General features: G+C 41.0%; 2 protein-coding genes across 3 annotated transcripts in view; one reads left to right on the top strand and one right to left on the bottom strand.

Moving 5' to 3' along the window:
- The window catches only part of LOC116038598 (homeobox protein aristaless-like 4), a 20,553-nt gene extending 3,801 nt beyond the window's left edge, over nt 1-16,752 (top strand). Inside the window, exons 2-4 of the mRNA XM_031283117.2 lie at nt 6,967-7,280; nt 12,961-13,089; nt 13,762-16,752. Of these exons, the coding sequence (XP_031138977.1) occupies nt 6,967-7,280; nt 12,961-13,089; nt 13,762-14,082 (764 nt within the window). The 3' untranslated portion in view covers nt 14,083-16,752. The remainder of the gene's footprint in view (nt 1-6,966; nt 7,281-12,960; nt 13,090-13,761) is intronic.
- Nucleotides 16,753-34,128: 17,376 nt separating this feature from the next.
- tspan18b (tetraspanin 18b) lies at nt 34,129-67,425 on the bottom strand. 2 transcript variants are annotated; one of them, XR_004897893.1, is made up of 10 exons: nt 67,111-67,425; nt 47,570-47,653; nt 38,557-38,652; nt 37,267-37,461; nt 36,910-36,984; nt 36,686-36,784; nt 36,252-36,428; nt 35,373-35,456; nt 34,857-35,112; nt 34,129-34,775 (listed from the first exon to the last, which is right to left on the bottom strand). XR_004897893.1 is itself a non-coding variant. In XM_031283118.2 (9 exons), the coding sequence occupies exons 2-9, from the start codon at nt 47,570-47,572 to the stop codon at nt 35,065-35,067; spliced, it is 777 nt and encodes a 258-aa protein (XP_031138978.1). In that variant the 5' UTR covers nt 47,573-47,653; nt 67,111-67,425; the 3' UTR covers nt 34,819-35,064. The 2 variants fall into 2 exon arrangements, 1 of the variants encoding a protein (XP_031138978.1); XM_031283118.2 differs by lacking the exon at nt 34,129-34,775 and having other exon boundaries at nt 34,819-35,112.
- Between the last annotated feature and the right edge of the window lie 4,664 nt (nt 67,426-72,089).

Here is a 72,089-nt window from a genome sequence, read left to right as displayed (position 1 = left end):
GGGAATGACTGTTTACATGCACGCATTTTACTGAACTCTATGGCTTTGAGATGCATTGCATATATGAGTTTTCATCCTTGATACAGATTGCTTGCTGCCATAGAGAAACCATAACGTTTTGTAAAAACAAACTTATGATAAAAATACTATCACACTCTCTTTAGACATTTGAGGGAACGTAAGTGGAACTAAGGCTGAATGTGAAATGTAGAAATCATTGTGTTTATAGGCCTGTAGTTGATACTGAGGTTGATGTACAGTAGTGTTTGTAGGAACACTGGTGCTCACTAAAATTGTTTATGACTCATCCTCTTTGTCTTTTCACAAAATGACAGTTTAAAGCAAATTAAACATTTATAACATACAGCTTTGTCAATCTTTGTACTTTCAAACCACCCCTCCTCCCTTCAGCAGGATATTGAAGCATCCTGTGATATGAAAAACATTTTTCTCTGTGTATGAAAACCAAAACAAGACCCCCCAAAAAAAGTCCTGGCAGCGTTTTAAAAGCCTCTTGTCAAACTATAGTACGCTAAGTACATGTTAAAAGGCTCGGGGAAGTGATGTCACAGGATATGCATGTACTGATGACTAACACATTGTGTCGATTTTAACAGTAAGCCTGAACGACACCTGTGATCGTGCAGGCGTGTCTGTGAAGCAGAATAAATTAGAATATAGAATGAGAATGCTTGAAAGGATGAATTCATGGCTTGTTAAAATGTAATGGCTTGTATAAATGTGTGACGCAGGAGGTGAAGCAGCAGCAATCTGCCTGCCATTGAAAGAAAAAACATTCAACTCTGAGTGTTTTGTTTCATGAGGCGTTATTTTACTGAGAGCTCTGTTAAAACTCCTCTTATCGCCACTCATATTTTTTGTCATGCTGTTGTGTAACTAACACAGCATGGTTTGGCCTTTTACTTTGAGCCACCTGGGGAAGCTAACTCCCCACCGTCTACCTGAGAACCGCACGCAGGCCAGATTAAAGAGATGCGTTGGAAACTTTAACCAGCTGGTGCACGTTTTGATCTGTGCCTTTCATGTTGAGGCTGGCGCTGTCTTTACCTTGACTTCCTTGATTCTTATCATTGGATTAATCTAACCTCTGTAGGAGTTCTTGAATAATGTAAACATCCAGCCCCACAGTACTATGTTTTGGTCAAAAGAGGGACATAACATGTCACAAAATGTTCACTCAAGAAAGCCAACTATGACAGACTAACAATGGAAACTACCGGGCAACGCAAAAGTAGGAATGATCACTTTTGGGTCTGTGAGTAACAACTTCTTGTTCTCTTTCTGAGTTTGCTTTCAGCAGATAGACACAGCTCATTTGGCTTGTTTGATATATATTTTTAATAAAAGCCAGGCCTGAAAGGCAACCCGAATCCTCATCGAGTGACACTGCCTGCACCACAAACTTTCTTTATGCTTTTATGATTTCAAAGAGGCAAAATACCTCCTAAAGACAGGATTCCAATATGATCTCTAGACAGTATAAATGTGGTCGTGGAATGAATTCATGACTACTGGAAGACAGGGAGAGGCTAACGGATGATTGATTACATGATCTATAATCACATGTAATTTCAATTCCTCATTTTAATTCCTTGTCTGCTTTTAACTTCATGTTTATCACCAAATCTAAACTTACTTGTAATATTGATAATACTTATCAATATTACAATCACAGCAATAAAAAGATTAGTCTGACAAATTATTTCATCATGACCTTGAGAGGTTAATGCTTTAACTATCGACTGCTGTATGTCATTAGGTTGAATATGCACTTTCTTATTATGGCACATGCATTTAAGCTGCAAATACTTCAAAACTCTCCTTTTAAAATAAAATATTTTTACCAAAATACACTTTTCAAGAAGCTCCACAAGTTGTTTTCCCTTAAAAAATGTGTGTACTTCCACCATTATTTCCTGCATTTCAACAAAACCCTTAAAATCCCAAACTATTTTTGAGCTCTTTGATATGAGACAGTGACAGCCACAGCCCAAAGTATTATTACTGTATGACAGTAGTGAGGTCATGATCGTGTCAATTTATCAGGAGCTGAGGCTGAACAGAAAGAGTTTTTGGTTTCCCAGGGAATCTGCATTCCTGCATGAGCCGCTGGCATAGCTCTCTCCTCAGGAACATCTGGGAGCCTCCCTTTCACTGAGGAAACAACAGTCAACATCAGGTCTTTGCCTCTGCTGCGGGAAAAATAATCCAGCCCAAAGCATGTCTGCGAACCAGCAATGAATGTAAAATTAATAGCCACCAAAGCCAGTAGAATATTTGACTTTATTTGGTCCATATAAGGTGTGATGAGTGGAGAGCCATTGTGGCAGACTGCTGTCAGCTTTGAGTGTTTTGAGAAAACATTTTGGAGCACTCTGTTTAAAAGCATTCCCTTCCCTATTTAGTGTTTGGTCATTAACCCTTCCCCAGGTTACTAATTTATAGTGTTTCTTTTATTTGGCTTCACTTGACCCTCCCTGTCCCATTCCATAAAAACTGAGAGGGTGCCCTGTTGCTTTACAACCAGTTAAATTACACTTTGATGTTTTCTCTCTGTTTTCAGCAGTGATTAAATTGCTGACCCTAGTAAACATCTGACCTTGGCTAACTGAAGAGGTCTGCAGCTTGTCACAGAGTAACTTTGGCAAATTGCAGGATCAACTGGTGATATTGGCTGCATTTATATATACACGTTGATGAATCCTGAAATGAGCAGTCAAAAACACATTCCTCTAAATGCCCCCCCAAAAAAACTGGAGCCAACACAGTGGAATCTTGGCTCGCAAAAGAAAGTGTGAGATGGCAATGTTCTCCATAACAGCGTGCAGAAAAGACAGCTCAGCATGCGGGAATACTGGAAGATGTTTGTGGCAAAGGACTCTGTGTTGTTGAGTTTGGAGTAGACCGAGAAATATGTTTATAAGAGCAGATTTTAGTTCTAGTTCATTGTGGTGATATAAATCTGTATAAGGCTGGAAACCTTAAAAGGACATTTTGGGAAATTCGCTTATAAAATTTTCTTGCTTAGAGAAGACTGATACCACTCTCATGTCTATTTATGAAGCTACCACCACTAGCTGCTGAGCATTGCAGAGACTGGAAACAGCTGTCCAAAGGTAACAAAATCCAACCACCAGCACCTTTAAAACTGACTAATTAACAAGTCGTGTCTCATCTGTTTAATCTGTAATAAAAAATAAAAAATAAATGTCAACTCATCATTTTACGGGGGGTTATGTGCCACTATTTCTAGGTCAGCACCAGTAACTAGGCTACCTGGAGTCTCTGCTGGTTGCCAACTGGTCCCAGTCAATCAATAGTCACATAACCCCTGTACTGTAAAATGGTGAATCGTCAGCTCTTTATGCTAAGGTAAGCACCTGCTCAAGGTAGCTTCACATTTACCATACAGACATGAATATTATTCTCATCTAACTCTCAGTATGAAAGCAAATAACTGTGATTGTATTACTGCAAAACAAAACATGCAAGAATGAAATCCCCCTTTCAATACCATGGATAGAGTGCCACACGGCCAGCCATGCCAAAACACTTATTTATGAACTTCAATATGCAATGAAAAATAATCTCAAAATGAAATACCACAACGTGGTGTTAACATATAACACAGTGCTTTCAAGCCAGACAGCGGAGTTCACTAAAATAGGCCTAGGTACTTTCACCCAGGAAACGCTTGTTCGTTCCTCAGGAGTGTTTTAACCACCATCTTTTTTCTAAACTCATCGTTTTGGTGCCTAAACTTAACGGTCATCGCCACATGATGCTAACTTTTTTGGGCTAAACTCAACTTCCATGGCTGCTGAAAGGACCGCCATCTGGCGATGCCTGTAGCAGGCTCGCAGTCACCTATTGGCGGCTAAACAACTGCTGCTGGTAGCCGGCATCCCGGAGCTCTGTAGAGGCAAAATACAACCAGCAACTGCAGCTCGGATTTTATCGTTCTATGGCACAATGTGTTCACATTACAGCGCTTTACGTAGTTTAAAATACTTCTATTTTAGGTATATACTATATGGTCTATTGGTGAAGCATTGATCACTTTGAGGGGGGGGATACATTTAGTCCCCACTGGGGATTAAAATAATTCAGCAGAGGCAGAGTTATATAGACCAGAAAGGGGGAAATCCCCTGCATCCCCCCTGGCAAATGGCACCCTGTGTATAAGACTGAGAACTTTAACATTTTCACCCACTATCCCACCATCTTCCCATCCCCTCATCTGTGTGCCCAGCTGCACCCTTTGCCTTACAGGATGTATACCTTGCTCAGGGGCATAACTGCATTTTCTCTAACAGATGCAAATACCAAGCAGGAACCTAGAGTTGACCTGTCTTACTTCCTAACATTGCAGCCATGCTCCTGCCCAGGGGTAGAAAGAAAATATTGCGCAGTGCATAAGTATTAGAGGCCAGTGCAGGGGTAGGTGATGTCAGAACATCTGCCTGCGCGGAGACTGTAAGAGGGTCTGACAGGTGGGCCACAGCAATATGAGGTCATGAACTCCAGCTGGGCGAGCTGTGTTGTTCCATTAGTGTCTCTGTCGGGGTAGGTCTGAGCCAGAGAGCAGGGGAGGGCTGCAGCAGTATCAAGAGGATGGCTATTGACATCTCATTTAGGGACACACTAGCCAAAGGCGTGCTAAGCCATGAAAATAAACATGCATATTGCAGACGGCCACCGCCTCGCTTCATCACTCTAAAACTATTCAGTCATCTTACTAACCACTAAAACACTTGGCTCAGAGAGTCACCAGTGCCACAAGGTGTCAACTCTCTTTCCCTCATTGCTCTGGGTTTCCGAGAATTACAGGAGGCCATTACTGACATTATTCATAACAAAAATGCAAAGTGACAAAGTAAAATGTGCGTTAATCATCCTAAACTCGATCTAACTCAGAGACAAATGTTGTTGGACTAAAGAAATCCTGGTGTTGCACAAGACTTACAGGTCTAGTTATGTGGAGGAGACCATTATGAGCTGGTTTTAGACCAATACAGTTAGCATGGTGGGGCTCCCCTTGCCCAGTCGCAGGAAAGGCAAACACAGAGGCTGACAGAACACACTGTTCTTACTGGCCCGCAACCAGAGCCCTTCAGCTTATTTATTCACACAGCTGTTTGTTTATTGAAGGAGAAGGGACAGCTTTCTTCATCTCCTAAAAGGAAACAAAAAAGCTAGCAAGCGCTGACAGGAACAGAGCGGGGTCTGTCACAAAATGGACGCTCTCGAAATTGAAGGTGACAAACACAATGTTGTTTACATCTTAGGGGCAAGGCTGCAGGTCAAATGTGGTCGTACACAAGGCCCGCCATACACGGCTCGAGATGAGGCAGGTTTTGAGTGGCTTCGGGTTTCAGGTGGCGTGATTGAGAGATGTGAGGGAGAGGGCTTCAAGGGTTGTGTCACAGGTCACGCCAATGTGTAGTGACATAGCTTTCAAACAGAAAGACATTTCTTCTCTTATTGCAAACAGACAAGGTCTTTGAACCTTAAAATAAAACATTACAGAGGTGATGTAAGCTGAAAGTAAATGTCATTTCATGTGGATGTTGTAACGTGATGATGAGCAGATGCACTCCCTGACTTAAACCTGAGGCACCAGTTTTATTCAGCCACATTTTAAAGAAAGTATTGCTCTGCTGAATATTTCAATTGTAAAGTAGTAACTATAATTATAGGACTATTATTGACAACATGTGGCACTCTTTTTTCAGCACTAAAATGGTCAGAAAGTTGATTATAATCGTTTCTTTTAAAAATAATATTAAAGTAAGAAAATTATTTTATATTATATGTAAAGCCACAGTTAAGTAACCTGTTAAGGTTTTTTTCATGCTTCATATGAAAATCGTAAGAATGGTGCACTTCAACCAAAACCAAAATTGATCAAATGTTTTTTTTATGAGAACCACAGTGTAACATCTAAACTTTAAAATCTCCAGTATGTTTTATGGGTTTTTTAGAGCAGTACCATCAGAATTAAAGGGACTCTTCCCCACAATGCAAATGGTCTTTCAAACTCCACACCTTCAGTGTGTAATGCTGAAGGTGTTAAAAAAGGCGTGAGTCCAAGAGGAGACATTTTTTTCAAACTTTGGTCCCTCCAGAGCCACAGAAAAAGAAATTAAATCATATATTAATTGTATTAACTGTTTTCGCTGACCGAGTAGTACTGTGACAAGTAAACTAAGGCCGGCTACACACTGGCTGCGTCGTGTGAGCGTGTCAGCTGCGTGGCGTGTCCGTTTATATTTTGGCTCCCATGTTAACGGGTTGGAGCTTACACACTACCTGCGTGACACGCACGTCTCAGCCGCACCAAAAATGCGTGTGTGCTAGAAATAGAACCGACGCCTATTTTTCACGCGACACGCAAGCGTGTTGGAAGCGTTTCGAGGCAAAATAGAATAGGAAAAGATGTTTATATGTCATTTTGACACAAATACATATTAATAAATGACATGTTGATGTTTGAAAGTCTCTAGGTTTTGATATAAATGCAGATATAAATGTAATTTAAAAAAAAAATAGATTTTCTATAATATTGCACCTGTCAATACAGAACGAAATATTCTGTAGCTTATTTTGCCGTCAATACTGCCGACGTTGTCTTTGCTGTAATCAAATCAGTATATATTTATGTTTAACATGGTATTTCATTTTATCAATGGGAAACATACATGTGTACAGACAAGGCTAGCAGCAGCAGCGCCGCGTCAGACACGTTTCTGGTGTGTAAAGACATAGAAAAATCCACGCAGCTGACACACAACGGACGCGCAACAGAAAACCACGCTCACGCCACGCAGGCACTGTGTAGCCGGCCTAAAATTCATGTGTCAAATTGGTGAAGTGCCCCTTTAAAAGGACAAAATACGATTGATCGTAATCCTTCACACTGTGTCTTTCTTAATCTATTTACAGGAAAAGACAACAGCGGCCTGACAGATTCTGAGCTGACCCAGAGTGTCGACTCTTCCGGGATGGAAGGCAGCTATCTGAACCTAAAGGTGCCCGGCGAGAAGGGGCTGAGCGAGCGGCCGGGCTCTGACCTCTCCAGCCCTCTGGACAAAAGTGAGGCCGAGAGCAACAAAGGCAAGAAGAGACGCAATCGCACCACCTTCACCAGCTACCAGCTGGAGGAGCTGGAGAAGGTTTTCCAGAAGACACACTACCCAGATGTTTATGCCCGCGAGCAGCTGGCACTGAGGACAGACCTGACAGAGGCTCGTGTACAGGTAAGGACGGGGGAATAACACCAGGTTACACGTGAAAAACTAAAAGTCATCTGATTTCTTCTTTGGCTTCAATCAAAATTACTACGGCCACCGGAGGGCTTTGTCACTTCAGTGTAAACATACATGTTGTTTTGGGGCACTTGCTGAACAGTGAATGCTGCTGTTCCTTCTCCATGAGCTGTGTTGAATGACTGCAGTCCTTAAGGTTTGCGTGCTAATAATCACTCGGGGAAATGACAGAGAGAGCTGGGAGAGTTAAGACTGGCATGTTGACAAAGATTGTTCCGAGTAGCAGACAGCGAGGCCTATTGTTCCCCATCTCTCTTTCTGCCTGCCAGTTTTAGATCAGAGTGGGATGGGTGGGACTAAGGGAATACTCTGCTCTTAGCTCAGACTCTGCAGAAGGGTCAGAGGCCAAGGGTTTCTCCCCAGCACTACCATGTTCAAACTACTTCTCCGCACAACTCCGGAGGCAGGGAGGGAAAACACATGGAGAGAAAAAAGAGTCATCAAAGCTATTTGGCAAGGATATAAAAAACACTTTGAGATGCCACTTTCAATTTCCACGCATGGTCCAAGACATAGTCAGGGACAGAGAACCTGGCCTAGTCCTTGTGGTGGTACAGTAAAATAAGTACATTCATGCTGCGTTCACACAGACCCATCTATTCCCCAGATGAATATAATTAACTTTCTCATCTGACAGGCACACAGCAGACTCTGTTGAGTCACTGTGAGGTTTGACCCATACTTCTAAAATCAGACCCTAAATATGTATGCAATCAAGACTAAACCCCACAATTTTAACTGAAGGTCTATCAAGACAAAGTCCAGGGATATCCAATTGTTGAATACCAAGGGGCACTCGAAGCTTGGCAAGCAATCGGAGAATCCTTTTCATCTCTGAAACAACAGCCATTGAAAACCAGAGTACAGATGTTTTCTACCAAAATGCCAATGTCAAGTCCTACAGTTTCATCCTCAGTTTGATGATGAATGTCTTCATAAAGTCCGGCTGCAGTTTTCCATAATCACATCTGTGACTTCTGCTGCCATTAGTTTATTTAGTACAATTAGCTCTGAACCTCAGACTTGAACTTCACCACACTGCCTACATTTTATGGAGAGGGAGGCTGTGTGTGAGTGACTGCTGAGGCAGTCTATCAATCGCCGTGGTCCTGGATGACAGAGATGAGGTGAGACGGCTGGACTTCAAAGCTGCTTTTGGAAGTTGTGCACTCTGCCCTCCCTCTCTCCCTCTTCCTCTCTCTCTCTCCGCCTGCTGGCTCTGGAGCATAAATAAAGCTCTTTAATGGCTCTGTAAGCTGCCTTTTGCTGTCAACGTCTTTAGCAATTACTGTATCACCGCCAAGCACTTTGAGCTCCGAGAGCTCTGAGCCACCTTCCTTGCAGATGTCTGCTAGATAAAATAAAGAAATTTTAGGCTTCATATATAGGACGGGTCATTGTGGATAATTATGAGAAATAATAAAAATGATTTGTGTTAATTGAAATTCTGCTCGTGCAAAAACACCACTGGCTTCCCTTTCCTACAAACTTAGAAGTTGGGGAATAAGAGACATGGAGCAACAAAGGACACATCTGACTTCATAATGTTCCCCGAATGATCTCCCTGCCAAACTATTTGGCTTGGGTCTCCTTCCTACTGCCGTTCAAAGGCAAAGCTACGTAGAGCAAACCCTCTGTGAAACATGACACACTCAGTACCCAGAAGCCAAGACAAGGGGCATATATGTGCATATAAGACATTGTTTGCTTGTTTATAAAAGGCTCTAGTAAGTGTATGAGAGCGTCCAGGTTAAAAGAACGCATTTGTTAGTGACTGACTTTGAATTTTGTATATAACATGGTATGTTAATGCATGTGCTTTGCGTGTACACATACAAATGTGTGTGCGCGCTTAGTCCGCCGCTCTCGTCTGCACGCATTCGAAAGGTCAAAGAGGTTAGCTGCGGAAAGCCAAGGGCTTAGGCGTCAGGAAATTAAACATGAAATGAAAACAAGCTCCAGTTTGAACATTCTCCCATCTCACTTTCCAATATCCCCACTTCCCCTCGCTGACTTAAAAGGGAGGAGGGAGGAGAGAGACATGGAGAGAACGGTCGGCAGTGGGGGTGGGGGGTGGGGGGCGGGTTTGCTGGAGTGGGAGAGAAGAGGCTGAGCTTCAACAGAGGGGTAGGAGGACGACAAAGAGATTAAAAGTAGAGAAGTAAAGTTGGGTTATCTTGATCCATCAACAAATAAATTGAAAGCTCTGTAAATGATAAAACTTTATATTTTGAAAAGGAGCGTGGAGCTTTGAAATACTTGTACGACATTAACCTTAGCCCCAGTTGTGCCTCATGTATTACCATTACATTTGAGTCACAGAGCTAAGCATCTGATTTTCCTTCAAATAAATTCCTGGTGATCTTTTAAAAACCAAGAAGGTTGTTTAACAACACTAACCGCGGTTCTGAAAGTATTCCCAGAATTTTAAGACTTCTAACCATCTGAATGAAAACATATTGCATCAGCTGCACAATAAAAAAATATTTGACCCGGTTCCTGAAACTGTGAGAGTATTTCCTAATCCAGAAAATCCGAAATGACATGTCTTTACTCTTTTTGTAAAACAAGCAAAACAGTGGCGCATTATATTGTATGAAAATATTGGAAAGAAACATCATAAAAACCAATATAATATATAAGACATTTTAATTTGAGTTTAAATTTGTGTTCATGTTGCACAAATTGAGCAAGGCTACTATTTTTGTTTTGATTAAGAAAAAAAGGCGTAATTTGGGAAACAGGTTAAAAATGTATTTATCGTGCAGAAGACCAAATATTCCTTAATCCAGATGGTTAGAAAAGTCTTTGAAGATTGCTTTTGTTAGTTAATGCTTTTTCAGATTTAAGTGTGCGTTTATTATTTAGGAAAATCAGATGCTTAACTCTTTGACTTAAATGTAATAATACGTAATAGGCTAAACCTAAACCTCTGACAAATCAAACCGTGTCATAACTTTAAAACTAAAACTGCAAGCGAGTTTTACGCTTTAAAGTCCAATCAGAGCCTTTTGTGTTGAGGATCATATTTGGAAACCTGGGATGTTATGAGCTCACATAACCAAAGAAGAACCAAAGGAAAGACATGACAAACCTTAAAACAATAATAGACCCCAAATCCTCAGGGGAACATTACATAGACTCAGAGCCCCCCTCCAAACATATGATATAATTCAAAGGGCAACAACCCCTCACCTTGACACTGAGGTTCAGCCACAACCTCAGATATCAGTTTACCACTTTGCAAGGGTGAACTGTCCTCTAAACTCGCCAGCTGACCCGAAGAATGTCGGAGTCAGAAGACGTTTCTTTACGTCACCTTCTCGCAAAAACACAGTCAACGGCTATATGTGCCATAGGAGGCCATATATGGTTTTCTCTTTGAAAATGAGCCAGCTAGTTGTTTTATCCAGTCAGAAAATATATTAGTGTTCATGTTGCAGTGCTGCTTATAGTTGGTCTTATTTCATTTGATAAAAATTCACTCCTGCTCCATAAGAAATACTCAATATGGGATCATATCCTTGTGGGTCACTGCTCATGTTTGTCACTAAACTCTAGTGTTTAAGTTTATTGAGAGAAATGGTGAGAGAGGAACATGAGGGGGGATTTGAGGAGGTTGACTGAGGGGAAATTGCATGTCAGGGACTGTGAAAACCCACAAGCTGATTGGGCTGGGAATCAACCCACAATCCAAGTTCAAACCCGTGTGTCGAGGCAGGATCGCTCTCTCTTTTCTCTTTGAAGAAGTCTCCCTTTCCCTCTTGGGAGAATAAGATTCAGACAACCAACAAATGCATACAAATAAACATGTGGAGACCTCCAGTACCCCCCTTTGCTCCTCTATTCTCTTGCATAGAGATGTGAGAACACTTTGTAGAAAAAAGCTGAGCAAAAGTTACAACTGATTATATTTAGGAACTGCAGATATGCATGGTTAGGAAAGGAGAACATTTGGAGAAATGAATGGCTTATGTTTTATTAAAATGAATGTAATAATATTATCATTGTCTTAATTTAAGTTATTGAAGTACATTAAATCATATTATTTGATAGATGATTTTAGTCGGACTTTACTCCACATTAAATGATTATTGTACATGTAACTTATATCTGGGCTACATAAAATATAGCGTGGAAGGACTGAAACTAACCAATTATTTCATTGAATATTCTGGCAGTTACTTTCTCGATTATTAAAAAAAAAAAAAATCCACAGAGCCCAAGGTGACATAATTAAATGTCTTGTTTTGCCTGACCAACAATCCAAAACCCAAAGATATTTAAGTAACTATGATAAAAACAAGCAAAAGCATCAAATTATCCAACACGTCCTCGTACCTAAACAACAGAATTGGTCCATTGTCGAGACTCCCAAAATGACATATATATGATCCGATTGCCAATCTGCACAAGCAGTGCATTCCTGTTGGATATTCATATAGGTGTCCAAATAGCTCATATTTAACCGATTATAAAGCAATGTAACATTTTTAGCACAACTTAAAACAAAAGAAGTGGCATTAGAGGGGTTAAATCTATCATCAATATCAATGAGCCAAGTAAATTTTGTTTATATAGCCCAAAATCACAAAACAGTAAATTTGCCTCAAAAGGATTTGCACTCTGTATAACATATGACACCCTCTATATTTACAACCTCGATTTGGATAATGAAAAAGTCCCCCATTAAAAAGGAAAAATTAGGAAGAAATATCAGGAAGAACAGAGGAGGAATTATTCTTCCAGGACAGACATACAATAGATGTTATGTATGCAGACATAAATTACCATAGATAGAAACGATTACATTACACAGCGCTGACAGTGAATACCAAGATTGCAGTAGAAATATTTCAGGAAATTTCTCTCAGGATACAAATTTAACTTTTTTGCTCATAACAATCATTCTTTCATAACTGCCTTTAGCCCTTCAGTCCTGCTTCCTCTAGTTTCACAGCTACAGTAGGGATAAGTCAGCTATGTACCCTGCACTTGGTCTGTCAGCAGGTACTGAAAGTACAACCTTTTGCAGAGTAGCAACCTACTTCATAAGCCACATCCAACACTTACTAATCCCAAAGACGGACAAAGAAAAACATGTACTTGGTCAAAAGTTGAACTTTTGTTTCATGGATTATACAGAGGGATTCCCCACTGTATCCCACTGTGCCGACATGTGGGGGAGAGCACACCTCTCTCAGAGTGATTTATGAATGGCTACAGGCCCAGATGTGGATCTGTCGACGCTGGCAGCCTGAAGGGAGGCAGACGCCTGTGTATCAAAGGGAGGAGCTGATTCGTGCAGCACCAGGGGAGACTCACCATTTTCACATCAATAGCTCCGTGTGGATGGCACTTTAAAGACACGTCAAGTCTTAAAACCTGGGCCTGGACTTTCATGTGCTGCAGAATTTATTTGCTTCACAATCTTCATTTTATGTGGTTCAGTTACTTTGTCTTGCTAAGGGGAGAGGATGACCCTTGTTTTTTGCAAAAGAAAGTACTTGGGTTGGCACGTGATAGGAGATCTATGAGAGCTGCGTTTAAAATTATGTTTTATTTGGTAATGGCTGGTCTGTGTTTTCCTGATGGATTGTTTTCTTTGCAGGTGTGGTTCCAGAATCGCAGAGCCAAGTGGAGGAAGAGGGAGCGTTATGGCCAGATGCAACAGGTCCGGACACACTTCTCAACTGCTTACGAGCTGCCTCTACTGACTCGGCCCGAGAACTATGCACAGGTGAAGGAAAATAAGTGGTAGTCGACTCATTGAATATTACTAAACACAGGTACTTATGATCTGAGATATCACAAATCATAAATGGTTATGAGTAAGGTTTGTTATGAAACCTGCAATACCTGATTTTTCTAACCATATGGGAGCAGCAGAAACAAGTTGTGAACACAACATTGACATATCATATGGCAAACTTGTTGCTTATTTACACACCCAGCAGATACGGAGCAACATTATCATTCATTTGGAGTTGTGTTTGGTCTCTACCAATTTGTGAGGTAAATAGCTGGCTATCTTAAGCTGCTAAATGCTCCACTATGTCCACCAGCTCGACACTAACTATGTCTGTCTGCTGTTTGGTGCTGAGCAGGTAGTGTACAGAGGGTTTTTAAGAGCTTTTTTTTGCTGAAAACAGCTGCCTGCTGCGGCTGAAAACAACACAATATGAGAGCAGCAAGAGTGAATCAAAACAGTAAAGTTGAGGGCCGGACAGCTAAACAATGATCTGAAACTCGCTATAATGCTCCATAAATGGGGGAGCTGCAGGTTAAGGAGCTGATTCTCTGTAGGTTCATCACTACTAGCGACCTCTTTCAAATCATCATTTGATTTTGTTATTTTTAAAAATATCAATTCTAGCCACTTTAATTTATAATCCCTGCTCTTCTCCTCCAGATCCAGAACCCTTCATGGATTGGGAGCAGCAGTGGAGCATCTCCAGTGCCGGGTTGCGTTGTGCCTTGTGACTCCGTCCCCTCCTGCATGCCGCCTCACCCTCACGGTCCCGGAGGAGTCTCTGACTTCCTGGGTGTGCCCAGTCCAGGGAGCAGCCACATGGGACAGACACATATGGGCAGCCTTTTTGGGGGTCCTGGGATGGGCGGGGGAATCAATGGCTATGATCTCAATCTTGATCCAGACCGCAAATCTTCCAGCATAGCTGCGCTGCGTATGAAGGCCAAGGAACACAGTGCAGCCATCTCTTGGGCTACATGATGTCTCAGCCCAGTTCCACCCTGCCCCCTATGGCCCTCTTCTCTGGAGCAGCCATCAGCGAGCGCTGTGTGTGTGTGTGTGGGCGGGGAGTTTTCCTGAGAGCCCTAATGATAACACAGGACAAATGAACAGGGAGATACTGTAGAGATTACAGAGGCCATTACAGCGGCCAACGCAACCAAGATAACAACTGTGGCTGTGACAATCAGCAGATGCTGACAGTGAGAAAAAATACAGAGGTGTGACTCAGAAGAAGATGTTACCGAGACGTGTTCATTCTTGATTCCTTGATCTCTCAGGTCTCATTGAAATATCGGGGTTTAGTCTATAATTCATGATAGTAATAGGTTTCAGAAAAATAAGAAAAAAAATATGGTTTACAAAATAGTTTCATAGAATACAAGAATTCAGTGCCAAAGCCAACCATATCATATAGTATTTTAATTTACAGAAGTAAGCTTGATTTTTGTTTTAATTCCTTTAGCTTATTTTTTTATACCACCCATCCTGCCCCACTCATTTTGTTTGTGTCAGTTTAGACTTGTCTCTCATATACAAGAGTTCAATTGCATATCTGGACATTCAGTATTTGCATTTTAAAAGCCATTTTAAAAACAAGGCCAAGCTTGGATGAATACCAAGTGCTGAGAGTTTCTTTTCTGTCACTTGCCATTGCAAACTCTCCTTTAAAGCAAAAAATAATTGGTTATAAAAGAAAAACATTAAATTTGTCGAAGCCTGCGGTGGATAGTTTATGTCCCTGCTAAGAAGGACAGAGGTTGAATGCAATAAGTGAACAGTCTAATTGAGCAGACATGGCCTGTGCCAATTATTCTGGGAGGAGGGCAGGCATTGGATTGGCAGCAATTTCAAACCAACGTGTCATTTCCTCTCTCAGGGGTGCCTCCACAGGTTCCCCTGCTAGGCTCAGGCCTCAGGTTACAGGAAACACTGTCTCCACTGGCAGACAAGGCGAAGAAATGCACAGCAGCAGCCTTCAACACCAACTACCCACGCCAACTTCAATCAGCAACCAACAGGAATAGACACACTTAATTAGCATCAAAGTGAGCCGTCCGGCCCTGCGAACACCGCAGTACATCACAGTGTACACGGTGAGGACATTACTGCACACACAGTTCCACAAGTTGTTATAATCAATTCATCGTTAGACGTGGGCTCAGCAGCGATGACTCTTGGATTTGTAGCTCGCTCACAGAATCTGTCACATGCCAGAGACTGCAGGCCAAATCAGTGGCTCCAATCGTCCCGAAGAGCACTCCATCACGTTTAGGTAATGTGATGACTTTAGAGCTGGACTGCAGGAATGTGGTGAATATGTCCCGTGATTGCAGGGGTGTCTCTGTGTGTTATCCCGCCGGAATAAGCTTGTCACCAGAGCTGGGCTGCAGGCTGAGGCTAGAGACAGGCTTCATTAGTCTTTTGGCTGATCTCTCTACGACGCCCGCTGAGCTACATACCATATCTGCTTTCTTTCCCCGGTAAGGATAATGGCAAGAGAGTCCATTTCTGCTCCTCACAGCTGGTTGATCATTGTAAGATATGAGTGCCCAATCCAGCCCTCCGACTTGAGAGAAGGACTGCAATTAACGACTTTAAAGATTAACGATTTTCAGTATTGATTAGATCGATTGGTCGATCAATTGCTTGGTCTGTAAAATGCCAGAAAATTGTGGAAAAATTCTCAAAATCAATTAAAGACCCAAATATGACGTCGTCATGTCTTGTTTTGTTGCCCCAAACCCCCAAAATATTCAGTTTACTATCCATATGATAAAGAAAAGCAGCAAAGTGTAAGTCTGGAACCAGAGAATATTTGCCATTTTTGCTTGAAAATGTGTTTAAAATTATTATGAATATAGTTGTTGATTTAATTTTCTGTCTCCATTCAATAAAGGAAAACATATTTTGAATTCACTATAGACTTTGTTGGATGTGAGGACTAAATGTCAGAAAATTATCTTAAAAATTTCAAGATAAAAACAGGATGTGGTCACAAAATATATTGCATGACTACATGTGACTGAATTCCTACTTTGTCGAGTTGAGTTTGTCTTCTCGCTGGTCCTCCCTCAGTTAACTCCTTTGCAGCTCCGTCCATGTTGATACTACTGAAATAAAGCAATTGAAATCCATAGTTATAATGTTGTATTGTGTGAATGTGCTTGTACATTTGTTTTGCTTATTTGTCAAATAATGGACCTCCAGAGATAAACCATTGAAGTATTGCAGTAATATTGCCAAAAATTGTAAAATTATGTTTTGTGTGTTATTTTGGACTTTTAAGTTGACATTTCTTTCTAATTGTCTTATGGCTTTAAGCAGCTTTTTGTATATTAATCAAGTATTTCTACTTTTGATTCTGACTTTATATAATGTACTATTGCAATAAGTTATTGCACTTACAGTGTTGGAGAAGCTTTTTTTATTTTTGACTTCCACTGGGACAGTGGTCTCTTTGCTAAAGCCAGAGGTGTGTGGTTTTGTGTCCCAACAGTTGAGAACTGTCTCCTAAGTCTGTCTATATTTAGCAGCATGAACAGCATCACATCTGTTAAGGCTTTTTTTGCTTGACATTCATTTGTACAGAAGTAACTTGCTGTTTCTGATGATGGTTTTGAAGTGATGTTGAAATAAATTAATCTCCAACAGTTGAATGAGCCCTGAAAACCTACTTTCTTGGTTTCTTACTTTATCCTACATGATCACACTATAATTTCAAGTTTTTGAATTTGTCACATACTCAAAATATTTCTACTTGTGCAGAGAAATGCTGTTGCTCTCTCCAGTAAAGTGCTTTAAATTAAAATACAATATATAGAAAAATACAATATATGCATCAAATAAAAATAAAACATGCAAAAAACTGATATAAAAAACTATATACAACAATTATAAGATATGTGCAAATATTAAATATATTGCAAATAGGAAGGGATGCAGGGGAATTGTGGAGGTAACGGACAACATCAGGGGTCTGGCAGGAGCCTATTGTCTGCCAAAGTTTTATTTTTTATTTTATTATTATTATTTCATATTTCTGTACTTGTGTTTTTGTCTGGGCTCTTCTCTCTGGTTTGAAGTGGGCAGGGCTTAGGTGAAAAAAGATGATGTCCCTATATCTATACACACCAATCAGGATTTAGCAAAATTTGAATCAAAATCTAATGTGTTGTTGGGTTGTTTGGTTTGTCGTCAGGCCGCTGTCAATCAAAGTCTTGTGAAGCAGACTACATTATACGTCCTGTATAATAGTCCCTCGATATGATCTATAAAATGTGACCCATGGCATTCTGGGATTAAATGTGTTCCTGCCATTGACACTGCTTTTTTTGTTCCATTGTGTCAATTTGTAGGGCACTATATATAGAGCATACATTTCACACTTAAAATTCGGACAATATAGTACACTATATAGTAAATGTTGAGTACATTCGGACAGTCTGAGTTTGAGTGTTAAAACCTTAAAAGGAATAGTTCAACATTTTTTGAACACTACCAAAAGTTAGACCACAATGTATCATTTGTGGCATCATACAGTTCAGTTTTTGAAGAGATTAAACAAACAAGACATAATGTGTTAATTAGTGCGCTGTAGATGTGCTGGTAAGTGGCTTTTGTTACCTTTGAACAGAGCCGGTTGCTGCTTCATATTTAAAAGGCAGATAACTGGTATCAATCTTCTCAAGTAACTCTCAACAGCAATGCAAATAATTTCCCAAAATGTCAACCAGTTTCATTGAACGCACCGTCTGAGTTGTTTTTCCGACGGCAGCTGTTACATACCTGGTGTTGAATCCTCTACAGTAAAACACAGTCAAACTTTACACCGTTTAGCGTTAGCTGTCAGCATTGTAACCGTTTTTAATCCAGCTACTAGCTAGCGGTAGGCCAACGTTAGCTGCTGTTGAGTATAGTGTTAACTAGCATCACGTGCAGCGGTGTTTGTGTTGCCTGTAACGTCTGTTTCAGAGCATCCAAGAGAAGCGCAGACATATCAGTGGCACCAGATTTCGGTACCCAACCCTATTCAGGAAGAAGATTTTTTACAAGTAAATGTTCCAAGCAATGATCCAGGCAGCGCATTCTCGTCTCCCTCCTTCATTTTACAGTCCAATGGTGGCTAGAACGGCTCAGCTTTTTAACACGTTATTTTCGATAGCCAGGGTTGGCAGGAAGAAGATGTTTTACAAGTAAATGTTCCAATTAATGATCCAGACGGGGTTATCCCTATGTTCCCCGGGTTAGGGTTAGCGTTAGGGTTAGGACAGCCCGTAGGCCTACATAGGCGTATTTGCCATGGAATTAGGGTTAAGGTTAGGGTTAGGACTGCCCGTAGGCCTACATAGGCCTATTTGCCATGGAATTTGGCAGTAATGGTGGAAAAAGTAACAGACCGGGGAACATAGGACCCTTTTTTTGAAAAAGGGTCCTATGTTCCCCAGTCTCATACAAAGAGGGGAACATAGGACCCAGGGAACATAGGACCCGAATACACACACACACACACACACACACATATATATATATATATATATATATATATATATATATATACACACATATATATATACACATATATATATACACATACATATATACGTATACATATATATATATATATATATATATATATATATATATATACACACATACATATATATTAATTATATAATTATAATTATATAATTTATAATCTATATATTATAAATTTTTGCTGCTGCAACAATGTTATTTCCCATTTATTGGGATCAATAAAAAATCTATCTATCTATCTAGCTATCTAGCTATATATATACACACACACACACACACACACACACACACACACACACACACACACACAGTGTAGGTGTGTGTGTGTGTGTGTGTGTGTGTGTGTGTGGTTGAAGGTGGATGATATGTGATCCCATTCTTACCTTGCATCAGCAGCTTCCAGATGGGATGCTCTGCCCAAGACATTAGGCCCAGAGTTAAGCCTAATAGTTTGAATGGGACTTATATAGCTCCAGGTGGTCTTTGGCTAACAGTGTAGTTATGGCTGGGGCGAGAGAAAGCTGTCATGCAATACAGTATGCAACATCATTTCACACAGATGTTCTTTGTTTTCTTTGCAACAAAACAGTCCCCAAAAAAACATTTCTAATCACATCTTTACAACACATCAAACACAATGTCTGTAATCAAGCCACCCTTTATTTCAAGCAACAACTTAGGACAACTCTCACGTAAGACAAAGGGAAGGCATGGCCAGGCAAAAAAGAAAAGAAAAAGATAACCTCTGCCAATTCACATATTGCCATCGCTGTGGTCTTTGCCCTACAAAGAATGTTGGAGCTCTCCCATTTCTGCTCGCTCCCAGTAACAATTGCTGTCTTTTTCACAGTTGCACAACAGTTTAACTGGAGCACTCTGATCACACGAGAATGGGAAAAGAGAAGCCTGTTGTCACCCACTAAAGCCTTCAGCTCCAGCCTAGGAACTGGAGATCATCAATAGGACTGCAATGGAACGGTAGAAGAGGACCTGCTTCAGTGCAGGCTTGTAAATGTCAAAAATACTTCTCATGCAATAGCCTTTTCCTCTTTTATGTCCATAATGTTAATAATAAATGGTAATAGCAATAAACCTAACTGAGATAGAACTCTTCAAAAACAACATTACAATGCACAATGACATTGTAAAACCCTGGTTATATTCTATACATGTTGCGTATGAAGGAACACGTCAACTGGTGCAATAGTGTGGAGTATTGATGAGTTGGAGGTCTGTGGCACAGATAAATGAGCCATATCAGGTTTTAGCAACAGAGACAATACTTGTTGGACAAATTCAGTGAAAAATATAGAATATCACCAGACGTATCTCTTAATAACCGATGACAAGAAGTGATATATAAATACACGGAGCAAATTAAAATGCTTAGACCCCACTCATGACCCCAATGAGGCCATCTGAAGCAGACTAGGACTAATACAATCAGAGACCCAAATGACATAACGGGCCACTAGTTAAAGAGACATTCCCCCTGCCTCTACACTCCCCATCTGTCTAAAACACGGGTAGATGCGATAAATAAACACTCGCAGAGAGGAAGAAGAGCAGCCCACTGTGCCCCAAACAGCACTCATTAAATCTAATGGGTCACGCTGCTCCAGCCAGGCTCCACTGACACCCTTAATAGAAGGCTGCATGGTTAAGGGACCATGAAGACCATTAGGGCACTTCAAAGTTCACCCCACTACATTAGGGCCCTGCTGATATGGCATAGAGGGGACAGATCCAATTCCTTATTCACTGCTTTATTTTTCCATTGGTTGGCCTGTCAATCAGCCTGCTCCATAAACAAGTTGATGCTTGAGCTGCTCATTAAAGGCCATCGTTAGCAAGGCCAAGGCTGTAAATCAGCGCTTATATCAGCTTTCAGCAAAAAAAAAAAAAAAATCTTATAGGTCATATTTTAGAGCCGACACTTAGGCTTAGACTGTTAAATGATCCCTTTGGTTTGAAAATAAAGCTGCTGCTTGTACTGTAAATCAACTTTCTCCACTTACTTTTGGACCAACGAAGGGACTCGTATGAACTATAGAGGACTGGAGCCAAAAGGAAAGTGACAAGCAAGCAGACCAGTAAAAAAAAACTACTACTAACAGACTCAGACATGTAAATTCACACAAGCCATGTTTTCTACTATGAAAATGACTACTACTGCTACTAAGTCTACGTCACTCAAATAACATTAGGTGACATGTTGTCGTAAATCAAAAGAGCCAGCAGAAGCTTAATATATTGATGCTGTCCTAAGGGACATAAAAGGCCGAGCAGTCTCCTGCTGAGGTCATAAGTCAGCACTACAGCCCCTCAGCATGGCTTTGTGGAAGGGAGCAGGCGGCTGAAGAGGAAGAACACCACATTCATCACTTTGTCCAGTAAAACGTCCCTCATTACAAGCTGAGAATGCCAGTAAACAGCTCACATTTAGCTAAGCTTTTGACATACATAAGAAACCAATCCTAAACAGCTTAAATATAACACTGATCTAAAAGTAGTGGTGACTTCTGTTTTTAACAAGATTTGCCAACCCAGTAAAGAAAGAAAACAGAAAAACAGCAAGAGACAGGATGGTACTGTCTGAGCTAATATGTGTTTTGTATGCACATTTTAGGATTTAACTCAGAATGACAGAAATAAACTGAACCCAAAACTGTGTATTTGCATGTCACCATGTCTCTGCATCACAGGATTTAACAGGTCATTGTGTCTGCAATAGGAGGTAAGTGTAGGAGGAGGACTTGGCTCAGAAGTGAGATCAGAGTGGAGGTTTACTGCGAGAGGAGCATGGATACCTTACTTCCCTAAGCTCCTTCTATAATGGGGTGTCTGGCTCTGGGCCAGATTGTCCTAACTTATCTACAACTCAACTCTATTAACCAGATCAGTTTCATCTCTTTTGATACTCATACTGTGAAGCACATCTGCAGTGTTGTAAATCTGCAAATACAGTGGTCATAACTGATCAAAATGACTTTCATTAAAATATGAGGACTAATTGGTCCTTTCCTTATTCACTTAATATTCATGTGGCTAAAGGACATACTGTTTAAAACCTCTGGGCTGCAGACCGTACTGGACCTCAGGAACATTTGCAACCAAGCTGTGAGGAAACCGAATGCTGCAGCAAAAAGAAAAAGCTAAATAATAATTGTATAACTTCATGAGCCATTATATTTTTGTGGTAATTACCTTGAACTTGGCACAATCTGCCTGTATTATTTTTGCTCATCACTCTCTTTTGCAACCTCAGCAGCAATCTACTCAAGTAGGTATGCAAGGTAACCAGTCCATCATAACCACCATTCAGCAGTACATTAAATCTTTGGGAGGCCACTGTGTGAGTGATGCTGATACATCCCATCTGTATTTTTTTCTTTTAGCAAGTAACCACAATGTTTTGTTTTCTATCTGGTCTCAAGGCTTATTTGTGTTACTACTGTGTCTGCAACAAAGTTGTCACACACCCCTAGGTGTACAATACAACCAACAAGTACTGTTGCAATTATCGGGCACTGTGCAAGCCTAGAATCCAAACTCACAGCGAGCCCTGAGTGAGTCGATCAGCGCAAGCATCTTCTCATGTTTGAGAAGGTATTAGCTTGCTTTGTTAATCTGTGGGCGGGCCAGCTTCTCCTCCATTTTCCCATCAGCTGGTCACCAAACGGAAAATGCCCTGCCAGCTGCCCGACAGGAATCACTGTGGTCTGTAACCATGGAGAAGCCTCACGATGGCGCACATCATTCACTGGCTCCCACTAATAAAACTCCAGTTTATTAGAATGTGGAAATGTCTAGTGTGGCTTTTTGACATGCTAACATAAACAGAGAGGGAAATAATTTAAAGTGGCACTGACACATGGGTGGAGGTTTGGGTAGGCTGAGGTGAACGGTGTGGATCTAACCAATGGCTTAGTGGGTTAAATCAGCACTTGTGTATTTTTGTAGAGCAGCAGCACCGTTAAAAGTAACAGGCAAATATCAAAGTGCATATTTGCAGAAGCATTACGTATAAAGATGAGATTGGTTAAGTTTATAAAAGCAGTTTTCTTTTTGTATTTACAAGACGCATCTGGTAAAATATAAATGACTGATAAAACATGCTTCAACTGTCAGCTGGCATGCTGTAGCAATGAAGTGACTCACCCTGTTGATTCTTCTAGTTATTTCTGTGCCTGTGTGCAGCCCTTTAAAATTTAAGTCACACACTGAAATTGGCAGCCTGTTTACCGATTCCCTCCTAACACTCTTCAAGTTTGTTATCAGATTGTGTTTCTAACCCCCTCAACCGCTTTGCTCAAGAGCAGCATGTTGTCTCTCTTCTCTGCAATATGCTTCCAATTATGAATCTTGTGAATATGGGGGCGGTGAAGCATCCTTCTGATTTATTGTGCACTCAAGACCAGCCTTGTTCAGTGCATTTGCACATTAAGCCCTCCTGCTGCAGAGCTCAAAGGTCAGACATACACAACAGTTGACCTCTCGCGGACTCATGTGCAACGGGTCGCTCTGGACCTGATTGACAGGCAGATGACGGCTCAACAGTGAAGGCCACAGGGTGAGAAAATGTGGTGTGCAATGAGGAGCTAAGCGCTGCATTAGCCTCCAGCTGTGAGGAAACTTTGTAACACAGAAACGCAGGGGGAACAGAGAAAGTGGAAAAAAAACTAAGAGATAACTAATGAGGAAAAATGAAGTGGCCTCATACAGTCACTATCACTCGGCTGACGGCTGGCCGCAAACCATTTCTCTTCTCCTTTGTAACCATAGAGCACTTTGTGGTCTTCTCACATGGAATAGCTTGGGCTAGCTATTTGTAGTCATTATCTAAAACCAAGTCCTGTGGACCGAAAACACATGCTCCACAAGTGAGTCACAGAGCACAAGAGATCTCTCAAGACAGTCGTGATGCTCGGCCTGAGAAACGTCCCATCCCTACAGACTCATTTCCTGGCCTTTCCAGCTCACTTCCTGTTTCATGCAGGATCATGGGCACCACACTGTGCGTCACAAAGGCTGCCCTGAAGAGTCTGAGGCCACTGGTTCTGTGGGACAATTCAGTCATTCTATACCACTACAGCAAGGCTGTTAATGTGGGCTGCAGCATTATTTGGTTTACTGTGTATTTTTTTTTTATATTCTCACATTTTCACAATGGGTTTTGTGGTCACATCGCAGCAGATGTGAATCATCTGCCCCTGGTATGGTTTGTGTTGAACAGTCCTCAGGGGCTTCTCCGGGCCCTTCCAACTCCCCACCGGACCTAACACCTTTCACACTGTATAAACACAACACAAAAGGAGAAACGTAAGTTTTATGTTAGAGGGTGGGTTATTACATGCAGGAAAAAGGACTCTAATTCCTCTGGGAGTCTAACCACTCATAAATCATCAAGCAATGAAAGTTTCCTCTCCAAACAGGGGGCTAAAACAAACTGAACATGGAGCCCCTCAGCCCCATCCCTCATTCTCTTCTCCCTTCTAGCTGGTAGGAATTTTTATGAGGAAAGAAGAGATGTAGTGGTGCAAGACTACACTAGAGCAAAGAGGTATATACTACAACATCAATCTTCTGCAGTGACCCCAAACTACAAAAAAACAAAACATTATTTTAAGGGCTTTTACAAAGGTTCCTCAAATGGCAGTAGGAAGACTACAAATCCTACCCATGTAACTGGTAATGTGTTGACAATAAAGGAGCGTTCTTGACTGTTCAGTTTCTGCTCTTCCGCTAAGATTTGTTACTATGGTTGGGATCTGAAAGCTTTTGCAAGGCTGTGGCTGGTGGCCACAATTAAGATGGAAAATGCTGACATAATCAGAGACGCTCTGAGATAAGTTTGATATGATATAACAAACAGAAGAAAAACGTCACAGTTTGTCAACACACAGGTTGAAGCAAGGATTATTACAAAATAGCTGTTACAGTATGCGCCTGCAATGATGCCACCAGGAGGGTTGCACACCTCAGGCTTGTGTTAATATCACTTGTATGTGATGTGACTGGAGTAGGCTGGACAGAGAAAACCAACAGAATCAGGAGCTGCTCATGCTGACCACCAGTAACACTTAGCAGCTGTTAAATACTCTTGATCCTGACCTGAACCAGTGCAGACACTTCAAATGGGAGGTAAGAGATGGTGGGGTGGGGGCGCTCTGACACCGACTGCTACTGGTGCTTACTTTCTGATCAGCAGGTCAAACAGAAAATGTGCCTAAAATACCAAAGCCACACTGTTTTAATTTGAGGGTCTGGCCTTATAGTCATGTCAAATTTGCTTCAGTCAACACTCGGAGTTTGTATAATCAAAATTTCCAACCTCTTGAGATTGAAGCTAATGTTTACAGAGGCAGTGAAAGGGTACCATGGAACAAATGCATTAAGATGGTATTAAATCATATTTGTGTGTAGCAATTCATTTCTCATTTTAACCTGTGAAAATGATGACGGCACTTGAGTTTTTAATACTAAAAAAATCTATACATATATGTAACTACCTACAAAATAAATAATGAATGAATACTTGCTAAAATCCTCATGTAGATGTCACAAACAGTCTATATACAAAGGCCCCTTCTTGTTGATGCTTAGAAGAAAATATACATTTACAAGCAGTTGATTGTTGAGGAGTAGTAGGAATACTATTGCCCCCATGTGGTGAATTATAGGATTGTGAGCTACTGAACAGTGCAAACTGGGCTGAATTCATCATCCATCGTTTAACATTTTATAGACATCTGGGGGAGGTACACTGTACGATAAGCGTAACATTTCAAGCAAAATTATTTGTAATAAGTAAGAACATCAGGGGTGTTTTCCATCCTCAATGAGCAGATAATAGATATAATCTTAAAGTGAAAAACTAATAAATACGAGCCAAACTGAAGACACTGATAAAAGTTATTGTACGTTTTGGAAAAGTTGAAAACAATATATAGTTTTGTACGATGCTGTACAGGCTTTTGAATTTATGATTCAGTTTGGTTTCGATTTACTTAACACCACCACTGGTTACTGTTTTGTGGCCATTATTGATTGCCCTCGGCGTATATGGCACAGGAAACAGAGCTGCAAATTTCTCTTTTTATTTGAGGTGACTGTAATGAGCTCCAGTATATGGTAATGATGCAGAGAAACTAAAAGAAGTCAGCTGGCCGTTGTTCAGTTTACTTTGAGCTTAACAAGTATTCATACATTAGCAAAAGTATGTTTCTTAATAAGCCTGTAAAATTGTAATCACATGTTCTGTTGTGTAGAAAACTTTCAGTTTTATGAAGTTTTATCTTTACTATTATAAAACAACAACCATATGAATAAGATCCCAGAGAAACACAATGTAATGAACGCACAATATTGACGAGTCTGCTTTGAAAGTACAGTTAATTGTTATATTGAGTTAGTGCAGTAAGTAAGATTATTATTGAATTTAATTAAGTTTGCAAAACATGCACTGCCATATAATACAACCATTATAAAAAGAAACACTGGATATCTCTGCATTTTATTTAACAGAATATTAACTGTGTTTACAGTCATGTAAAGTCATACTAGATAAATAAGTTACTTAAGTTTGGTCTTAAATGCAAATCATATTATGTTTTCAGGGGTTGTTAGAGAAAATACAAGAGACGTTTGTCCATCATATTTTCACTAACACTCAGTCAAGCTACAGTCTGGGTCAAAACAACAAGTTTAGGTTCTTTAGAAAAAAGGTAGAAGGAATAAGAGCTCCCTGATATGTACAACCTATGACAGTTAAAAAAAAAAAAAAAAAGATTAATTATTAATAAACCTAAAATGTTAGCAAGTCAGTGCCAGGGCAGGCTATCCCAGAAACAATAGCAGTGTTTTTATTCAGCAGTCACCTGCTGGCAAAAAACATAGCTAAAATGTGGGTTGTGAACAATGTTGCGGATGAAACAATTATTGGAAAGACATATTCCAGATCCCAGTTACTTTTTCTTCTGCTATTCTTTCACTCATCAGTGCTGAGCAGCACCTTGAACCTTTAGCTAGCTCTGCTGTTTTTTAGTTTGAAAATAGTCCAAATTTACCCAGAATACATAGCAAACAAGTCCTATTTAGAGGATAGCCGAATTAGACAGCTTTTTGCAAATGCAACTCAATGTGTGCCATTGAGAACCCAACCGGGAACTGAATAAAATTGAACATGGAACGAACACCTACAGATAGATGAGTAAAACAAGCTCCAAAAGAATAGTGCGAGGGAGGTGAGGAAAAACATGGCAAAAATCTCGCAGCAGCCAGGACAAATGATGGAGGGCAACCAGGAAAGAGTGAATGAGTAACACCTGTTTTGCAGTCAAGCTATGTCCTCCCCCCCAAGCTCAGCGGGCCGGCCTTCACTCTCACTATTTCACTTTACAATTCCAGCTACTTTACACACCCAAAACTGTAGGTTTGGGTCGCCCAAGTGAGAGGAGAGCTGGGGAGCGGTAAACCTTGCTTAGTGCTGAGAGCATTTAGCAGTCAGCTAAGGTTCTCCAGCACATCTTCAACTCATTCTTTCACCTGATGACAGTGCTCTTTGCCAAATAACAGATGCCATTACAGACATTGGTTGATGTATCACAGTGGGAATCGAACCCAGGTCTCCCACACCAAAGGCATGTGACATATCCACTGCGCCATCACCACCACCCTATATGCCCTAATGTCTACAGGCCAGTGAAAGTGATGTGGTATCCTACATTACAGAAGCTGATATGGCTGCATAGGTTATAGTTGTTAAAAGACAACATCCCTCACAATTAAAATCAGGCCTGCAATAGCATAGGACAATAATTAATTATTAATTTAGTATACATAATGTCAGAAATAGATGGATATTTAATTTTCAAGGTTACCTTGCTTGCAGTAATTCTTACAAAATGAGCAGAAAATCCCCAACATAACATAATATATTAATAATATACAGTCTATGCTCCCGTCTCATGCCCTCCCGGCTGGTGCCGTCCCCAAGCTTCGGCTTTTCAAAATAAAAGCTTGCATCTGGTCCGCTATGTGTTTGTACTTTGGTGTGTTGGATGTTTATGAACTAAACAGTACGGCAATCATGCTAATGAAAACAATAACTTTTTCAGCAGATGTCTTACTTACAACACAATGGAGTTAGCAAAGCAGTTTTGTGTTTATAGAGGGTTTTCACCGACGTCACGTTCTGGGCGGTAACCTGGATGCGCGGCCATGTTGGAGGCACTCGGTGTAAACAACGAATGGAGTAATGGAGTATTGTGCACTTTGGATGCTTTAATACTTTATATCTAAACAACAGAAAAACGCGTCCAAGGTGCAAAGGCATGGCAGGACCACAAAAAAGGCGCGATATTTTGAGAAATTACAGTTAACTGGCTGTGCAGATCCCTACAAGTTGGCTCCCTCTTCTTGGATCCATGGCGACCCGGTGATTCTTCCTTCAGTTGCGTATCCCGATATAGTCAACTAACTGGTTTTCTCGCCGAGCCCATACACAGCGGAAGACCTTAAATCCTACAAAAGTTTGGAGGCTTATAACCAGATGGTGTGTGGATGGGTGAGGGAGACGCAGTACCAAGTCATTAACGACAGTTGTGTTGTGAAGGCCTGAGTAAGTAATGCAATAACGTCTTTAATCAACCTAACCTTAACTGTATGATATCATTGTGATACTCAAGGTGTAGCCAAGTGACTCTCAATAGTTTTTTTTTTCATTTCAAAGACCGAACAAGACAGATTTGTCCCTCGTAGATCCTGGTTGAGCGTTGCCAACCACAAGCGCCTCCTTTCCTCTGATAACTTCTGTCATTCCTCACAATGGTTTTTAATAACTTTTGGAAGTCAATAATATTCCAAATGTTTTTCTTGGTCTGACCTATTGGTACAACCTAAAACACGGCAATAATTAACCATTTTCCTTGACGTCGTTCGGGATCTACTTCAGTGCCTGGCATTGTTGTGATGCGGAGTACCTCCAACATGGCGACTTCGGGTCTGATGACGCGTCTGATGACACGTCGTGAAAACCCTCTATATGCGCGAGCGGGATTTATTCAGTTTGATAAATCCCACGGTAAATTGGCTGGTTTACTAAACAGGGAGGGACTATAAATCCTGTCTGCTTTTTGTATTTCAAGAGCGAATTGCTCCACAATATGAATACAGATTGATCACTTATTTTGTTGGTAACTGTTGTTGTATAATCACAATACTTGAGGAGGCCTATACTTCAGTAATGCGCCTTTCGGACCTCAAAATTAAACCCTCTCATGTAATATGGCTTAAACAAATGTCAACGTTAAATGCTGATGCAGTTTTAAATGTTTTATCACCACGAGTTTACAGACGTCTCTGCTGACTGAGTATCACCTGTGACCTGAGCCGAGACACACCCACCAAACGAGAGAAAACATATCTCAAACATAGACTTAATATTTACAGTCTATGCAGTTTTTTTTTTCTCCTGTTCCACTAGCTGCTCCCTCTAGAGGCCTGGAGAACTTCCGTTGTGTAATCTGGATGCTGCGTTTTTTTGTTGCATTTGTTTTCTGGGTTTGTGTGCTTTTCTTTTTGCATTGTTTCATATTTGCAGCGCGTTTATGTATTTGGTTGTGTTGTGTGTATTTGCAGTGCGTTTGCTGAATGCTGCGCATGTGTTGTCAAATTAATGAAGTTGTTTTTCTTTTTGCATCACTTCTTTTTTCGGGGTTTGCGTGTTTTTCTTTTTGCATCGTTTTTTATTTGCAGTGCGTTTATGTATTTGGTTGTGTTGTGTGCATTTGCAGCACGTTTGCTGAATGCTGCGCATGGGTTGTCAAATTAAGTTGTTTTCTTAATTTGCTTGTGTTTTGTCTATTTGCATGTGTTTTCTTAAGTTGCAGGGCGTCTGCCCCTGTCGGCCACCGTACAATGAGGCTCAATCTGTCAATATTTAGTTTAGTATTTTATTATTTATTATATTTAGTATTTAGTTTTTCCATACTTGTTAGTCAAGATAAGCAAATAGCTTTCACTGGTTATTTATCAATTGCTTCATGAATTAAATCATGACCTAAGTGTGAACTATGGAGTTGACTGAGCTCTCATAACAGTAGACAGCAATTTCTAGCAAAAACGTTCATACTAAGCAACCAACTAGCTAAGCAACTGTTGACCAGCTAGCCCCATCGTGACCTCAGTGCTCTGTTCATTACATTCATAGAATGTTAACATTAGTCAATGGTTACATTCCATAAATTACGTATACTGTATATGGTTACATTCGAATTCAGACGTTACGTAGTGATGAGGTTACACACAGCCAGGGCAGAGCCAGGGCAGTTGAATGCCTAACAAGCTAACGTTAACCAAGACAAACCAAAACAGAGCTAGATGTAGAGTGAGTGAACATTGTACTTACATTCATCCGGTGGCCAGAAACATGACTCCAGATGAATATTTATGTTGTGCTCCGTGTGCACTGAATGTGAATATAACATAAGCACGTGCACACTAAGATGTTTACACTCCGGGTGACGACTGCAGCATCCATCTTGTTTTGACGTTTTTCTGCCTCCTAGTGGCAAAAGATCAATCAGCTTTAAATTAATATGTGGATTTCGGATTTGTTCACCCGTGCTGGTTGCACATGTGGAGTTAAACCAGAATAAGTTTTGCACTTTTAGCTGCACAAAAATAAAGACGTAATTTTAAGCAAATTCGCCATTTTGTCCCCAGGCTATTTCGGAGCCAAGAGCATTGCAGCAATCAGTCACACCTGCTGGCACCTAATTAGAGCCAGTGCTGACAAATAAAAAAAACTGTTGAAGGAAGAGTTGTTAGACCACAGGGTCTAGACTCTATGTATTTACTTTTCCTCCCTATAGTGTTTTTCTCACTTGTCAAAATGTCTGTGAACATTTCAGAAGGCACAAGTAGGCCTACCTGCTGTAGTGAACAAAGTCGGACCTGGAGCTCAGTGTCAAATATGTTTTTTCAGTTTAGAGAGTGTTGGGCTACTCTACACCATTAGTGCAACTAAAGATCTAAAAGGTTTGTAGGCTAACCAACAATCGATGATGTCTATAGTCGTATTTATTTGTTAGATCTAGTGAAAGTGTGTCTTTTGTGAAACCACTCCATGTTTAGAACAATAGGGGGCATATTTTCTTTGCAAACTGTTACTGCATCATATTATGTTCTGGTATATCCACACATCAATATCACAATAACACCAAGAGCCATTTGTGGACCATAACCACATTTTAACTAGGGATGCACCGATCCGACTTTTTCAGTCCCGATACCGATACCGATGCCAGGGCTTTGTGTATCTGTCGATACCCGATACCGATCCGATACTGTTGTTGAATTAATAATAAACTGTATACCTTTTGCACCTTATACCTTCCTTCCACCATGTGGAAGAGACTAAAGGCACCAGACTTTCCTAACTAAGACAAAATAACAGAGATGTAATGTATTGAATTCTTATTTATGTATTATTTAAAAAACAATTGTGCATTCAAATCGAAAATATAATGTAATCAAACTTCTTAAAATTAATTTAAATAAATAACAATAATAATGGGCCTTTATATAGGTTTATAATGGCTTATTCTACTGTCAGGAGTACATAGCCTACAATATCACAAGAACATTTTAAATACTAAAAGCTTTGATTACTAAAGGGTTTGCTTGGCTCATCAACATTATATAACGTTATGAAGGAGAATGCATGAAACAGTTACAGAATCTAAACTAGTTTTTTTCCGCAAACTGCAAAGTAGTAAAATAAACTCAAATCGAATGAATACACATACAAACAACTTTAACATTGTTTCCCTTTCAAAACAAAATAGTTGTAAGCTAGTTGTATAAACACTACCTTGGCCACAGGTAAGTTAGGTTGTATAGTGTGGTTGTAGTGTGCGACTGAACGTAGCTCCGCTGTCAGCCTCCTTCGCTGTTTGAATAATGTTAGTAGGTTGGCGGACGTATTTCAGCTAGGCAAGGCATCTTAAATCCAGTGTTTTAATCATTGCTCTGAACCCGTCTTTCTCAACGGTCTGTAGCGGGACCGTAGTTGGATTGCGTTCATAATGTTGCTCCGCTGCATGCTTGAAGTGACATGTACGGTGGCCCTGAAGTGCAAATCACAACAGCAATTAGAAAAACGCAACAACAAATCATAAAACACAACGGCAAAAATGAAAACACGACAGCAAATATGAAAACACAACAGCAAATCTGAAAACACGACAGCAAATAGGAAAACAAAAACGGCAAATAGGAAAACACGACAGCAAATAGGAAAACACAACAAATATGAAAACACGACAGCAAATAGGAAAACACGACAGCAAATAAGAAAACAAAACGGCAAATATGAGAACACGACAGAAAATAGGAAAACACGACAGCAAATAGGAAAACACGACAGCAAATACGAAAACACGACAGCAAATAGGAAAACAAAACGGACGGACAGTGTGTCTGTCCAATCAGGAGGGTCTGTCCTCTGCTAGATAGGCCCTACCTTTTCTGGTAGAAGTTAATGCTGTTGTGTTTTGTGATTTGTTGTCGTGTTTTCCTATTTGCTGTTGTGTTTTCATATTTGCTCTCGTTTTTTTTCTATTTGCCGTTTTGTTTTCCTATTTGCTGTCGTGTTTTCCTATTTGCTGTTGTGTTTTCATATTTGCTCTCGTTTTTTTTCTATTTACCATTTTGTTTTCCTATTTGCTTTCGTGTTTTCCTATTTGCCGTTTTGTTTTCCTATTTGCTGTTGTGTTTTCCTATTTGCCGTTTTGTTTTCCTATTTGCTGTCATGTTTCCTATTTGCTGTCGTGTTTTCCTATTTGCCGTTTTGTTTTCCTATTTGCTGTCGTGTTTTCCTATTTGCTGTCTTGTTTTCCTATTTGCTGTTGTGTTTTCATATTTGCTCTCGTTTTTTTTCTATTTGACGTTTTGTTTTCCTATTTGCTGTCGTGTTTTCCTATTTGCCGTTTTGTTTTCCTATTTGCTGTCGTGTTTTCCTATTTGCCGTTTTGTTTTCCTATTTGCTGTCGTGTTTCCTATTTGCTGTCGTGTTTTCCTATTTGCTGTCGTGTTTTCCTATTTGCCGTTTTGTTTTCCTATTTGCTGTCGTGTTTTCCTATTTGCTGTCGTGTTTTCCTATTTGCTGTCGTGTTTTCCTATTTACCATTTTGTTTTCCTATTTGCTGTCGTGTTTTCCTATTTGCTGTCGTGTTTTCCTATTTGCCGTTTTGTTTTCCTATTTGCTGTCGTGTTTTCCTATTTGCTGTCGTGTTTTCCTATTTGCCGTTTTGTTTTCCTATTTGTTGTCGTGTTTTCCTATTTGCCATTGTGTTTTATGATTTGTTGAAGTGTTTTCATATTTGCCGTTTTGTTTTCCTATTTGCCGTTGTGTTTTATGATTTGTTGTTGCGTTTTTCTTATTGCTGTTGTGATTTGCACTTCAGGGCCACCGTATATGAATGTCTTTAATGTTAGCACTGTAACGTTAGCACGGCCGAGTAACGTTAGAGCGACGGGCAACAGTGGCAACAATTATGTCCGATTTTTTAGAAACAAAAAAACTTGCAACAACAGACGGCTCCTCTCTTGAGCATATGTTGTTCTGGTGTATCTCCGATCTTTCTTCATCCTCTAACTTTCTTCTCTGTTCTTGAATGTGCAGTAGTGACCGGAACCTCTCCCAGCTTAACAGACTGTTATGCTACCTGGCTAGCTAGCAGCTATAATGTTACCCAACATGCCGTTCGGCAGTGTAGCTACATTTGTAAATGTAAAATTATTAGTGTTAGAAACTGTTTAAGTCACAAATTGTTATATGCTATGATGTTTTATCCTTTTAAAGAAAGTTAGTTGTGGGTTATTAATTGTTGTGTTATAAAGTTACTACCATGAGTGAGAAGGGTACGCAGTTAACAGGGGTCCCAGTGCTGCGACGGAAGGGAAGAAAAACAATACTGGATCGATCCGTGGATTTATTATATTTGTGATCCCAGATCCAGCTGTTTTGTCAGTATCGGCGCCGATATCCGATCTTAATGTCGGATCGGTGCATCTCTAATTTTAACATGCTTTGGCTTATACTTCAAGTATCAAAAAGGTGCAGCAGAGATTAATTATTTGTTATTAAAGGACACCAATCACCAATGCCACAAGGCTGCAGTGGAAAACTGTCTATTCTGACAAATATCTTTTATCTAGAAAATTGATCTTTTCATATAGCCTGAAAAACATCTTAAAGCTGTTTTTCGAAGAAGAAAAAATAGCATGGCTTTTGTCTCTAATAATAAAATAAAAACAGGCTGAAAAAACATTCATTCTTGCAAAAACCCTCTGTGCTGTAGTGTTTCCATCAAACTAGGATACATTATGAGGATTATTTGCAGAACACTACATAAGGTTAATTCTTATAAATATGATCTGGAATTGTGCAATCATAAGAACAAAACAAAACCATAACACAAGTCATTTAGAATGCCATTTATGTCATTGACTTTTCAAGAATCTAATACAAATGCATACACATACATTTCACCACCTAAAACCACATTCTAACCACTACTGCAATAAACATCACCATACAAATAGAAAAAAAATCAGAGGTTGGCTTTAAAGCTTGGGAGGGGTCATGAAGAGCCACACGCGCACATGCTCACAAACTAGTTCATACACATTCAAAAACAGCATCCAGTACACACACACACACACACACACACACACACACACACACACACACACACACACACACACACACACACAGCTTATATAATACAGCAGAAGAGTGGCTGTAAAAAAGGCGTACGGAGGGAGGAAGTGTTACAGTATACAGTATGAGCAGGAAAAAGATAACAGCCAAAGTGTATATAAAACACTTCTTTTTTTCTTTCTTTTTTTTTACAGTTAAGCCAACTTTACTTAATATAAATACTCTTCATCCAAAAGTCAGTGCAGTGCCTTCTGCTCAGGCTTCACCTGGTCCTCATGCCTGGTCCACTTTCACCAGTCTGTGCTAGACCTGGTCCAAAAATGACTGTTTCCACTTTACACACAATTCTTTTTACATCAGTTTTGTCTCTGATCTCCCACTTTCTCTATGGTTTATGTGTGTGTGTTTATTTAATGTATCACTGACTCAAGATCAATGCTTGTGCATGCGTGTGTGTGTGTGTGTGTGTGTGTGTGTGTGTGTGTGTGTGTGTGTGTGTGTGTGTGTGTGTGTGTGTGTTGCTTTTTTGCCACCCAGTACCTCAAAAGTCCAGCTGTGAAGTACAAGAGTTTGAGAGTTTGTTTTTCTACCAATTAGCCAATAGAAAAAGAGATCAACAAATTTACAAGTGTCCATTTTGTTCTTTTCTTCTAAAATCCCTTTTTTCTTAAAAGAAGTTCACAGATGGAGCAGCTCTATTGGATTCCCCTAAAGAGACACATTGCAAAGACCATGGCAAAGAGCTGAGGAAAGGAAAATAAAAAAAGAAATGATTAGCACATGGAAAAAAGACATATATATATAACCATTTCTAAAGTCTAATCTATGTTCCTGTAGCACCATGTCCCACCACTAGATGGAGATCTTGCCATACTAAGAGCTTTCAAACACACATTCAGACAAATATCCTCAGCTTAATGCAGAATTGAATATTCACATTACTGGAGAGACAAATAAAGTGCTGCTTATGTGATGATTTCACAAAGATGAAAAACCCTCATACCTCAATGGTCAGCACCACAATGGCCAGCGCTCCAGCCACATAGATGTACAGTTCAAAGTAGTCAACTACTGCAGAGTAACAGCCCTGTGGACACACAAAGACATGATGTTCAGCAGAGAATCAATTGGCAATAAACTTGCAGAATTACAGAGACAATTAAAGTAACATCACAGCTTCAATCGAGTGAGGCTCTGAACAAAGGCCTAGTTGAATGAGTGGAAAGCAGGGCCTCCAGCCTCACTGCCTTTTAATGAGGGCTCTTTGTGTGAATGAACAGAGAGAGAGACACACATTGTGGACATCTCACATTGTTCTAGTGGTTTGAAAAATAACAGGTGGAGAGTGTGGTGAAAACCTTTTCCTATCAGCTTTCACTGTAATTACATTTCACTCCAAGGCTTTCTTTACACACATGGAAGCAGAGATGTGGGTGTACATGTGTGCAACTGTGAAGAAGACCTAATTTTCACATATTCATACACTATTATACTCTATTTTTGCACACATGTGTACTCCACAAAAATCCCAATTTACCAATGTATGCACACGTACACACACACGTACACACGTACACACACACGCACACACACGTACACACATGTACACACACACACACACACACACACACACACACACACACACACACACACACACACACACTTGTCAGATGTATACATATACTGGTGTCTCCACACACATAGAAAGATGGCCTCCTATGACACCCAAAAGTACTAATCAGCCATGGAGGAGTCAGAATGTCCCTGGATGTCACCCCTCAGCTGTCTCCTGCTCTAATTAGGCCTGGAGGTGGTTTGGAAGGAGGGAGAAAGAGAGAGGGCAAGGGAGAGAGAGGATATCGTGGTAAATGTCAGAAGTTACCTTGTTATTGCGGAACATCATATTGCCTGTTAAGCACTGCTCCTGGCCGATATAGGCCAACTCCCCGCTCTGACTGGCATGCTGGCAGCAGGCTTCTGGCACCATATGATTTTGGTTGATCAGTCGGAACCGGCTGTCCTTAAAGTCCTCTGGGCTGTTCACTCCACAGCAGTCAAACTGGTGAGAGGAGAGGAGAGAATAGGAGAAGAAAGCCTTATTTCTGAGTGCCTATTTGTGCACTGGCCTGTGGTCCACTGTATGAGAGCACCAATCCAGCATGAATATTGACCTAAATGTATAAGAATTTATCTATAAAATATAGCCCCCTGATTTCAGGCTGCAAACTTTCCTGTCTCCACAGACTGTTGGTGAAAGCAATGAGTTGGTAAAAGCTACAGTATGTAAGCTCTTTGCCATGTGTGCTGTGGCCTTACTGTAGTCATGATGGCATTCCACGTGGAGGTGAAGACATCAGTGTTGTTGTAGCCCTGATAGTGTCTCTTTAGCTCCTTGGTGAAGTACTCTCTGGTCAGCTAAAAAAAAGTAGCCAGCGAGACAAAAGGTTAGTGTCACCACATGGATGATATCCGTTTCCATTACATCAAAAAAGATCACTGGACACCAGTGCGCCGATGAGGGAAATACTGAGGTAACTTACATGCTCCCGAAATATGAAGGCCAGGATGGCAGCAGCCAGCTCTGCTAAGAAGATGAGGAGGATGAGCATGAAGAACTGCAATAAGACAAAAGAAATATGAGCGAGTGAGAGAGAGAGTAGAAGAAGGTGGATGAGTGGCAGAAAAAGTGCCTGTCAGTTAAAATCACATTCTGGCTGTGCCTGCTTCACTCAGCATTAACTATGCATGAGGCTCGAGGCACTAAGGCAAATAAAAGAGCATTTTGCTCTTTTGGCTTTTGGTTTCAAGCATGACAGTCTGACAGAAAAAAATCAACACATATGCACACAAACAAGATCAGTAACAAAACAACATTTTAAATCTGTCAGCCAACTCACAAAGAGGAGCAGACACTTGTTTTCGCGGATGGCTCCACAGCAGCCAAGGAAGCCCAGAAGGAAGAGCATGCCTCCCATGCCCAGGATGATGTAGACACCAGTGAATAGCAGGGGGTTGGCTGCTACAATTTCCCTGAATCCTGTGGGGTCCACCAGTACCCACACTCCCACTCCCAGGAGGAAAGAGCCCCCCAGCTGATTAAGGGAAAGGAAAGAAGACGCTAGTTTGACAAAACAGAAATTGTCTGTATTTTAAAAATGAATAGGAACTCAGAGCTTGGTATCCCCAGTAGCACACAAAACATTCAACAAGATGTCATAATGGAAAATAGTTTTGTACTTTTTTGACAGGTTGGAGTGAGAGTTGAGGACAGATAAAAGGCTGGGTATCTACAGAGCCATAATGCCTTTGTGGGGGGTGGGTGGAGATATCTATCCTGATTCAACTAACCCCCTAACCTGCTAAAGAAATGCACAGCACTGCAGCCTCCATCCTCTCCCATTCTCCCTTTCACTAAAACCCTATCTGCAGCCACCATGGGGTGACTCATGTGATTAATAAAAGAAGGTATTGAGGTAGGGGGTGGAAGAGATCTGAGCCTTACACACGTCTACCATAATCCCCTTCTTCCTGTCATAGGGAGAGACCTGGGCTTCTGCAAATGAACGGCTCTTCATGTCTGAGGCAGAGGTTATGGTGTGAGGAGAGGAGGTAGCCATTTTGAAAGCTCACTGGGCTTGAAAAATGCTGTTGTGTTACAAGCTTGTGAAATGACCATAGAGAGAGAGAGAGAAACAAAAAGATGTCAGTGAAAAACAGTGTTTTTTTATTGAGTGATTCGAACAAGTTCATTCTTTGCTCTGCTGGTTGCATTATTACCCCGGCCTTGAACAACCGCGTCTCAGTAGTCTCTAAATGGTTTGGTTGCGCTTAATAAAGCAGAAAAAGAGACAAACCTTTCTTACTCAGCTCCCCCTCCCCTCCCTTTACAGGCTCAGACTAACAGGATCCAGGAACCTTGATTGTCTGATCAAGACTGATAAACTCAGGTGCCAGTCACAAACTCTTCATGGCAGAGTGTGCCTCAGATGTGTGTCCACACACTGAAATCTAATCAAAAGAGAATTTGATAGAATCAAGATTGCCTCCATCTAATGAAATGCAAATGTGGCTCCATTAGTCAGGTGGGCAGGGGGCAGCCAGAAGCCCATCTCAAATCATTAGATTGACACTAACTTCAGAGATAGCCAGATTAAGGGTCTTTGAGAAAGAGATGAAAAAATACTTACAAAGATGAGGAAATTGAAGACAAACATGAGGTACTTGATGCAGCTGAGACAGTCCCCCTCCATGGTTGTCCCCCGTGCTGAAGCCTCTCCCTGCCCCTGAAAAAAAACATCAACATAAAAAATAAACATTAAAACGTGCCACTTAATGAATCCTCTAAAATGCTCACAGTCTTCCTGTTCTCCTGCACTCTGGATAGGCATTTAGATGAATCTGCCAAGAAAATAATACTCTGCTCACATTTTTAATGAGTTCTGCCACTCAAACACACAATACACACTTACAGGCCTGTCAGTTCATTTGGTCCAATTTCAGCTGAAAATCCTTGTACTATCCTCTCAGGTGCACGGTACCTCGGTAGTCTCTCAGCAATCCCTAAGTACAAGTTGGGGCTACACAATGTCATCCCAACCTGACACAACTCATCTCAACACACACTGTGACAACTTATGTAATTTTAAAACACGCTTTCACAGTCAGGTGGCCTGATTTTGTATCAGCACTTCCAATCTCTGGACAGATGGGGGTCCCTAGGTTCAGTGTGACTCCAGAGGCTGTCTATCTCAGAACATTTTAAGGATATGAATTCTGACTGGGGCTCCATGCGTATTAACCAACAACGTATGGCCTTTACCATGGAGCTTCTTCTACTTAATGTAATGAGAGGCAGGATCCCTGTGCTCCCATCAGCCAAACCCTCTATCTGACATAAACACACTTTCCCTGATGAGGGCCCGTCCCGGAGGCACTCTGGGTTAATGAACAACACCTCTCCTGCATTAGGAGACAACATGGGTGCCTCAGTATCAATGACGGTGTATACCTATATATATCTGATGCACCACAAAGCCTTCATTGAAGCCTGTGTTTAACCTACCAAGCTAGAAATGAAGATTTTCCCCTCAGGGAGGATAGGAATTGTCTAAGGAATCATCTCCACATAATCTACAAAAGCTGAAGTGGAAAGAATCTGTGGGGCAGTTATAATTGCAGTCTCAGTAAAAGAAGAAAATTAATTATTTAACAGAAATGAACTGGCACTCTTTGCTTTGTAGTTGTGATTATTAATTTTCCCTCCCATAGTGATAGCCAGGATTGAGGCTGAGTAATAAGCAGATTAAAAAGCAACTTACAAGAGGAATTGTAAATAGGTTTACACAACTGGGGCAGCAAGACACCTCTAATTGAAAAAAAAAAAAAACGTTGCAAAAAAATGCCTCCTTTTCACTTCTTTTGTCTATACTTTGTAGTTTGCTTTTCATTACCTGATGTGCTGTGAAATGACTCCTCTGGGTAATCTCTCTGCTTCTCTGAGGCAGCGGTGATTTCTTTGATTTCTGTCCATCTTTGAAAGGGCTCTGCTGTCGCTCAAAAGGAATTCAGCCTTGACCCTTTCACCTCTTCCAACACAGAAATTCACATTTCCAGGTGAAATAAACCATAATCTCCCCCAAGCCACTCTCTTTAACAATAACTGCTCATTGCTTGCTGCAAATTATTATTTCACACAGAAGTATGGCAATTGTGCGAATGAGAAAGTCATGACCCGTATCTTTTTTTGTCTGATTTTCTTTTATTATGGTGTGATTGCACTGGTTTGTTTTTCCTCCTGCTTCTAATTTCAATATGCAATGAGCTACCGAGTAAGATTTTTTGTCTCATTGTTGGCTTATGTAAATTGCAGTGACAATAAAATTGAACAATACTAAAGATGTGGAGGCAGTTTTTGTCTGCTGTGGGAGTGAGCTAACATAGAATGAGAACATTTCCTCCACTCACCAGCCTGAGGGCTTATTATTTTTTTCCTCTCCTTTCTTCCCCAGACTCAGGGAAATTGATTTAGAGCTATGGTTTAACACCTCCTCTAAATCATAATGATATGCTTAGGTATTGATCACCCCCCTAGTGGTACTCTGAGAGCAACCAATAGCCTTATTTCCTGAGATGGGTTTTAATTACCCCCCCCTCCTACTAAGCCCCACTGAAAGGCCTAATGAGGGCACAGGAGGTCTTGATTGAGATTTGCATACATTACAGTCTCACCGAAGAAAAGCATTAGAAAAGGCCCTTTTCTCATCCCTCCACTGTTAGTCCTGGCCCCCTATGAAGAGTGCAAACTGTATTTACTGGAGCAGGGGATGAAGAGGCGGGATGAGGAGGGGGAGGAATGGGAGAAAAGGATCGGATGGAAAAACTCTCAGGGCTCAGCTCACATCTCATTCTCCAAACAAAATATCTGATTTCTCTTCCAGCTTCACCCTTTTGCTCTTCGCTCCCATTTCAGGGTCAAACCAACTGTCAGATCTGGAGCCAATTTTCTTTTCTGCATTAAAATGCATTGGATGCTTAAGAATGAAGTGGACTATATGGACCTAGCCAAGCTCCAAATAACAAGCCTATGGTGCAAACCAGCAAAGTATAAATCAAACTGCCACAGAGACCCTGGAGAAAGTGCAGAGCAAACAAACTGGTATATTCCCATGACTCCCATGGGATCGCAGGTCCTCATCGATCACCCAGCTGTAGTGATCAGACCACTAAGTCTCTCTGAATATTCTGCAGAGTACATTATGTAGACAAGAGAAAACATGGTTCACACCTCAGGAGCTGCAACCTTATAACAACATCGACAAATTACTACGAGATTAAAGGCAGATCCTCCTCAGGTATGCTGCTTTGCTAAGCAAGCATTGTGTCAAGATAAGGAGTTGTGTGGCATTGTATTTGTATAACAAAAAACACCCATTATAAACATACATGAGGTAAGGAAGGAATATTGCACTTCTATATTTGCAGACAATGTGTTTGTTAGCTGGAAATACTGTATGCATGTCCTCAATCTGACAATCTAAGTGGCAGTCTTTGCCCTGAGGTCTCCAGTAAATGCCAACTCCGTCTACGTCTGCAGCGTCTCCTGTTAACGACATCATGAAATGCCACATGGCACTAAGATCCCATTGTTTACTCTTTTGGCGAAGACCAATCCACAGACAGCTTGGGCTGTGGAGCCAGGCATGGTTGAGTTTGATAGTGGATTAATGAGAAGTGATCCTAAATCAACTTCACAGTACTGACAGAAGCCAGAGCTCTGTAATGAGGACAAACCCATCTGACCTACATTCTTCTCAGTATGAAGGGAGGGAATTCTGACACATTGCTACAAGCCTCTATTTATTTAACTCGGAAAACCAGAGATATGTTTGACCGGCATCTACACTATCAAACGTTAACTTAATGTGGTTAAAAGATAAGGAAGACATAGACTGCATTTAGAGCACTCCATAAATAAATAATACACACTTGGGTGGTTCTCCTTGAAGTTGACACTTTCGGCACAATTAATGAAGTGAGTCCATATTCCCCTGTTTCACTGGCCACCACCCCGGACAAATGGATCAGGACAACAAGGACACTGTGTCTGCTCCTCGCCAAACTGTGCCCACCCATAACCAGCCAGTTCACTTCATCTTCAGCGTGAGTCTGCATAACAAATAATCATTAATACTGAAACCCTGTTGAGACTATAAGGGTGGGAGCTTGACCCCTTTAAATGTCATTGACCCTTTAAATGATCACCTGCAGTTGAACCCTGGGGACGGCACATTTCGTCCTCTGGCTCCCTGATGCAGCTGGAGCAGGTGCGTTTTTCCATCTACTGTATGCCACTCTAAAGCGCTCTCCGGAGTGCGCTAATACCCTCTGACTGACACTAAGGGACCACACACATGCCACATCAGCCTTTATCTCAATTAAAAACCCATTTTCATATCTTTCCATGACTTCCTAAATCAGCCGCAGCAAGTAAACACTCCAAAATCCGAATAAAGACAGACTCCTCTGGCAGTGAGCAGGGCTCCCCTGAGGTGCACCATGTCCCTTAATGAACCTCCAATTAGGAGAGAATGAGCCCTGGGCTGTGCTGTCACACTGAGGAGCTTTGAAGTGTACTGACTGATAAGCAGCTATAGCACTGTATGCTGCTTTAGAGGGCATGCAGCTTGCAGACAACGGTGAACAACCACAAAGAGAAAGTGTACGAAAGTAGCTCAAAGGCACACAGTGTGTGTGGGTGTAGCTCACACAGAGAGCACAGCGTAGATATTCAGCCGGGTTAGGAAGTTGAAGAAACTGCTAGGCTTGTAGCAAAGGTCCTAATGTTGGTAAGATGCTCAGGTGGAGACATACAAATGCTCTAGCCTCAGGCAAGCTTAGCCTAATGAGTTTTCACAGTACATATATAAGAATGTGAGTATGTGTGTGTGGGTGTGTGTGTGTGTGTGTGTGTGTGTGTGTGTGTGTGTGTGTGTGTGTGTGTGTGTGTGTACATGCGTATGTGTGTGTGTGCAAAAGAGAGAAAGAAAGTGAGTGTGTACATGCAATTTTTTATGTTACATGTTACTGTTTTCTTAATGCTGTCAATGTTCTAATTGTTACTGTGTTATGCTGTTTTGCTTGTGCTTTGGCAACACTGTACCTACAGTCATGCTAATAAAGCAACCTTGAATTGAATTTAATTGAAAGGTGAACATTATCAGCTTCTGCACATTACGGACATTGCTAGTTCACCACAAAAAAAGTAGGCAGTCTCTGATGAATTTACTCTGCCTTGCAAAGCCATTTATCATTTCAGTCCATTGTTGCATTACGTGCAGTGAATCTAAAGCAGTTCTTATCTGAGCCTGCGAGTGGCGCTCTCCTGACCCATTCAGTTTGGAAATGAGATTGTGTGAAACCCCTGAGGGCAGAAGTCCTCTGACCAGGCAGCTGACACACTCCTGAACAAAAGGCTGATTAACTAGAGAAGACTCCCAAAATGAACACATGCACAGTCAGAAACTCACTGACCATGTGTTGTCAACAGCACTGCAGGCCGCATTCTTGACATCCCAGCTGGGCACACATCCAGCTGTTAGTTCAGTACTAACAGTTGTTCATACTCCTACAGAGAAATCGATTCCCAAAGCTCCTTAGATAAGAAAGATTGGACGGGGGAAGGGCATTGATAGCTTCTTGGTTAACAAGAGCAGAGGATGTGATTGAGATAAGTAGATTTTGGCTTCTATTAAACAGTAGTGTGTGTGATCCTTGCTCTCTCAAAGCAGGGATTCTCACTTATTTGTGTTGGCACCTCTATCTGGCCGAGTGAAGATAGAAACTGGCTGCGCAGGGCTAGATCAATACCAGGCCCAGGCACATGGTCAATGATGCATTGATCCCCTGAAGTTCCAGCCTTTAGTCCGCTGGTTGTCTGGCAGTAAGGGCATGAGGTAGCAGCACACAATGAACACATAAACACTTCTGCATCTAACTGTCTGGTAGGACTCAGCGCAGGCTTTTCCCAGTGGGTGCTTTGCAGGATGACACATTGCCATTGGGGCTTTGTGCTCAATAATTACGGTGACAACAAAAGGGGGAATTGTTTCCCTGCGATCCTACTTGTACTTGTGCCTTCTATTCTGCAAGTTCCCACAATCTTAGTCAAGATCCTCTTATTATGTCAGGGTCATGAGGAGGGCAATACATATCAGTTTGACAAAAAGTTTGCAAAACCAATCAATGATCTCCCCAACTCTAGTTTGACCAGTGTTTGACCCTCAGGAAAGAGACAATGAAAATGTTGGTGATGTTTTCTCCCGGCCTTTTTTTATACCTAGACCGCTGAGGTTGTTGTCTTCGCCAAATCTCCATATAAAGAGTTTACATCACAGATGGCCTTGGCAGAAGTAAACAATGGAAGATTTAAGGAAAGACAACACTTTCAGCCTCAGGGGACTAAACACAAAAGGAAACATAGGAGGATAAACATGCACAGAAGCACAAAATACACACAGACTCACACACACAAGTGCTTGTAAGTCACCAAATCTTGACAATGAACAGAAATATGTGCGCTACGATGAAAAAAATAATCAGAGTTGTGACTTTCTTATGGCTCAAATACACAATTTTGTGAAATCCTTTGGGGTTGTTTTTAGCACATGTTGGAATCTATCCAGCCCTCCAATAAGGACCCTGGTCTCCACGGCAACCCGGATATGTGGTGAGAGTGGCCTTTGTCTGCAGAGCAGTGTTTGGCATCTCCACTTAGCACCAGTTCCTGTTAGAAAACAAAGGGGAACAGAGCCGAGCACTTTACGACACAGGGACAGCTTGGCCAGTCATTTGTCTAATGAGCGATCACTCACACCCTGTTGCAAGGCCATATGTTAGTTTAAATACAGCTAGTTCACTAGTGTGGACGGCCTAGAAGCTGTTTCATCACTTACTGATGACTCTTTGTAGCACATACACACTAGGGGTGGAACGGTACATGTATTCGTATTGAACCGAAACAGTACGGATGTCACATTTCGGTGCATTAATTTACACGGAGAATACACGGTATAAAAATAAATAAAACTTGCGTGCAAATTAATTAATGTAATGCGGAACTAATGTACTACTGTTAGATAGGCGGGTTCTTTAGGGACACATAATCTGTAGCCCCGCCTTAGCTCTGAAGCTCTGATTGGCGCGCCGCCTATGTAGCCGAGCTCCGCCTATGTATGCAGTTATAGTGAGTTAGAGATAACAGCACTAAGGACGGGTATGGCGAGTGGTGGCGACCCACAAGAGTTAGAGGACCCGCCAGCCTCTTTAAGATCGCAAGTTTGGGAAAACTTCGGTTTCCCAGTCAGTTACAGTAGTACAGGCGAGAGAGTGGTGGATAAGACTGCTGTTGTAGATTAGTGTTACGTTTCCAGCGTTGCTGCGTTGCTGCGAACCGTAACGTTAGTTGGGACAGATGTTTCTTCAGGCTAACTGTATTAGCTACACCAGGCAGGGAGCAGCTTTCTGCGGTGAAAAATGAGACGTTGTGATAACGTTACATTAATCAGGTAATTTAGTTCATCTTTGCAGAGAACAGAGATGCTGTATTTTCAGTTTTATAGCTGATTGTCTTATTTTGTTTACAAGTTACAGATGGAGTCTGGAGATGATGTGGGGTACTTATTGTTTACTGTTATATCTTACTTTACACACTTTAGGCTGTTGCAGCTAGCTCAGGGGAGAGACTGTATGACACTAGGTGGTACAGCCTGAGACATGCACAATAAAAAAAAATTGCCTTCTGCATTTTTGTTTTGCTTTTCCCTCCATTGTACTGAACTCGTACCGAACCGTGATGTCTGAACCGAGGTATGAACCGAACCGTGACTTCTGTGTACCGTTCCACCCCTAATACACACACATCTGAACCTTTATACACTCAGATGAAGTTCAAGAAAAACAGCAAAAGTACCAGTGTAACCTAATTTGTGTTACAGGCTGGAGTTTTAAGCGCAATGCAAAGATTAAAACAAAAGCCTCGAGGATAAAGCGTGTGAATGTTTGTGCCTCAGATGAAAGAGATATCCACGTCTATTGGAGGCCCTATTGCAAATGAGAACTTCGTAGAAATAAACCAAATGTGTGTTAATGCCTGTGCATGAACAGTGTAGCAGAAAGTTCATGATTCTTTTATCTTGCCTTGTAATTTGCTTCAGCAGAGGTACCTTGTACTGAATGTGGTAATTAATGTAACTCTGTGACTGTGAGACTGTGTGACTATGGAGCAATGCATGCTTGCTTAAAGCCTTTATCACAGACCTTAAAAGGATCATTTTGATTTATTACTGGATTTACTATACTGGAGCTTTTAATTGTCTAACTAACACAATCTCACTCAGCAGATGTAGTTTGCCCAGTTGCAAATGTCGATGCTAAAATTTCTATTTCCTTCTGATAAGTTTAACTCTAAAGGTAAAGAATGAACATTAATCTCCACTCTTAAGCCAACATGGACAAGAACTGGGAAAATCCAACTGTTGAGGTGGACTGCGTGATCAAAAGTTCAGGAACAGCTATTAGATGGACCTTGTGGTGAGGTTGTTTTGTACTACGGTTTCCAAAAGATCAAGAGTTAACTTTCGATCTCAATAAAATACTAAACAACATTTTTTTAATACTAAAATGAAACAGTGTCATCATAATCAGTTCTATTCCGATTATGATAACACTTCATTTTTTTAGTATAGACAGATGATCTAAACCAATTTATTTGGAGGTAAACTTTAAAGTGAGCAAGTATTGGTAAAATCCCTCATTGCACAGGGAAACTGTACTATGGTAGCTGTACCAGGAAGCTGGTCTGTAAACTGTATTGGATGTTTAAACCTGACAGTTTGGGTAATAATTTCAAAATTTTGTCCCCAATCAAGTTTGTTAACCTTTGTTTCAAACAGGTATGGTCTCTGTGTTTCTTTCCGTCTGACCACCTTTTGTTTTCTCGTAAAGTTGCTGTGGTCCCACATCTTAGCAACTCATTAGGTGAGTACAATCTAAAACTAAGAAAACAAGACCCAATTTGTAATAAACCAGAATTATCCTTTAAGTCAATTCTTAAAAAATGAAAAGGAATCTGGTTATAATCTTACATGTCACTTGCATATGTAACACACATCTATTTGTCTGCTTGGCTGCTTTTTGGTTATGTGCTATGACTGATTACAGCTGATGTGTCTGGGTCTAAACTCCCCTTTAACCTTTCAATCTATACATGTCTGCTGCTCAGCCGTGCCTGGAATGCTAATATTACAAATGCCAATGCAAATCAGAGGATAACAAAGACCAGTGCTGGCCTTCTGTGGCGGGTAAAGGACAAAAGCACTTGTCTGCCACTTCGCACGACCCGATTCCGCACCAGCTCTAGCCAGCACTGCGCCTCCTGTTGACGGCAACAATGGCTTTGAGCCTGTGCTGTCAGCATCTTACTGAAAAGAGTCTGTCAGCAAGCTCTTTCTGCTGTTTCTCTCGCTGGTTTAACATGTGTCTGCTAGAGTGAAATCACTGCTGGATTTGGTAGAAATCATTAATTGCAAGATTACAGATGCTGAGGGAAAACTAAGGTCAGAAATGTGTTTCACACTGAAGATAAAAGGTTGTGGCTTTTTTAAGAGCATGGGTGCTTCATTTATAGATAAAATACTACCATACCATGTGTATCTGCTTGTGCCTCTTCTTTGTTCAGGTGATGCTGATAACTTCTCTCAGTTCTCTCTCCTCTCCTGTTTTCATGGGCTGTTGGACAGAAGCACAAGGGAAGAAGCAGAGGTCAGGACTGAGCTAATGAAATTAATAAACTGGCACCGGCCAGAAAAGTGGCACATTTGTCTTGGTGTGTGCAATTCATTTAAGCAGAATAAGACTAAGCTTAAAAAAAGGACACTTAAAATGACAGAGTTTGCATTTATTATGTATGAAGCACTCGCTTCCAGCAGCGAGCTAATTTAAGACTGCATCAGTGTTTTTTTTGTGTGAATGTTTCACTTCTCAGCTGGAAGCAAAACTAACAAGAAAAGAATAAAAAGAAAAGGTACTGCCTTTAATAGTAGCAGTCCAGCCCTGTGTTCTGGGCAGGTTAACATTTAATATCTGCCTTGAGGTATTTGAATGTGTGTATCTTCTCACTTAATTATCTTTTATTAGAAGACCCAACTCACCACAGTCTCCTCATCCAGTTTCCGATGTCACCTTGATGGGTATCTGAACTCATGCATTATTCACTGAAAGAATACCTTGCTTTCTTACTTGCTGGCTTGAACTGTCAGGGAACGATACATTTCCTAACAACTGTGTCTAATGAGCATAAATGCTTTAAACCTTTTCCCAGTTTCTAAACTGCTTTGCCACAAGTGTCTCCCAGCTGAAAATAACGATATAGCAATTAGAGCCAATTAAACTGCTGGTATTCCAGCCTCAATGTGCAAAAATAGTTAGCAGCATGGTTCTGAATGACAATACTTTGGAGCCTACAGCATCAAATATGGCGAGAGCTGCCTACAGAGGCATGAACAGCATGCAGCTCTTGCCACATTAGATGTTGAAATACAGGCAGGGTATTCTCAGTCTGACGGGCTGGGGATGGAGAATATCCCAGGAGTATTCTGGCTGGTAGAGCCAGCCACATCATCCCGCCGACACACCATATTGCCAGCAGACATCAGATTCACCAGGATGCAGAACCTAACAGACAGTGGCAGCAACACACTCTCCTACATTCACAATACAGGGGCTCTGATTACATCTAGAAAAGGCAATCAAAGGCCGGATGAGGAAACGGACAAATCTGAGAAGTGGTGAGATGCACTGGAATGATACACTCCCTTATCACAGAGCCATGGATTCTGAAGCACAAGCTCAGGGAATCAATAATATCTCCACAGTGGCTACACATGCATGGGGAGCCAAAGGATGGAGCCTGTTTGATAGAGTCATTTACAAAATGTTCACCATGTGGCTTTGCAAACATATCCCCAGGCAATACAACACCATTCTGTTTCAGTCTATTACAAGAGCAGCAGATAGGTAAATAAGTGTCATCCTCATGTCTGTAATCTGGTACTGAGCAGTAGAGTGGTCAAATTTTACCCTGAAGCCTGTTGCAGAGGTGTCTCTCCTGAACCCGTTTAGAGAGCTATTAGCTGTTGAAGAGCAAGAACAGTGGTGAGGGCCTGCATTCTTTTTTGGTTTCCATGGAAACCATTTCACTGGAAAATGGAGCACCAATAGGATCGCAGAGCCTCATTGAATCGGTTATGGGGGTGAGAAGAGAGATCAGCGCAGACGGCTGAGAAAGCACAACAATAGGACGAACCCTCGAGGGAGACTGAAAAGGCCAGGCTGCTGAGGGTCCAACAAAGCGGGGAACGACTCAACACTAGAGAAAAGGTTTCATCTACATCTGCTCAATGGCTTTCCTTTTAAATATATCTCTCTCGTCAACTAGTCATTGACATTTAAGCTCACGAGCACTGTGGGCAATTTGCACATCAAGGCAGCCACTAATTGATTAGTCTCTGCTGATATTTCAGGCTCTGACAATATTATTGCATCACCAACATCTATCCAGTGTGTAACACAGTAGCACATTATACATGATTTTCTTCCACATACATTGTGTACTGTAGTTATCTCCCACAGTCCAATTCACAAAAGAGATAGCAGAGGAAACTGTAGTGGCCTTAAAGGAATAAGGAGGAATAAAGGAGTCAGTATGCTTCAAATAAACTGCTCCTCTGATCGTCAAACAGTGTCCAACTTTGGACATTCAATTTGGGGGCTGCAGACTCAAGTTGGACCAGGTCCAAATTATATTCAGTCTAATCAGTTTGGGTTGGGTCTCTGCGGGTCTTGAGTCCGTTTGTTAATATTTTGCATACCCAGGTAGATCTGAATGGATCCAAGCTCAGTATTAGCTCTGATCATATGGTACATCATAATCATGCAAGATCTTAGGAAATCAGTAGACTATGAAAACGATTTATGCTATTAAATGACAATTACTTTTTGGAATTTGATTCACTGATAATACATTGGTTAGAAAATGACTGCTTTACTTGCAGAATGTTTTGTTGTTGGTGCAGGTGGTGAAAATAGGACTTCAAGCTGCTGCGGAGCTGTGTTCGGGTTGTCCGCATTTGGAATTCTTGGTCTAATTTTCCTCAGGTCTTCTCAGGTTGGGTCTACACTCAGTGTAGGAAGGATTTCAACTTCTCTCTCAAGCCCTAATTTTTACTCTTCACACAACTACTTTGTAGGTGTACAAGTGCAACACCATGAGGAGAGACAGCGTGCACGATTATCTCCATTTGTACGATATTTTGTTTCTTGCCCCTCTGACCCCAGGCTTTTTTTCTTGGGCGGCTGTTCGCAACAGCCATGAACACATTTGCCTTCAAACGTAATCTGACAACACGTGGCCCAAACTTGTTTGTTTCAAGCATACCCCGACCTTTACTATACCGTATATGCACTATTGGCTAGAGACTCGTCTTTTATGTTTTCTCTTCCATAGATCTCTTCATCCTGCCAATCCACTGGCCAACCTTGACTGAAATGTTAGAGGTCAGAGAACAGCAGGGAGTTTGATCAGCGACACTTCCTCTGGGAAAAGGAAGTGGGCAGGAAAACAGAGGAAGTGACAATTCTTCCATCTACATCTCCCAGCTAGGTTTGACCTCAATTTCTCACCAGTGTTGATAAAAGCAAACCTCTAAGCTGTGGAGGCAACTGCAAATTGGGAGATGATGACCTATGGGGCCTTCTACGCCTTGATTCAAACCTTTATAAACACACTCTCTAAAAAATCTACAGCTCTGGATGTCAGCTCTCCCTGGTGAACTTTAAGCAAGTCCAAGTCCATATACGTCATAGGATAATATGAAAAGAATGAGAAAGACGGTAATTCCCGGAAGCCATATATCTCCATGCAGTATGAGGGCAATACTGAGGCAGAATGATCGCTTTACTCACACCATCTGGATTTATTGATCTAACAGTGTGAGTCAACCACTTGAGATAAAGATAAACCACCACGATGGAGAAACAATCTCCACTCTGATCGGAGGGCATCATTCAATTAATCACTTACTCTCTTCTCTCTAGCCACAGCTAACCCACAGTTTTCTTTGTTCTCCGCACTACAGTGGGTGCTCTCGGGTTACACACCGGGCAAGAATGTATTCACTCATTTGCAGGATACAATTATTCCAGCTAAAGATGCAGATTAAACTCATTATGCAGTCATTCTCTGTGTTTTGTAATTGTTTTGTGCTAAATGAAAACATGATAAGAATGCAGCCGCTGGAAACGCGTTGGGTGCTATTTTGATGTGTGATGAAAGCTGACACTGTGTCCACCTCTTTGGTAAGTCAGCGACAAACATAAGCCAGGCCTCTTCTCTTTGTAGCAGGTTCCTCAGACAGCAGCCTGTGTCTTTCGCCTCTACAAAGATGCCCTCATAAAAGAACGGTGAGAAGTGTCTTACACAGATCCTTTCAAACTTCTTCAACCTGCTTCTATAATTACAAAACACCAACTTCTCTCTAGTGACACCAAGATGAAGAACAGCAACGGCAACTACTTTTTGTTATTTTCTTTAACCCATGCCTGTCTAACTTAACAAGTCGCCTTGTACACCACCACACTTTCACCCTACTTCCCAGGCCCCAAAGGCTACCCCCCCAGGTCTCTGAGGAGCCAGGGGCCTGAGGGGCAGCATAATGCTGCTTTGAAGTTGAGCGATTAAAAGAGACCTGTCCATTTGTGATGATGGGGCTAAGGTTGGAAGAGGGGGAGGATCAGTACGAGGGACAGGAAGGGCTGTGAATACTGAGAGCTCACGGCCCCGTGGGATACAATTAAGAGCAAGGCTTTTTTAGTGAGGGTTACAAAAACATAGCAAGGATACCAGCAGCGCAGCCTTCCAAGCCAAGGTAAGAGTTCATTACTACATACACAGAGGGGGCTGGGGCTGTTAAACTCTCACCAGTTTGTTTTCAGACTCCCCAACCCAAGGGCCCTACGATGAACAGCCGAATAATAACCATTTCTATGCCAGTTAAATTCTAAAGCCCAGTAAATCTTGAGAATCACGCAGCTTACAGAGCTTCAAACTTAGAAAGAATTGAGATGAAGATCCAAGCTGCTGGCAAAAAGAGGAAGTCTGCATAGAGTCTTCCCTCAGGATGTTAAAACATTATGACAAAAGACAACATACCACAATTGTAGTCAAGTCAGATTAGTAGAAAGACAGGACAATTAAATGACCTTAAAAAATCAGGGCTAGATTAGAGCTGCTACAAATGATTGTCTTCATTTTCGGTTAATATTTTGTCATCATTTGGTCTATAAAATATCTAGAAATTGTGAAAAAAATGCTTGTCACAATTTCCTCAAGTCCAAGGTAATGTCTTCAAATTGGTTGTTTTATCTGATCAAGAGTTCCAAAACCAAAACCTTCAAGTTTATCTAGCAAATCTCTGTTGGGCTTTTTGCATTTGATCTTTGGCACTGAGGTTCTATTTCAGGTTATTGCTGGTGTGAGCCCAGGAACTTGAAGGAGTCGGTCATTGTAAATGGTTGGCTGTCGTTGAGGACAGGTGCCTTTCAGTGGTGGAATGTAACTAAGTACATGTACTCAAGTACTGTACTTAAGTACAAATTTGAGGTGCTTGTACTTTACTTGACTCGTCTTTTCATGTCACTTTCTACTTCTACATTACATTTCAGAGGAAAATACTTTTTACTCCACTACATTAATCTGACAGCTTTAGTTACTAGTTACTTTACAAATTGAGATTTCAGTTTCAGATTTAGTTCATAAAATACAATGTTTTATTATAAATCAAACTGTCCAACAATATATAGGCCTACAAGTACAGCTCAAAGGATTAGACAATTAAACACTTAGTTGATTGACAGAATTGTCTGCATTGAGTACTTTTAAAGTGACTATATGTAACTTTTTAATGTTTCTAAAGCTCTGTAATTTTTCATACAATGGTTTTAAATGACATGTAACAGCAAACAAGACCAACAGTGAAAAGAACTCTATATATAATATCATTTTTAGTAAGGCATCTGCCCAGGTTAGATTTTTTCCACAAAGTCACAGAATGATTTGCGGCACAGCGCTACAGTAACACATTCTGATGGGTCACAGATTTCTTTGTAACACCAGAAAAGCCTGTGTTAGCGTATGCCAGCGGAGCCAGGTAAAAGGAAGCAGGAGATTTCTTTATATAGGTCTAATTGTATTTTAATGTTATTTTAGAAGTTATCTGTTGTAGTTATGGCTGACACTGGTGCAGGACCATCACAGAAAAGAAGGAAATTAAACGAAGAACAACTAAAAGCTAAAAGGGAAAGACAAAAGGCAATAACTTGAGTCACACTCAGTCGGGCTATTAACAGATGGAGACAAATACGGGATTGTAAATGATTCAAAACAAAATGTCTATTTCATTCATAAAATAACTTTACAATGCGCAATGTGGTTGTACGTCAGTAGCCGCCATTAAATTACATCCTCCTTCCATTTAGCGCGGACGTTTTCCTTTTAGTCCGTGTTTGTGTTCGCTTACTATTTTCTTTGCCCTTGTCCCCCTGTAACGTTACTTGCAAAAGCATCCGTGGGTTTCATGAAATTCGCTATATTAATCTAAGTTATTACATTGGTTACTTCAACAAACTCTTAATGCTTTGGCTCGTGACACAGTGACAGTGATACCTGGTTTAGCTCACGAGACAAAGTAGGCTAAGTTACCGTATGCAACACTGGAAATGCAACGATGCATCTGTAACTTATTCTTTTATTGTAAATGAATGATTTTCTATCTGAGCAAAACATTCATCGCAGCTATATAGACCTCCCATAATGCTAACTCAGTAATATACAGTGGGCAATACAGCACCATAGCAAGAGTGGTAAAAACACTAGCGCTTTTGTCCAAAGCGGTCGCTAGAATCAACACAAACTGAAAGTTACATATAGCCACTTTAAGTACATTTTCCTGATGATACTTACATACTTTTACTTAAGTAACATTTTCAATGCAGGACTTTTACTTGTAACAGAGTTTTTTTACAGTGTGGTATTAGTATTTTTACTTAAGTAAAGGATCTGAATACTTCTTCCACCACTAGTGCCTTTATTGGCCGTTTTGTTCTGAATTCAATGATCAGTAGTTTCAGTAGTTTCTTTTCATTCAGGACTTTTAACTCTTAATTTTTCTTTCACTAGTTGACTGACTTCACCTCTAGCCTGTAAGCGTCTACGTTGTCTTGGCATAGTATTTTGTACTTAAACATATGGTGTTATATTTTCCACAAGACACTGAATGTAGAAATATGTGGCCACTGTCGTTCTATAAGTCAAACCAGCCACTTACACGTGTTAAAAACACATCTGGTAACCATTTCTAGGCCATATCTAATTTGGCTAAAATACCATAAAGCAGTGGGTTGTGTACATATATTTGTCGAAATCAGATTCTGTAGCAAAGACCACTTTAGCCATGATCACAGCCACACTGCCCTTATCAGAGGGAACTGTCTTATACCTGTAACTTTACCTGTAATTGTGAATATCCTTTACATGCCCTCAGCTTCATCCTTCTGCCTGCTGAACACACCTAAAGCTGTTTAGTGTGCTGACAAACAATGCGGTAAACATCCCAATGCAGAAGATACACACGAAGTAGAAACATATTCTTTGCTCAGTGGGACCAGATGCAACTGATTTTGATCATTAAAACCAGTGGAGGGCATTTGAGTTTGGACTCCTCCACAAGCAAAACTCCCTCTCTATAAAAAAAGCTATGCCAAAGCAGTGATGTTTTGCTTTTGTTAATCTGAATTTTGCTCCATGGTCGCTTAACAACTGCCTGTACATCACATGGCAATGCAAAAAAACAAAACAAAAAAAAACTATGACACAACTAGGATTAGTATAAAATATAAATGCCCAAAAAAAAAAAAAAAAAAAAAATGGGCTGAGGGACACTTTGATCGCTGCGTGGTAGTTACAACATCAGTTCAGCTAAAAATCTGAGGCCCTGTGGATCTGGTTGTCATAGAGAGGCAAAGTCCTTCCCTTTCCGGTGGACCATAATGGGACATTAATTTGGGAAAAATATATTTTTTTAAATTAATAAAACTAAGCGGTACTATAACAAACCTACAACAAACTGACTTTCTTCAGTTGCAAAATTATCTTTTAAACTGACGAACATCATATGTGTAATTCATGGCTTAATTTAAACGGGATCAAAAAAAGTCTCTCCCCATTCATTACAGTACATATTTTTTCCTAAATAAGGTCCCATGAGGTCCATCGGAAGGGGAGGGACTTCGCCTCTCTATTGCTGATATTTTTCCTTGCATACCTAACTGATCACACCCAGCAAAGCTAAGTACTTTTTACACACACCTTTCTGAAATTTAGATAATAGTAGTGACTGGGATTTAGTGATTGATTACAAAACAAATTTTTCTATTTGGCATATATGAGGCATGGAATTGTTGTTTTCAACCATGTTCAGACAAGGTAAAACAACACCGTAAAGCCTGGGCTAAAACAATGCACTTACTTCCTTTGTTTATGAGTACAAACATGTGGGTCACATTACTATACAAAAACAAACATGGAGGAAGATGGCAGGGTTGCTGCCAAGCTTATAACCAAGGTCTGGTCGTATTTTGGATTTCCCAACTTTGTCATGACAATGTTAATTGTTGCAGTATGACAGCCAAAGTCTCTTTAAAAAACAATGTCGAGATAAGCCCAGAAGGAACAGACATGAAGCAACCTGTTGCCAACCTGTTGCTTAATCTGGACAAAATATTTCAGAAACACATAGAAGACAAACTACCTAGGAGTTTCCCGCAGTGTTTTATAGCGGACCACCTTCACTAACATCCTAGAAATCAATACACTCTTAAGAAAAAAAAAACAATCTTCAGGGGCAAAGAGCAGACGCACCATATATGTGTTGAGTGTGGCTATTTTTAATCCATTAACGATTAACTAAATTGAATACAAAATGAAATGCGTTCAGATCTGGGTGGCTCACCACCACCTAGACCTACTCCTTACTGTAACACTTAAAAAATTGCAGGAAATATGGAGTCAGCACATCATGAATCAATACTATATCATATAAGGAGGTCCCTGCTGATTGCAGTCTCGCATCTAACGAGTTGACAGTATAAATCAATAAGGTTTTTATCTTATACAGGCAATTATGTGCAGGCTAAAATCATTTCTTGTGCCTCAATTTATTAAGTAATAAAGAAGGTAAGTCTAATTTATTATCCCCCAATGGAAACAAATGCATGTTATCCAACACTATACACACACTAGGCTCTTAGCATTAAGTTGCAGTTTGTTTTCTGTACCACCTAAAAACACTACTTGTAATTCCTATAGACAACAGTACTTTATTGTAATTTAGACAATTGTAGGCTTGTTCCTCCTTAGTTTAGTGGCTTTGTGTCGCTGCAATATGTTATGTTGTATTTGTTTGAGTTCTCCAGCAGGTTTTCAAATCTATCAAACCCCTGGGAAGAAAACAAATCTTGTGTTGTAAATTATGTCAGTTTCAGGGCAATTCACTTTGATAAAACAATTCAAACTGCAGTAATTGGATTTGTAAAGAGTTTACATTCAGGTGTATTTAGGAGTAACTGAGGCAACAGGCTGTTTGAGTGGAGTTGAACTTAGCGATAATTGTGCTCCATTACATGATTGAAAGCCAACACACAAGTATTATACAAGCTGCATTGAAAATCTGTATGAAACAGCACTTTAATTGGAGATGGTAGTCTGCGGAGTCTTTGCAGTGGATGTTGCAGAAGGCTGTACAGGAGCAGCAGGGCAGGTGTCCCACTGGGTTACGAGAGCCAGAAGCTTTGCATCTGGATCATTTCCTCAGCCCAGAAGGGCTCCACACTGGGACCTCCTAATAAAGCTACACATGTGAACCCCAAACCCCTCCGAATTCTTCATCTATGTCAGCTTGTATGTGGCGGCTGTCGTGATAGCAGGTAACAAGCTGTGACAAACTCACAACATCACAGAGGAAGGCAGCAGTGAAAATGACTCATGTTTTTTGTCTCTCACAATGCTCAAAATGCAAAATATGCTCTCACTAATGGCAAAATAGCCTGAAAATGTGTTCCTGCATGAGTAGCAAAAAAATGGTTTTGTCAACTGTGTGAGTAAGACTTCTAACCACTCCAAAAACCTTAAGGTACACTCCTTTCCACATGGGTTCACTCTAAGCTCAGTACTCCTGAGACAAGGAGTTGAAAGATATCCTTTGAGGAGATATCCTGCCTATAATTCCCAAGAGGAAGCCAGGAGAGAGTGAAATGTGGAAAAAGAGGGTTGGACATTTTCCATAGTACAATCTTGTGAAAATGCAGGAGTGCTTTAAGAAACATTCCTTCGATAGGCTGAGGGAGCCACAAGCGGGGAGACGTCAGGAGAAATCATGCTTGGCTCAACACAAAAAGCACTCAGAGAAATGAGATTTAATCTGCTGAGCTTAGAGTGTATTAGCCAGATGTAAACAGTCAGTACCAGCTGTGAGAAAGTTAACTTCCACAGCCCTGCTGCTTGGAAAAATAATGCAAAACATCAAACATTACCAATGAAAGAAACTCTGCAAACACAGATATTTAAAGGCCAAAATAAAACTTTCACAAGCCAGGGACATCACACTTGTGGGAGCCAGTGGGTTAAGGTTAACTGGCCACACTGAAACACTTTCTCTCTGAAAATACTCTGCCTCCAGGCCCAAGCTGTGGGAAAGGGAGTTTATGCAATTACATCACATTGATTTATGGGAGACAGAGGAAAGATGGGGAGAGGATGGAAACTGAGCTGCTTGGAGACGGTCCAAGATTTAGTCCCTGAAGAAACACAAGTCAATAGGTTTACACCACAAAACATGATGGATCTGAGACAATTGTGTGGGGATGAATGTGGTCAGAGAAACACTGGCAATACCGGGAGGTCAAACCTATCTAAAATAATTGGTTTTAATTTACGGCTGAAAACACACAAAACTATGAAAAACAGCCACCATTGTAATACAGAAGCTTCTTGATGAACCTGCTTATGAAGCTCATGCAGATGACACATCCAGAATAGCAAAAGCACCGCTGCTGAACGTACTTTTAATTCTCTCAACTCTGGGGAGCTGATGACAACTGTCTTGCTTGAGCAGATGCCGCTGATGCTGTCTTGAGTATTAAGTGGGTATAGTGATGTAATTGTGAGTAATGCGCCCAAGTGTGCACTGCAGCGTTAGCGGGGTAGCATATCTCCATCAGCCCACCGCAGCCTAACAGTTATAAATAAACAGTCCATTTAGTGCTCTCCACTACTGTAACAGGACCACAGGAATGACCACAGCTGCGATATTTATGGTGAAACACATTACTGCTCTTCTGCTCATTTAAACATTTGCATGTAATAAAAAATGTTATCTTCCTTCAACTTGTCTGGAGACACGTACAGAAGTCCTGTTAGCTGAAGCCAAGCCTGTGTGACTGAAGTGCTAATCACCTGTTGCGGTAACTAAAGCAACGTTCATCAAATTGCTACGGATGAATGTTGCAGATTGTAAAAAAAAAAAACTAAGCAAAAAGCTAATATCGATTCAGGATTTCTGTCATATAGTCCAGACTAACAACGTAGGAACAAAGAAGAAATGCAACTCATTAATTTTCCCCACATGAGACTCTGATACCAGGCACCAAATATGAACAAAGCAGGAGGAGATTACAGACGATTTTCAGTATAATGAGCTGCAGAGTTACAGTATGAGATATTAAAGGGTTTTATTTTTTAAGTTTGCAAAGTCTCCAACTGTCTGCAAAGTCTCAAGTTCTTGGAAACACAACAGACCTTGGTTCAGGCCAAAAACAATAGAATAAATATATGAAGGCGGCTCGCAGAATAGATTGGATTATCAAGGGTAGGTGGTGGCTGTGTGAGGTGGGGGTTGCTCTAGATGTGGCACATATATGGAAAGCTCACTCAGAGATGTTTTGAGTAAGAAAAGTTTGGACATCTGTTCCTTATTACATAAAAAAGCAGCTTGTCCAATTCCAAACTGCCTGCAGAGATAAGCGAAAGTGGTTTTGGAAGTTGCTCACAACATTGGCTTTCTCCTCCTTCATTGTTTCCTTTTTGCATCATTTTAATGTGGGGAGATCAAATGAGATCATGTCCGGTTATTGACTGAGACACAATTTCATTTAAGCATTAAAGAAAGTGGTCTAAAAGCTGTTTTATCTGTTTGAAATCCTGTTTTGTCATCCGTCCAATTAAAGCACCAGTTTGGAGCCACCAGTTAAGAAGATGACTTTTTTCTCTGTATGGCTTGACAGATAAAGCTAAAACCTTTACACATCCAGGGGTTTTCAGAGACACCCACAAAATCACTTTGGCTTCATCATTGGTGCTGAGGCATTTCACATGGGATCTGACTCCTGCCAAGTGTTATCGGGAAAAATGAGCTAAGGCCTGTTTCTCCTGGGAGAAAACTCTTGGAGCAATGCCTGAGCTGTCTGTTTTTTTGCTTCACAGTTTAGAGCATCACAGCCAGGTGGTCAAGATGAGGTTGGATGACTTTGCTGCTGTCCTGTCATCCTGACTTGGGACAGGTGACAAATCAGTGGGAAGCTATCCAAAATCACCTGATGTTCCACTGAAAATAAGCATCTGTACTCTTTTTTTACACCTAAATCAATGAACACTGCAGCCAATTCAATTTCACATACTGGAGACACCTGCCGTGCCTGTGCTATCTCTGACAAACACATGTGAAGGTGACCCCTGGATGCTAGCTGTCAGAAACGTACACGCTGAAATACATTTTCATGAAAATATCAAACTCCTTTAATATACTTCAAATAGTTAAACTAGCTTCCCTATGCAGTGGATTTTCTTTTTTCCCTAAGCTTCAAAGAAAAGATGCAGTGAAGGGAGGATTAGGGAAAAAAAGAATTATGCTTCATGGTGTGCATGTGTTTACCCTAATAACTAGTAGCACTTAATTTTTTCAGCTAAGAAAATACATCCTCATTTCTATTTTTGCTCTTCTCTTCTTAGCAAACCATAGCTTCTTAAGAATTCCTTGTTAAAGTTGAGCCACTGCATTTATTAAATGCAGCACACGCTGCACAATAATGCCGTGGTTTGCTTATGGCCGTAACACATCGGCTGGCATTGACCGACTGTTTGCCCAAAGGACAGAGGCTGTGTTTTACTGCAGCGACCCGGGAATGCCGTGTCGTGGAGCGCACTTTTAAAGTGGTGGTGGGCTAAAAATTTCATAAAGCGCCATCAAATAATCATGAGGCAGTGAGGCGCTCAGTCTTTGCTGTCTAATTGTTTTCCCATTTGAGGAGTAAAAATAACTGTCTACAGCATGTACAGTTGATCTGCTGTTAAAAGGCAAAGGCTATTATTCAGTCAGACATGCAGAGGCTGTGAAGACAAGTACATTCATCACCGTAGGAGAAGCATACAGGGAAGTTGTCCAAGAACCACCACTGCAATCTTCACACAAACCAGTCTGGATCGCCGGAGGATGCCGGGGTCGCTTGAACGACCTCAACTGGCTTTAAGGCTACATTGTCAGTAACAGGTCAGCACCCCTTTTGTGCTTCACTTTTCAACCACATGTGGTCTAATGGTGTGATTGTAGGCTATAAACAGAATGACACCGAAGAAACACTAGCTAGAAAATCCTGCAAAAAAAGCAACACCTGTATCCCAACACAGGAGGACTTTATGTGCCGTAACCACAGTTGAGATAACATTATCACTCACGCAAAGCAAACCACAAGAGAGGCTCTAAATGCAAACAGACAGATGGCCCTCACCTACACTGCTATTAGTTTATAAGCTCTAAAGATTGTCAGTTCCTGTTATTTAACAAGCTGAAATGAAACACAAGCATCTATCTCAGAGGCGTATGATCCTGGCAGGAGAGACATCATTAGCCAGCCCTTCCCCCAAGTTTCCCCAGGTACAAGTTGGACCCCGCTGTGGATTTTTTTTTTATCAAACACTGATCTGTCCCTCTGATGCTGCGAAGGCTGATGGGGAGCCCATTTGTCTGATAGACCTGTGGCGAGTCTCGCCCCGTGGGAGGGACCGTAACATTGCTGTTATCCCACAGGAGCTGCAGGGAGCAGTGCTGTGGACAAGGTGTGTGGGCTTCAAAGGCAGCAAAAAGCAGCAAGCAGAAAGAAAAATTCTGGGGCCTTTTAAAGGGTACTTACTCTCATATTATCATTTTAGTTTAATACAAATGCACATAATCAAATTCCAAGCAGGAAGAAGGAGAATCACATTAGCCCAGTTATATCTACTGAAGTTTATAACCTTCACTTCCAAGTCAAAATAAAGACATTTCTGCTTACCGAGGTTTTTCTGTGCCATGTTTACGCATTCAATGCAAAATATTTAACCTAGATTCAAGCAGATATGAGATCCATACATAGTAAATATGAAACAACCCCATTACCAGTTAAGTTCTGCCAGCAGCACCCAGGCTGGATTGATCTGTGTGTGTGTGTGTGTGTGTGTGTGTGTGTGTGTGTGTGTGTGTGTGTGTGTGTGTGTGTGTGTGTGTGTGTGTGTGTGTGTGTGTGTGTGTATTTGAGGTTTGTATGGTTATCATAGACTGGAACAGACGTGCTATTAGCAGACTGATGCAAACCCAAATCACGCTCAAAATAAATCTCTTACTCCATAATTCAGCCACGCTGGAAAAGCTGAGACAGAAAACAAGACTACATTATACACAGTCCTCCCTGTGTCCATAAATGTGATGTAACTGCACCATCTCTTCATATCACAACTTCCAATCAAGAGAAAGTGAATTAATGAGCTAACATCCAGCTCCAACACCCAACATGCATTTCATTTGTTTAAAATGATAATAGGCTAATTATCCGGGTCATCATTACCAACCTACTGTCCATCCCTACAATAATTTGTGCACTCTACATTACCAAATCAATTTGTGATGAGAGCAAGTGTGTGTTTGTTTTTGTGGGTAACAATTACCATATTACATACTGTGTAGCCCATCATCAGTGATTAAAAATAAACAGGGGCTTTGATCCCCTCTAGGCAAAGGAAATACAAATGCAGAGTCGAATATGTAATAAAATAGGACACATTAAAAAAGCCCCAGATGACTAATGAGGGCACTCTTGTAAAGCTATATTCTTTTATTCCAGAAACGTAGATGGAAAGAGCAGGAGCACTCGAGGAGGAAAACCTGGTAATAGAGAAGGAGAGAGAGGAGCAAGGGGTGGAGTAGAAGAGAGTTAGGATACATGGCTGGGGCAACAGAAAAAGAGAAAGACCAGAAGCTGGGAGAGAGTCCCATTTCATCAGAAAAAATGCCTGAGTCAGGAGATGAGAGAACCATTAGGCCCAATGAGTCACAGGGAGAGACTGAAAAAACAGATCTGAGCTGAGCTCGGCTCACAGTACCATCCCCAAACAAATAGCCAAAGAGAAGCAGAAACAGTGGCCCAAAATGAAGTACAATGTTTTTTATTCCCAGAACTGTGCCTCCTCATCAGTGAAGACTGATGTCATACTGTATACTTCTGCAAATGTACATGTAAACCTCCCTGAAGATCTACACAGAAAGGGGTTTATGGGTAACCGTAGGCCACAGAGGTTTGCAGAGGGCTGCAGCTAACAATTATTTAATTATCTCTGGATCTGCTAATTATTTTCTCGATTAATCAATTACTTGTTTGGTCTACAAAAGGTTAGGAAATAGTGAAAACTGGTGACTGCCATTACCTAAAGCCCAAGGTTACATCTTTCAATTGTGTGTTTGAAACAGAACACTGAAACAGAATTTTACATTGTAACATTGTACCCAAAAGTATAAAAGAGATCCTCCATAACTCTTCTTTTCTGCAGTGATTCACAAAAAAATTTACAATTCTTCATTTGTATTAATAAATGATTCATCTGAACATTGAGTCTTCATGGAAATCCTTAACAAGAACCAAGCAATTTATGCAAGAAATAAGAAGTCGCAACAGAGTTCTTTATCTATACAATGTCCATCTATAGTGAAAAGCTCCAGTGTTGGCAGTGAGTGTGGGAAACAATCACACATCCATAAAAGGAGTTCTTCCTCCCTGGTGCTACTTGATAAGCACCCAGCTTCCGCCTGCCCAGTGTGCCAACACTGAATCCAGAGTGAGTGAACCCAGTCCTATTGTGTAAACTTAGTAAAGAACTGGTTGTTCATCTGGCAAACAAAAAACAAATACCTCCATTTTATACACATAAAGCATAACGCTTTGTGGTGCTCGGCCATATCTTTTGTTCCATGTTCTTTCAGGCAGCAATGTGCTTAAACATTCAGCATCATTCAATGGATCAGAGATGTGCTAAAGCCAGGCAGGTAATCTCCCCACAAGTTAGCCCCGTGTCACATACCTATCAGTGCCAGACGCCCCGGCCAGCCTAAGCTCCTCTCTGAGCTTTGACTACATCTGGGGGATGAAAAGAGCACAAGGTGATGAAGAAACCCCCCGGCATAGGCACAGGGATTTACTGAGTGTGCTCGCTCTGTGTAATGACCAGCGGGTCCTCAGCAGCAGCCTTTAATGGACACCTGAGTGACACGGTCTATTAGTTTTGAAAAACATTATGCAGAGGAAAGGATGGCTGGGGGGGATTTCAAGATAGATGTGATTCAAACAGTCCGAGACGGGGCTGAGTGTACCCTCAACTAAGCGCCTACCAGGCCGTAAGCCCGTTAGAGAGCCCGCTATCTGCCGAGCCCAGCTTGTCAAATACATACCTTTTACCTCATTACCTGCTCAGCACAGCCATTATTGAGGGAAATAGGGTGAACGCAAGATAAGCACAAAGAATTCTTGGGTTGAGGACAAACAGCCGGCCTGCTTCCTCCTGATAAAAAGGAAGCGTCAGCAGAGAGGGGCCTCTCAGCTTCCTGCTCTCAGTAAACTCGCTTAGGTCATTCACTACTTCCTGGCCCACATGGAGACACGCAAGGGCCAAAGGAATGCATTAATGTGTGAATATTGCCGGATAATACAGCATTTTTTCTTATGTTCATGCAGAAAAGCAAAAGCTTATTTACATAAAATGTGTCTGTGGATAAGTTATAAGAAACTTCTAAGAGAAAACATAATTAGCCCAAGTTGACCAATCACAAGTAAGGTTTCAATTCAAATTTAGCCAAAATTTCCAGAAAATCAGCCAAAGTGAGTGAACGCATAAGTCACTTCATGTAAATCATGATTGATTAATTCGCTATGACTGTTTTAATTTAACTTTGTCACAGTTTGCTTTTATCAATACATCAACTTGTTCACATCAGCCATGGAAAAAAGGTTATGTAGCTTTACCATAACCCCTTAACAAACAACTGAAAATCCAGCTTTACGAAGGCACCAAAGCAAGTAGTTTTTATATGACATGACCTTTAGCTAAAATTGCTTTCAGCAGACAACATCAAACAAGCGTTTGGACACTCCGCGCTCACAAAACACAGTGCAGAAATATATAAAAACACACACCTTCATGGCTTTTAAACCGCTGATGAACAATATACCTTTCTGAGAGTAAATTATTTCTGCCAGTTGTAAAGCAAATTTCATTTTCTCATGTCTCCTGACAACAAAGATGCCAAACCCATTACTAGCTGAGGCCTCTGCATCACACACATTAAATGAAGGGTCCTTTAGCAATCGAAAAAAGCAATTTTCTCATTGAGCCAATAGATACTCCATTTAGTTCCGGGCTCTCTACGGACCGCTGCTGCCATAATGGGGCTGATACAGGGGAAAGCAAGTGTAGAGTGATGACCCAGCCTTGCTGCTCTGAAACCACTGATACGGATACAGATGTGCTTCACAGGCTGGAGGGGAGAATGAAGACAGGGAAGATGAGAAAAGATGGGAAGACAAGAGGAAGAAAGAATAATAGATGAGATGATACAGAGGGAGACAGATAGAGGAGGTGGAAGCAGGTTGTGGTGAGGCGGGATGAATCAAGGATGTGAAATCAGGACCAATGATCAAATGACCGAAAAGGTATACAGCATCATTTGCAGGCACATCAGCAAAGAAAAGAGAGAAAGAGCGAAATTGTGAGCGTGAAAGGAGCAGAGAGACAGAAATCGGAGGCACCCAACCATGTGGAACCACAGACTGAATAATTTCAGGCTTTTAATGAGGGGTGCTCTGCCAGGCCAGGCGGCATCAAGTCAGTCACCCAGTATCTCTCAGCAAGAGCTGCCATACACTGAAATTCACACTTTTCTATTTCTGAACACACACACACACACACACACACACACACACACACACACACACACACATCATCGCTGGCACTACAATGTGATTAAGAGCAACACATTATCAGAGCCACTATTAAAATGAGTGCACTGATCACCAGTGGCAAGTCTCACACCAGGTGTTTTGTGTCTGTAGGTGGAATAAATGCCAGCTTAGCTCGGAGGAGATTTGAATACACTCAAACATGCTCCCTCCTAATTGCTACTCTCAGCATTGTTGCTACCAACCTTTATTTCCTGTATAAATTACACTGTAGGTTTACAAACCCTGATGTTTGCATTTGTACTTATCCCACAGACATCACTTGCAAAAAAACTATTTCCCAACACTTGTGTGAATCAAGCAGAGGAGAGAAAGGCTTCTGGCGGAGTCTAGTCAGCCGTGTTGGCAGCTGCTCCAAAAGCATCAATACTACCGTTTCTTTTTCTTTGAAAAGGCAAATGTTCACCCACAACATAGTGAACAAACACGCCTCTGTTTCCAGTTTGTCTGCTTCTTGCTCTACAGATAGTTAGCTCCAAGTCATTTGGGGTTTGGGAGAAAAAAAAGAGTTGGAACAAAAAGAGAAAGGAAAAATATTTACATGATGCAGCAGTATTAGCTCATTAAGCAGGGCAGGAGCTGATTTGTCAGTCTATCCAAGCTTGTGGGACATGATGATTATTTTCTTCTCTTTCCTGACACACTGTACCAGCCTCAGGGAGACAGAGAGCCAGAGTGATTGGTTGTGACTTTAACTCGAGGCAAGAAAATCCAGCACAGGCACGATGCACCTGGACACTAGTGTGTGTTAATGGGTCCCCTGGAGCCAATCTGATTATGACCTGATTTCCAGCTGTTATTGTATCTAGACAAATGTTTGAGTTTTGTCTGTGTGAATAGAAACTTAACTTTTTACTCTGAATTCAGCTGTTGGTGTCCAAACGTTTGAGTCAACCAATGATGAAATCACCCTGAATTCACTTAAAAGTCACATGCTCAGTACTAATACTACTACTAATCAGTACTACTGCAATAAAGCATGTTAACAGTTTCCTCGGAAGTATTGACTTTTGTCTTTCAGGGCTTGAATGTGTCATGTTCGCTTCAGTGGAGATGAGACAGAGATAGAGGGATGAGGTGGTTTTGGATGATGTATCCCTCTGATTAATGCAAACTGACAGTGAACTCCTGCCCTACAGCAAATGTAGCGCCATCCATCTGGTGACCCCATACATCTCTACAGACGGCCTCCTCCTTGGTTATGCCTGGAGCCCCGTGGGAAGGATGCCAGCTTGGAGACTGACACACATCACTCCGGATTCCCCCTGATGTCAGGTTTCTCATAGTAGGCTATAACCCACTATTATCTGTAGACTGCATATTTACCACATTCCACAGACACAGTTAGTCACCTAAGGATATGTAATGTCTGTGCACGAGTTCACTGTTTTATTCCCAGAAGGAAAAAAAAACACCGAACTGACCTGAAATTAACCTTAAGTCTAAATGTTGTGTAACAGCTTAATAAACGACTTAAACAATTAAGGTGAGCTCTAATTTCTCATTCAAGATGTTTCTACATTTGGTTTTTGCAGCTCATCTGAGAAGATGTAACTTGCAGCAACAAAGTCAGCAGAAATCAAAGACTGCGCACAACATCGCCCTATTGTAATTGTAAATATAGTATTTAGCCCGTTCAACACGGCAGTCACGAAAACAAGCGAAGGATTCAGATTGTGATCATTCAGCTTTCATTTCAACACACATTTAAGTTGGAGACTTGTAGCCTAATGTTAGTTGTAAAGCAGCGACACGTTTCTTACCTCAAAGCGCAGCTCAGTGCCGAAACCTCTGTCTGTGACTAGATGTTTCCCTGCGAAATGTTACTAAAAGGACGATTTCAGAAGCCTGGGACTGCTGGAGGTAAGTATTGAAATGAAATTTAAAAAAATGCCGATCAGCTGGGATGTCCACGGAGGTGAATTGTGCAGAGCGTCCAACTAATACAATCCACCGCTCCGAGATCTGCGATCCCAATTTGGACAAGCACGCAGTGTTGAGAAGAGATTGGTATGCAAACAGTTTTGTGAAGTCACTGAAAGCGTAGCGGCTCAGCAGCCTGCTCTGCTCCAGAGGGCGGAGACTCTCCTCCGACACATACACGCCTCCGGTTTACCTTCTCTATTGTCACTCACTCCGGTAATACATGGAGTGGTAAACACACACTTGGTGCTGCAGAAATTATACATTTATGTAACCTTTATAAATACTCGAAGGGCATTGAGGTTTCCCTCATTTTCAATGACGACGAGTTTACATCAAGAGTCATACACAAAAAAACAGTTGCGATGACAAATAAACATAAGCAAAACTAAAAACAGTTGCAATTTAAAGAGCGGAGATTAAATACCAAATGTTTTAAAACAGTAGCAGATGGGAGTACCTGTACTTGTTTCAATGTAGATGTAGCTGCATGCCTATAGATAATAATAATTTATTAATCCCACAAGGGGAAATTACAATGTTTTTACTCTGTTGTTATTACACACATTACACACAGGCCTGAATTACACACACACATGCTCAGTACCATACATGCACTAACTGTCAGAGTGAGGGAGCTGCCCATGGAAAGGCGCCCGAGCAGTTGGGGACTTCAACCAGCAACCCTCCGGTTACCAACCCAACTCCCTACTGACTGAGCTACTGCTCACCATAGTCTAATACTGATAAAAAAAAAAATACTGCCTCTACGACAAACCGGTCACGCAAAGGAAAGCTAGACCGGTACAGAAAGCCCACCTTCAGTCGGAGCTTGGAGGCGAGGCAGTCATATGAGTCTTAAATGAGAGTTTCTCATCAAGACACAGTCCAAGATATTTGTAATCAGTAACTCTCATAGGAGAGCTATCAACAGTTAAAATATGAAGTTTTTGTAAAATCAACATTTCTAGCTCTTGAAAATAACATAAATTTGTTTTTTTGCGAGTTAAGGACTAGTTTAAGGTCAGAGAGAGTGTCCTGTAATAAGTTAAAGGAAAGCTGCAAGTTACATAAAATATTAAAAAAAAAATATATATATATATGTATACTGTATATATATATATATATATATGTCTTGAAGCTGCACTTTCATATGGCTCTTTGTAGCTTTGCTTATTTAAAGCTAATATACTTGCACTTACTACTTGTTGTCTGGAGTTTGAACCTTCAGGGTTGAAAGCATTTAATTGTAAGTCGCTTTGATTAAAAGCGTCAGCTAAATGACATGTAATGTAATAATGTAATGTAAAGTTGTCAGTAGCAGCTTGTGGGGTATCTGCAGTACAGTAAAGAATAGTATAATCTGCGTACATACTGTATGGGCGAGGCAACCAGCTAAAGAAGAGACCAGCTCATTAATATAGATGGTAAAGAGTACAGGACCCAATACAGAGCCTTGTGGGATACCTTTTGTTAGAGATAAGAAATCCGAATTGCCAAGTGGTGATTTCACACATTGACGCCTGGAAGATAGGTAATTATGAAACCACGCACAAGCACCTGTATCCAAGCCGATATCAGACAACTTTTTTAAAATTAGATTGTGATCGACCGTATCAAAAGCCTTTGAGAGGTCGACAAAGAGGGCCGCACAGTGCTTCCTCATGTCCAAGGCCGAGACTATGTTATTGGTAACTAGAGTTATAGCAGTGATGGTACTATGGTTGGGTCTGAAACCGGATTGGTGAGGACTAAGAATAGAGTGGCTTGACAGGAAACACTTTAATTGAGAGTTGACTAAGGTCTCAAGTACTTTAGCCAGGCATGGAAGTGTAGAGATCGGACGATTGTTCCTATCACCCCCCTTGTGCGGTGGAATGACACATGCAGATTTCCAGACTAGCGGAAATAAGCCCGAAGAGATGGAAAGATTAAAAATGTAAGTCAATTGCTCACTAATAATTGGAGCAGTCATTTTTATAAAAAAAGAGTCTAAGTGATCCTCACCAGTAGATGACTTAGGGTCTATAGATTGTAAAGTTCTGAGGACCTCAGAAGATGTAAATGGCTGAAAGGAGAAATGTGAGAAATGGTCCAGGGGGGGACTACAATCAGAGACCTTCGAGGGAGGGGGACCAGGAAACAGCTTATCGAATAAATGACCATCTTCAGAGAAGTGCTTATTAAAGGCAAGGCTAATACCATTTGGATCAGAGATCACACAGTCATTTACTTTGATGTGTAATAACGTATCCAAAACATTATCCTTGATTTGTTTCCTTCATTATAAAGCGATATTAAAGCAGCCATATTATGCTCATTTTCAGGTTCATAATTGTATTTTAAGGTTGTACCAGAATAGGTTTACATGGTTTAATTTTCAAAAAACACATATTTTTGTTGTACTGCACCGCTCTCTCTCACTGCTGCAGCTCCTCTTTTCACCTGGTCTCTGTTTTAGCTACAGAGTGAGACCTCTTTTCTTCTTCTTCTTCTGTACTATCTTTGATTGCACTCATGCGCAGTAGCTCAGATGTAGATCATGTCAGCTAGCTAGCTCCATAGACAGTAAAAGAAAGGCTGTTTCTACAACTTCGGTCAGTTACAAGGCAGGATTAGCTGGGAGACTTCTAAATGTGGGCGCACATGTAAGTAGTTCTTTTGTAGATTATGGTGAACTTGTGTGTGTTATAGCAGTGCTTAGCTATTGAGAACGAGGTAGCATGCTAGCGTTAGCATGCTAGCGTTAGCATGCTAGCGTTAGCGTTTTGAACAGCTCACCCAGAGACTGAAGGCAGGACACATTCAGAAACCGCATCAGTATCAGTGGCGCTGCGCCCGGGCTGTGGAGCACCGGCTCCAGCTTGGAAGCAGATGAAGGATCGGCAGTGCCCCATATATACAGTATCTATGGCAACCAAACTTCACTGGTGAGACAAACGTGACGGTCAGGAAGACGTTTTGGCAGGGGGAAAGACAGAAAATGTAACGAAAATGTAACGGAACGTTGTAGAAATGTAGTGGAGTAGAAAGTATAGATAATTGCTGCAAAATGTAACAAAGTAAAAGTCAAAAGTATGCACTATTGATTCTACTTAAGTAAAGTACAGATACGTGAAAAATGTACTTAAGTACTTAAGTATTTGTACTTCATTATATTCCACCACTGAATGCGACACACCTTACAAAAAGCGTGGAGGTTGTCGATATGACTAAGTAAGATGCATGTAAATGGTTGCGCCCAACACTGTTAAAATGTACAGCTATATATTTAGATTTCTTTGCGGGAACACCGCCTTCACCTGCCTTTTTTATCGGCTCGCTTTCGGGTCTGAACTTTCCGCGAAGCTTGCGCAGAGATCTACTGCACAACTGTGTTAAAGGTTGCCAGGTTGAGGTGACAAACGGGTTGAAAATTGTACATGGTGTGTGGATTGTGTGAATAGGATGCGTTTCATACAAGATCTGGCAACTGGTCAACATTAGACAAACATATTGGTCCGATTATTTATAAAGGAGTTTGGGCCATGCAAATTACGGGAGTTTCCCGGGAGAAATAACAAACCAGGAGATAGGGCTAAAAAACGTGAGAAACCCGGGAAAAACGGTGTGTTGGCAGGTGTGGTTTATGTGCATGCCTAGGCTAGGGGAGCAGTAGCCTAAACTTCCTGAAGTCTTGTCATCAGTCATCACCTGTGGATCAGCAGTGGATACTTTAGTAAATGACTTCGCCTGGACAAAAAATAGTAACGTTACACAACTGTTTTTAAACAAACAGGATATAACTTGTTAATTAGTGAGCTTTAGAGGCTGGTAGGCAAAGAGCCAAACTAGCTGTTTCCACCTGTTTCCAGTCTTTGTGCTAAACTAAGATAACCGGCTGCTGTCTTTAGCTTAATATTTAAAAGGGTTAGGTTATTCCCAAAACTCTTACTTTGATGTCAGGAGTGTTAGAAAAAAGGTTTCAACTTCTTACTTCAGTTGCAGACTAAAGACTAACCTATTTGAGCAGAGTTCTGATTTTATTATTTTTCTTTGAATGCAGACTCAGATAGCAATCTCAGAACTTCATGTGGCTCTTATCTTTCTCTACGTTTTAAGTCTCAGTGGGGAAATGCCTTTTCTTTGGAAGTGTTGGACAAAATAATCACACATCATTTTGTTTATCCTGCTTATCTTTTACACACGCATGGTGTCATGGTGGATGTCAACATCTGTTTATACAGATGGGACAAGATGCAGTCATCACTTGGGGAAAGTAATGAAAAAGTTAGAGTAGGCTACAACAAATTACTGCTTCTAGAGAGTCTCCTAAGGCAGTTATATTATCTTAGTGAGAGTAATGATTATTGCTTTCTTGAGAAATGAGCTCAACACTGTTTTGGATTCCAGCAACAGATAAGTGACAACTCTCAGATAGGCAGCTAATAGTTATTGTTTGTCCCTTGTTAATTATTCATGCTGTGTGTCTCTCTCACAGCCAGAACACAAGAGGAGTGCTTTTGTTTTAGGTTTGGAGGGGGTGAGAGGGGGGGCTGAAGTGTTTTCTATCCCTCTGTGCTCCTCATGTCACAAAATCTACTACAGATGGAGAGCAAGATAAGCGCTCCAGAGACTGATCTTTTTGCCTTCTCCTCTAAGGTCGTGACACTGACATTCTCAGTGGCAAACGTGATACTTCCAACCCCCAGTCTCCTTGTGTTTTCTCCTGATCCCTTTCTTATTGGTCCTTAGGAAGTCGGCAATTTTAAGAGCCATTCTGAAGTCAAGAATAAACGACAACCAGCGGCTTAAAGTGAAGTTTAAAACAAGGCAGATA

This window comes from Sander lucioperca, chromosome 7, assembly GCF_008315115.2.
Source record: "Sander lucioperca isolate FBNREF2018 chromosome 7, SLUC_FBN_1.2, whole genome shotgun sequence".
Classification (NCBI taxonomy): domain Eukaryota; kingdom Metazoa; phylum Chordata; class Actinopteri; order Perciformes; family Percidae; genus Sander; species Sander lucioperca.
Note: the sequence above shows the minus strand (reverse complement) of the source record. Positions and strands in the feature narration are given on the sequence as shown.

Bases quoted from the DNA above. Each gene is read 5' to 3' on its own strand.
- tspan18b (XM_031283118.2), bottom strand. The intron at 36,985-37,266 runs GTGAGTTGGCTG...GTCTTATTGCAG, and splicing joins ACAAGTGTCTGCTCCTCTTT to TTCTTCATGCTCATCCTCCT. The intron at 35,113-35,372 runs GTATGAGGGTTT...TCCTTTCCTCAG, and splicing joins TTGTGGTGCTGACCATTGAG to CTCTTTGCCATGGTCTTTGC.